Genomic DNA, 72,089 nt, shown 5'->3' with positions numbered 1-72,089 from the left:
GAAGAACATACCAACCTAAAATAATCAAATAAGTTAGTACACATGAAAAATCAAAATAAACAAATAAATTAGTACACATAAAGAGTCATAAGCTACAAAATAAACAAATAGGTTAGTGATTCGGGTAAACTATAAGTGCATAGGCCGTAAAATAATAATAGTGACCAAAAGGTTAAGATGTTGATCCCACAAGGATTAGGTAAAGAATTTCGTAAGTGAAGTACTTATTATCACCCTACCTTTATATAGTTGGCTCAATCAAGGAATGATCATAAAACTAAGCTAGCTATGAAACATAAAATCAAACAAAGCCATGCATTATGTAAAATAAGTAAAGTAACAAAAAGTGCAAAAATAGTAGCTAAACTAGAATGCAATGACATGAATCATGAATTAAAATGTAAATCTAATCTAAGTAAAATCAAATTTGGAGTAAGAAATTAAAAAAGGGAAACACAAGTTTCAAAGTAAAATTCAAAGTTGAAAGTGGAAGGCAAAACTAAAAAAAAAAAAAGCCAAAAGTCAAATAAGAAATGTGACTCTAATGTACTTTAAATTGTATGAAATTGAAGTATAAAGGACAAAAAACAATGAATGAACTAAGAAAAGAACACATTGTAGTGCAATTAATGGAAGAAGATTACAAAAGTTAAGCTAAAAAACGAGAAAGCTAAAGTGGATGTGAATTGCTACATGGAAACCGTAACTACCAGTTGCAAAATTGAATTTAAATTGTATGAAACTAAAGGAAAATGAATAGTTGACTGAAGGTACAATAAGGGAAATTATAAGAGAAGCAAAATTGCAGATCAAGAACTGGTAATTGAAAGGACATTAAGGGAATTATAAGATGAAATTGTAGATCAAGAATTGAAAAGGAAGTGTAAAAATCAACAAAGAAACATGAAGAATAAAAACTGAACTAAATCTGGAATTTTTGAAGATTGATAAAAAATTTAAATTCAGAATTTTCTGGGAAGAATGAACTAGAACTGAGCTAAGCAAACAATTAATTAACAAGTTTACTATAAAATTAAACCTTAAAATCACATAAATTAATAAGAAAATCAGCTCACTAAGCTAGGAAACCAAACAGTGCATAACTAAGCACAAACATAACGTATTCAACAATTTTATCCAAACAACTATTAAAAACATGAATTAAAATTGCACAAAATGAAAATCAGTCAGGTAACTAATAGAACTGAAGATCTAAAGTGAAAAGTAGCCAAACATACTGCCAAGAATGAGAAAAGATCCATGCCAAAGTTGATGGATTACATCTGGCTTGCACCCATCACCTATGCGTGACTTCAAACCTTGATCCAAATTGATGTACTGCGAGTTTGAAGTTAGTTTCAACTGGGTTGTAGCTCTATGGATTAGGAAACTATGAAAAGAAAACTTGAGCAAAGACAAGAAGATTTGATAGAGATATGATCTAAAAACTGTAGATAGGTCAAAGTAGACAGATTCAAAAACAGATTTAAACATCAATGAGAAATTAGTAGATTTGAGTAGGAAAATGAAAGTAAATGTAAATTTTATTGAAAGATTCTGAAAGAGCACCGGAAAACACTTAAGAAACAGTAAAATTGCAATGACATTCAAAGAGAAAATGTTGGAAATAAAATGTTTGGCAACTATGAAAATGTAAAGGGCAGAAAAATGTAGGAAAGTGAAGAAACAAAAATTTAAATCCTAAACTAACTCTCTTCTATGTCCAGCCATCTCCCCTTATTTATCAGCAAAGGGGTAGAGCTTAAAGTCCTAAAATATCTAGAAAACTCTTCATTTGGTTGGGCATTTTTGGAGTCTGCTTTTTGCTACATTCCTTGGTACACGGTTGGTGCGCTGATGCTTGCTACTTGGTTGCTTCAACGCTTTGCAATTTGATTTCACGTGGAATGGCTGGTCTAATGAGTCAAAGTAAAGACCAATCATAGTTCTTGAAATTGCCACATCAGCCCCTAGCTTTGTTGCTCTTGGACCTCGCTTATAACGCCAATTGCAATTGCTATGTCCATGCATGTCGTTCATTTTTTTTTTTTTGCAAAAAATTTCAAACACTTTATGAACGTTTTTATCCTAAAATTCAATAAAAAAAAACTATGAAAATAATAATAAAAAATTATTCAATAAAAATCAAGAAAACTCTCTAAGTGTCAATTTTGCCTATTGGCACTAATTTTGGCCATTTGCATAAATTGCACAAAAAATCCTCAAAATTTGTATAAAACATATCCAAAATTCCTTAATTTCAATATTTGTAACTACACATGAGATGAATGTGCATTTAGGAGTAATTTTACCAAAAATCCTTAGGAATAAGCCAAAATATAAGTAAAATGACACTAAGAATGATCATGAAAAAAGTTAAAATTTTAGTGCAATAAGTTAGTAAACATGAATAATCACAAAATAAAAACCATTAATGCAAGGCTTAAGATAACATGAAACTAACCAATGGCTTCGCTCTCTATTGTCTCCAGTAGAGTCGCCAAACTATTATAACATTTAAGTCCGAAAACCTACCCATTAGACATAAAGATATGGAGTCATCACAAATCTTTTTTACTTGGGTGTGATTGGCCACCTATGTGAATCTATCCCTTTTATGATTATCCTAAGTTTAAATTGAGAAGCCCTAGAAAGAATAGGTTCTAGTTTACATGAACAAAACTAATTTGAGAGTCAGTTACATGTAGGGAAAGTTCTAGCACCTAATTACGCAAAAAATTAGTTACAAATTAATCACATGTTATATGATTTAAGCCTTAATGAAATATGGTTTTTGTTAATTTCGATATTTAAAATATTGAAAAAAAGTCTTTAAACTTTCACTCAAAAAGAAATTTTCCTTACCTTTAAGAGTATTCAAGATAAACTCATTGTTTACTTGAAGAGATTTCATCATCGGATTCTTTAAATATCTTATCCAAAAGTCAAATTCAACTGTTTTTATTTATTTACACAATATTGTCATACAAAAAATTCTATAAAAAAAAAACATAATGCAATAATATTAAACAATCATGTAAAAAAATCATGCCAAAATATAAAAATCATACTAAGAATCATGCAAGGATATCATGCAAAAATATTATAATCATGTAAGAATAAATAACATGCAAATATATAAATAAATCATCTATGCAAAATATCAAGCAAATAAATAAAATCCATACAAAAATATCATACAAATATATATTATAATTATTCATGCAAAAAATATCATAATAAAAGCATGCAAATAAAAATTATAAAAATCACACAAATTCATGTAAAGTATCAAACAATTATATATTCATGCAAAAATATTAAAATAAAAGCATGCAAATAAAATCATAAATAAAACATGCAAATTATAAAATCTCGCAAAGGTTTTTTCTTTTATCTTTTTCTCATCACTTTTAATTCAATCACAAATTAAAAATAATAAAATTAAAAACAAACAAAAATAAAACACAAAAAAAATAAAAACCAAATAAAAATCAAATAAAAATAAAAATAAAAATAGAAATAAAAAAATGGAAACCTACGACCGAGTTTGATTTGGAGTAGGTCAACATTTGGTTCTTGATGGGTCAACATGCAAATATTATCCCTTCTAAATGACTGTTTCAAGCTTGCTATAAAAGTCAAATTTTAGTCTTTTTTTTTTTTCTCAAAATCACCTTTATCTTTCTCTTTCTAGATTTCTTTCCTTTGCCCTCTTCTTAGAACTCCATCAAAAAGCCCTACCGTCAAGGCAAAATTTATAGAATCCTACATTGAAAAATTCAAACAGTGTCAAAAAATTTAACCAAAATCTAGAAACCTAGAAAATTCCAAAATTTGACTGCCATTAAAAGACTTCGACCACTATAAATCCATCAAAAAATTCAAATCTTCATTGAAAAATAAAAAAAAAATCCTAAAAATTTCCAAAGAAACCTAGAAAAAAAACCCAAAATAAAAAATTTCTAAAATCTACAACCTAAATCCAAAATCCCAAAGATTCAACCTAAATTTACAATTCTAAAAATTTGAAAAAAAAAATCTTGAAACTTGAGAATGAAAAGTAAAAACCCAAAAACCTAAAGGCTTTGAACAATTTCTAAAATTTCACATAATCAAATTCTCGCTTAATATCCTTTTATTTTTAGCAAATATGTATTTGATTCTTTGCCAAAATATCCATCTATATTTTTGCAATCTTAATAATTTTTAGGTTTTCAAATACTGAACATCATGGATGACCATGATTGTTATTCCAAGTTTAATTTTGAGAATTTTATTCAAGTTAACGAGCTTGATGACGAAGATTCAGAAGATTGCATCTAACCTCATAATCTGAGAAAATTGGTTGAGCAGGAGGATAAAGTAATAAAACCACATTAGAAGCTTATAGATTTGATTGATTTGGGGAATGATAAGAATAAAAAAGAGATAAAGGTGTGTAATTCTTTTTCACAAGAGAAAAGCTGGAGATTAGAAGAACTGTTCAAAAAATATATAGATGTGTTTACATGGTCGTACAAGGATATGCCAAGGCTTGACATGGATATTGTAGAACATAAGTTGCCATTAATCTTGGAGTGTAAACTAATATAATGGAAACTAAGGCATATGAAATCGAAAAAGCTATTAAAGAATAAAGAAGAAGTCAAGAAGTAGTTTGACACTAGCTTCTAGTTGTGGCTAAGTATCCAAAATGGGTCACTAATATAGCTCTAGATCCAAAAAAGGATGAAAATGTGAAGATGTTTATGGATTATAGGGATTTGAATAAGGCCAGTCCTAAAGATAATTTCCCATTACCTCATATAGATACTCTGGTTGATAGTACAATAAAACATTAAGTATTTTCCTTAATGGGTAGGTTTTCTAGGTATAATCAGATCAATATGACATAGGAAGAAATGGAGAAGACCACTTTTATGACAATGTGGGAAGCATTTTGTTATAAAGTCATGCCATTTAGACTAAAAAATGTTGGTGCCACCTATTAGAGAGCTATGGCCACCCTATTTCATGATATGATGTATAAGAAGATAGAAATTTATGTAGATAATATGATTGCGAAGTCCTGAAAAGGTGAAGATCATGTAAAAAATCTTAAAAAGCTTTTTGAAAGACTTTGTAAATATAAAGTCAAATTAAATTAAACTAAGTACACTTTTGAGGTGAAATAAGGAAAATTATTAGGATTTGTGGTTAACAAGAGACGAATTAAGGTAGATCCAAACAAAGTTCAAGCAAATTTAACTCCGTCACAAACACAAAAAGAAGTAAGGAGTTTGTTAGGGAGATTCAATTACATTGCTCAATTTATATCTTAACTTACAGCAAAATGCAATCCTATTTTCAAGTTACTTAAGAAGTATGATCCTAAAGAATGGAATAAAGAATGCTGGTATAAGGAAATTAAACTAAGTACACTTTTAGGGTGAAAAAAAGAAAGTTATTAAGATTTACGGTTAACAAGAGATGAATCAAGGTAGATTCAAACAAAGTTCAGGCAAACTTAACTCCGTTATAAACACAAAAAGAAGTAATGAGTTTGTTAAGGAGATTAAATTACATTGCTCAATTCATATCTCAACTTATAGCAAAATGCAATCCTATCTTGAAGTTGCTTAAGAAGTATGATCCTAAAGAATGAAATAAAGAATGCTGGTATAGGTTCGACAAGATTAAAGAATATTTGATGAATCTATTGGTGCTACTACCTCTTATGGTAGGAAAGCCTTTGATATTGTACTTGACCATGAATCAAGCCTTTATGGGATGTGTATTGAGGTAAAAGGATGAAATAGGTAAAAAGGAGCAGGCCATCTATTACCTAAGTAAGAAATTTTTTAATTATGAAGTCAAGTTTTCCCAACTTAAAAAGATGTGTTATGCTTTGGTATGGACTGCTCAGCAGCTCAAACATTACATGATGTATCATATAATCTGGTTGATATCAAAATTAGATCCTCTCAAGTATATATTTAAACAACCATCTTTATCAAGAAGAATAACAAGGTGGTAGGTCATGCTTTCTGAATATGACATGGTATATGTGGCTTAAAAGGTTATTAAAGAAAGTGCCATAGTTGATTCTTTTGCTGATAGAGCTATTGATGATTATAAGCTAATGCATTCGAATTTCGAGATGAAGATCTAATTGTTATCTTGATGATAGAAAAGGAAGAACTTTAAGATACTACATGGCAAAAATTCTTTGATGGGGCATCGAATACTTAGGGGTATGGCATTGGAGCCATATTGATATCTCTTAAAGAAGAATATTTTTCCAGCACTATAAGATCATCTTTTTACTACACCAATAATATAGCAAAATATGAAGCATGCATCATGGGATTGCAAATGGCTTTAGATAAAAAAATAAAAAATTTGAGTATTTGAGGATTCAACACTTATAATCTATCAATTGAAAGGTGAATGAAAAGTAAGGGACCCAAAGCTAATTTTATACCAAAAATTCATTATCGGACTGATAAAGCAATTTAAAGACATCTAGTTCCAACAAGTGCCTTGGGAAGAAAATCATATAATTGATACTTTGGCCACATTATTAGAAATGTTCAAACTAAATGCAACTATTGAAATTCAACCTATCAAAATGTAAGCTTTTGAACTCCCATCACACTATGCAATTACAGAAGAAGAAGCTGATAGTCAGCTCTAGTATTTTGACATTATGCAGTATCTAAAGCACCAGAAGTATCCTAAACATACATTAGAGATAAAAAATTTTTGAGAAGATTGACAATGAGATTTACATTGGATGGGGCAATCTTGTACAAGAAAAGCCAAGGTCAAGTCTTGTTGAGATGTGTGTGTGCTATAAAAGTAAGGAAAATACTTGAAAAAAATACAAAAGGAGATACATGGAATAAATGCCAATGGCCATATGATGGCTAGACAAGTGATGAGGGTAGGTTATTATTAGTTGACCTTGGAAAGTGATTGTACTAATTATGCGAGAAGATGCCATAAATGTCAAATTTACACATATAAAATCCATGTTCTTTCTGCATCATTGTATGCCTTGGCATCTCTATAGCTTTTCTTTATGTGCGGGATGGATGTGATTGGATTCATTACCCCAAAAGCTTCAAATGATCATAGATTCATCTTTGTTGTGATTAATTATTTGATGACATAGGTGGAAACAACATCATATTCTAATGTAGCCTGTTCAATAGTGTGCAAATTTGCTAAAAAGGAAATAATTTACAAATATGGGTTGCTTCAAAAGATCATCACTGATAATACAAAAAAATTAAATAATTAAATGATGAAAGAAGTGTGTACTCAATTCAAAATTAGCATCAAAATTCAACACCTTATTGTTTGAAGATGAATGAGACAATGGAGATCGCTAATAAGAATATAAAAAAGATTATGAATAAAATGACTGAGACATATAAAGATTGACATGAGAAGTTATCATTTGCTCTGCTTGCATACAAAACATTAGTTTGCACTTTTACTAAGATAACTCTTTTTTCTCTAGGATATAGAGTGGAGGTAGTTTTGCTTATTAAAATAAAAATTTCTTCTTTAAGGGTTTTGATAGAAGTATAATTAGAGGAAGCTGTATGAGTCCATAATTGCTATGAATAGTTGAATTTGATTAAGAAAAAGAGTTTGGTAGCACTCAGTCATGGTCAAATGTATCGAAAGAGAATGATAAGGGCATATGATAAAAAAATGAAGCCCAGATGCCTTCACGAAGGGAAGGAGTCTTGAAAAGGATATCATCCAACTAGCACGACAATAGAGGAAAATAGACACTTAATGAGAAAGGTCCATATGTAGTCAAAAAGGCATTCTTTGATGGAGCCTTGATTTTGATAAAAATGAATGGAGACAAACTGTCAAGACTTGTAAACTTAGATGATGTCAAGAAATACTACGCTTGAATAAAACAAATAAAATAATAGAAAAAAGAAAAACAAAATAAATAAAGGGAAAAAGTAAAATCCAAGTTGAAAACCCAAAAAGGGTAATCTAGATCATAAGGGGAAGTACCTAAGTTGAAAACTAGAAAAAACAACTTAGGTATAAAGAGAAAATAAGAGGAAATTGGGTTCCAAGTTTGAAATGGAAAGAAAATAGGGGCAACATCATGATTTGAGGTTGAGAAAATGGAAGACAGATTATCGATTAACAAGTTAGGGGGTAGAATTATCATCCGATGAGTTAACATTACTCAAAGCCATTAATGAGATAGATTTTTGGAAAAAGATTAGGAGTGATCGATTTGAATTCATCTAAATGTTTAGTATTTGGCAATTTTAAAAATAGTTTCTTGTCACCATTTCATTTATTTACTTTTCTCTTATGCTTAATTATACCTACATTCCCTTCTTGTCATATAATTTTTGGATCAAATTCAAAACGTTAATGAATATCTTTTGTTCTTTTTGTTTAAACTTTTTTGTTCATCGTTAATTAGAAGGAACAATTTATTTAACGTGATATTGTTGATATCGAATGATAATTCTCATAATCAAACTTGAAACATGCATAGGGAAGGTTTTAGGATAACCAAGATATACAAATAGGGCTAAAAAAAAATAGAGGAAGAGGAAAAACTAGAATGATACCAAATGAGGGACAACAATTTGGATGGAAAAATAAATGATGACTGAACAAAGGATAATGATGATGGAAAAACAAAAAGGACGATCGATTAATAAGAAAAACATAAAAGATGAGTGATGAAGTTAAAGGAAAAGAAGGAAAAATACTTTTGGCAGAGTTTCACAACACAACCACTAGAGATCAAGCTAAAAAGATGCATGAATTAAAAAAAAGATTTCAATAAGATGAGTCTAGTTTGATCGATATACCTAGCCAAAACTATAAATTTGAAGAATAATTGTGATCATGAAAACCTTATTTCTATAAGTACCAATACATGATATGAATAAAATTTTTTTGGAACCATATTGCTTTTTTTGCATTTATCTCATACATTGCATTCATAATGAATTTAATCTTGAAGAAACAAATACACTTGAAGAATGAAACCTTTTTGTCAAAAAAAAAAAAACCAAAAATGAGAAAAATCCTTTAAAGAAGTCATAATATATTTAAGAGCTTCTTCTATTACTCAACTTTCGAAAATGAGACTTTTCAAACTTTTTCAAGACTAGATCAATCCCTTTCTAGATGAATTTTTTAAAGTTCTTTGGCTATTTTCGTAGGGCTATTTTCATAGGAGCCTTTCCAAAAATATATTTTTTAAGTTCATTGCCTATTTTCATAGAAACCCTTTTCAAATAAATTTTTTAAATTTCGTTGCCTATTTTTATAGGAGCCTTTTTCAAACAAATTTTTTAAAAGTTCGTTGCCTATTTTTATAGGACCCTTTTCAGATAATTTATTTTTTAAAATTCATTGCCTACTTTTATAGGAGTCCTTTTCAAATAAAGATTTTTAAAGTTCATTACCTTTGTTCATAGGAGCCCTTTTCAAAATTGATTTTTAAACTTACCTATCTATGTTTATTAGAGTTCTTTTCAAAATTAATTTTTAAAGTTACTTACCTATGTTTATAAGAGCTCTTTAAAAAAAAAAAACCTTTTTCCAACATGAAAGTAAACAACAACCCTTCCGCCCAGACAAAATCGGTATCTTTAGTCTTTGCATTATTTTTATTCTTAAGAATATGCAAGAGGGGTAGTTGTAGATACCTAATTTTGTAACAAAATCTCGATCATTTGTGAAGCTTTTAAAATCTAACTTAGTTTAAATCCAATATCTCTCTAATTTGACATAAATGCCTCAAGTCATAAATTAGTCAAACAAAGTCAAAATTTGATAAAACTTAGTAAAAATGGATATAACCTAAGTCAATATTCAAAATTTACAACCAAACTGCAATCACTAAAAAGTTTAATTGTACATTGAAAAGATAAAATTATCGAAATGCCCTTATGTGTATTTTTGTAATTTGACTTTTTCAAAGTGAAATTTTCATGAAAATTTTCATATCATAATTGAATTTTTTTAATGATTTTTTATGAATTGAAAACCCCTATCACACCTTCAGAGAGGTGAAATTACCAAAAACGTCCCTTAAGAATATTTTTGTGATTTGACCTTTCTAAGGTTAAAGTTTTGCAAAACACTTCAAATCATGGTTTGATATTATTTGATAATTTTAAAAATGTTGAAAACCTTAATTGTACCTTGAAAGGTACAAAATTACGAAAATACCCTTTAAGGGTAATTTCGTAATTTGACCTTCTTGAGGTTGAATTTTCACAAAGATTTCCAAATCTTAATTTCATAATATTTAATAATTTTTGGTGCTTTAAAATCATAAAAATAAGCATAGGAACATTAATTTCTAAGAAAATGACCTAAATATCAAAAATTTTATAATAAAGGCAAAATGGTCTTTTCACTTTGTTTCAGGGCTATAAAAATTCAACCTTTGCAGTGAAAAATATGAACTATTGGATCTTATGGGGAATCTTGATACAATGGCTAAATTTTGCTCCTTGGATTAAAAACAAGGGGAAAATATTGACCCTTAGATGAGTTTTGATCTTAAGGCCTTACCTTAATCTTTTAAAGATATTTTGGTGGCTTTTTCTTAGATGAGAGGGAGGCATTTTTGTTGCATGAATACCAAAGGAGAAAAACATGACACAAAGGAGAAAAGAAGAAGGAAAAAAAAATAAGAATAAAGAAAAGAAAAAAAATTCTTAGTTGCTTATTTGCTTAAAACTAACATTTCTCAACCTTCATCCTTATATTTTTTGCATTGTTATCACATTTTTCATTGCATTTTCATTATGTTTCATCTATATCTTTGTTGATTTTCTTAAATGTTTTTGGTTTATTTTCTTGTTTTAAGTTTGAATCAGTTTTTATCCAACTAATAAAAAACAACACAAGTTGGAGGTTCTAAACAAAAATAACACAAATCCACCATTGTATAACCAAGTTGGAGGTTCGACCATGGTGTCCCTCTTGTTGGCCGAACCTCTTCTTGGCTTCTTTAATGTTTTATTTGCTTTCCAATATTGCTTATGATGGCTAGATGACTAGTTTGCTTATATCTTGTATAAGCTTTGCCTGGTTAAGGATATATGATGGCATTTGGTTCATGTTTCACGTGTTCATGATCTCTTTGTTATTTTGAGTTTGTTTTATGTTTGTTGAAAGCTTCCTTGTGAAATGAATACTTTTGCATGATGATTTGGAAGGTAAATGAGGTAACCTTGGCTTGAATGAATTAAAAATGCTATGATGGAATAATAAGAAAGGTTTTGCCATGATGGACTTTGGTTGGCCAAACCATAGTCTTTGTTTTATGAATATTTGGTGCTTTGATTCTTGTATTAGATTATATTTTTATGATGTTTAGTAAGTTTTTAACATGTTTTAACAAAAGTTTTCTTGAAAAAATGTTGTTTGATGGTTGTTTTTGATAGATTTTGGAAGTTGTTTGGTTAAGTTGAATGATGAAGAATGGTGAAACATTCAAACCAAATTTAAAGTTTTGCATCTTTGATCTATTTTGCTCCTGAATTTTCCTGCATTACATGTTTCTGATATTAAGTTTAAAAATGTTATAGTTTGTAATTATTTTTCAAGGTTATGCTTTTGGCACATGCATTCATTTATAATTTGCATTTATTTCATATCCATTTCCATAAAACTATATATAAAAAAAATGAAATCCTAAACCTAAAACCCCAAATTTTGAAACCTGAAAAACCTAACTCCAAACCCCATACATTAAACCTTAAATTTCAAACCCCAAATTGAAACCTTAAAATGAAACCCTAACCCTAAATCCTAAAACCTTAAACTCTAAACCGAACCCTAACCCTAAAACCGTAACTGTATGCCTAAAACTTAAAACCTTAACCTAGAGCCCAAACTAACCCAAACCCTAAAACCAACCCTCGAACCCTAAATCAATCATGCATTTGCATTTCATTTTATCTTGTCATCATATGCATTTTTATATGATCATGCATTTATACTTTGTCATTCATATTATATTGTCATGCATTCATCATATTTTATTATGTTCATGCATCTCATTCGTTTGTTTTCAAAAATTGGCTTTCAAAGTAAAAATGTTTAAAATAAGATAATATATCAAGTTACTATAGTCATCGAGAGCTTGTTTAAGTATAGGGAGACTTTTGATGCTTATTATTTATGAGAGGTGTTATCTCAGTTTTAGTGGGGCAATTTGAAAATCGTTAAATTCAAAATATTTTTAAACTCTACCTAATTACAAGAGAGTGAAATAAATGTTTTGATATTTAGGGTGTTTTCATCTTGATTCAAAAGAAAACAAAAGATTTTTGTTTTTTTTTTTTTTAAATTTCAATTTGTTTTTATTTCTACAAAAAATGAACGAAAGAAAAAAAGAAAGAAAGAAAAAGAAAAAAAAAAGAAGAAAAGGAATTAATTTTAAACATTAAGTAAAATAGGACCATTTTAACCAAAATTAAAAGATAACATATAATCAATTGGTATAGTCTATGATGGGTGTTATGTAGGTGTTAATCCTTTCCCATGCGTAACTGACTCTTGGACTCAACTCTAATTTCGTAGACCATAAATTTGTTCTTTTTCTAAAACTTTTAAGCCTGTTTTAAAATGTTTTATTAAAATGAAAAAAAATTTTGGGTGGCTAATCACATCATATGACAAAACGAAAGAACCTAACGCCAAGAAGACAAATCATGGGTGGGATATTACTTGGGTTAAAAAGTGGTGAGATTTGTGATGTGGATCTATGTAATAGTACTTGCCCACTCCAATTAATGCCTTTGTTCAAGCTTGGACCACTTTCTTTTCGTAATAGCAATGCCAACGTAGCATTTCCTTGTGTTTCTTCTCAACTTCTTTTCCCAACCCAAATTTCTCAAATGAAAATCCTAATTAACTAAACATAAAAATAGAAAAAAAAATGAAAACTCCTAATTTTTGCTTTTTTTTTTTTCTAACTCTTTCTCTCTTAATTTTTTTTTTGATTGATTCTTCATTGTTTCTAATTGATCCTAATCAATGCCTCTAATCAAAATCACAATAGGAGAAGGTTTTCTTGGTTTCAATCTCCTAATCAAAGCCAATTTTAGATTTTTAATCCAAGTCCACCTTTCAAATCAATACATTCTCTTTTTCAATTAGAACACTAGACTTCAAATCGAATCAAACTTTTCTCTTTTTTTTTAAAAAAAAAAAACATAAATCAATTAATTAACAAAATAAACAATCCTAAACTAAACAAAATACTAAAATCCTAAAATTAAATGAAAAAATACACTAAACTAAATGGGGTGTGTACAACTACCCCTCTTTGAGCTTTTTCTATGAAATATGAATTGTGTAAAGATGTAGACATCCATTATATCTGAATTTGATATAAAGAAAAAATCTAGAGATCCTCATTTGTAATTAAGATATGTAATTCACAACTAAAATTCAAAAGTTTGCAACAGAAAATTTAAGCATTCACAATTTTGAAATTAAAAAATTCTCAACTTGAAGTTCAAAGGTTCGCAATTAAATTCAAAGATTTTTAATTGAATTTAAAGGCTTGCAAAACGTCCAAGGTTCTCCCAAAAGTTCCATGATTCGTAAATAAATTGAATTCAAAGATTCACAAAAGTTCAAGGTTCTCAAAATATTCAAGATTCTCAAAAATTCAAGATTCGTAAAAAATTCAAAGATTCATAAAAGATTCAAGATTTGCAAAAATTTAAAGATTTGCAAAAAATTCAAGATTCGTAAAGATTAAAAAATTCACAAAAATTTTAAATACTTGTAAAAGATTCAAGATTTACAAAGATTAAAAGATCGTAAAAAATTTCAAGATTTGCAAAGAACTCAAAGATTTGTAGGGGATTCAAGATAACGATTAAAAGGTTCGCAAGAGATTCAAGATTTGCAAAAATTCAAAGATTTGGAAAAGATTCGAGATTCGCAAAAAATTTCAAGATTTGTAAAGAATTCAAAGATTTGTAGGGGATTCAAGATAATGATTCAAAGGTTTGCAAGAGATTCAAGATTTGCAAAAATTCAAAGATTCAAAAAAGATTCAAGATTCAAAAAGATATAAAAATTTCAAAAACATTTCAAGATTTACAAAAAATTCAAAGATGTGTTAGAAATTAAAGGTAATTATTCCAAGGTTTACAAAGAATTTCAAAGTCTCGCAATTGTAAAGATTTGCAAAAAATTAAAATTCAAAGATTTGTAAGATATTCAAGATAACAATTTAAAGGTTTGCAAAGAATTTCAAAGTCTCACAATTGTAAAGATTTGCAAAAAATTCAAGATTCATAAAGATTTATGATTCAAAGATTCACAAGTGATTCAAAGATTTGCAAAAGATTCAAGTTTCCCAAAGATTCAAGATTTGCAAAAGATTTCAAAGATTCACATTTGAAAATTTTAAATATTCACTCTTAACATGTTAGAGATCTTCATTTAAAAATTTTAGAGATGCACGTCCAAATTTCAAAGATTTGCAATTGAAACTCGTAGGGATTCACATCCAAAACTTTTAGGTTCATAACCAAATATTCAAAAATTTATACACTTAAAAAATTTTAGAGATTCACATATAATATTCAAAGATTCATAATTGAAACTCTTAGAGATTCTAGTCAAAGATTCGCATTTAAAAAGATTTTCTTAATAGTTTTAAAATCTCATCCTAATAAAACCTTGTGGACAAAGGCTTAGCAACTTTGAAAAATAGAAAAAAAAAAGGCTTTTTTCATTAAAAATTCAACAACTTTGGAAAATATAAAAGGTTCATCTCAACAGAGACTCAACAACTTTTGAAATATAAAAAGTTGCTCAAACTTTTGGAAAATATAAAGGCTCATCTCAATATAGGCTTAACAACTTTTTGAAAAATATAATAGGCTCCTCTTAACAAAGGCTAAGGTTCATCTCAACAGAGGCTCAACAACTTTTGAAAATTATAAAAGCTCATTTCAATCAAGGCTTAACAATTTTTGAAATGAATTAAAAATATTCTAATTTTTACCTAACAAATTCAACTTGAAAGACTTATGAATCTTGCCCAGAAGACTTGGGATTATGCCCAGAGGTCATACAAATCTTGACACAAAAATAGATTCAGCTCAGAAGACTTACGAATCTTACTTAGAAGACTTAGAGCTATGCTCGAAAGTCTTACAAATCTTGACACTTAAATGCTTTTCTAAATAGAGATTGCACAATTTTAAAAATGTAAAAAAGATTTTTATCTATTGGAGATCAAGGGTTTATTCAAATATTCAAATAAAAGATTCTAGATTCTCATAAAAAATTCTCAAGATGTGCATAAGTCTTTAAGATTCACATCAAGGATTCAAATATTCATATTTAAAAATCTTAGAGGTTCACATCCAAGATTCAAAGATTGTCATTTGAAAAGTTCAAATATAAAATTCAATGTCTCATGGATTCGTATAAGAGATTCTCATCTTATGGTAAAAAAACTATTCTAAATAGAAGCTATGAATCTTTAAAACTGGAAGAGCTTCTTAGCTAAAATTTACCAACTTTTCTTGAAATCATTCTCTTCATCAAAAGGTTTCAAACTTTATCTTTACAAAGTTTTCCTTATACGAGAATCAAAATCTCATCAAAATGTCTTATTTTTTTCAAACTTCAATTTTTCTGAGATTATACCTAAAGGTTTTAAAAATTATGCCTAAAGGTCTTACAAATCATGTCTGGAGGTCTTAGGAATTATGCCTAGAAGTTTTTAAGACTATGCCCAGAGGTCCTAGAGATCATGCCCAGAGGTCTTGAAGATTATGTGTAGAGATCTTTGGAATCATGCCTGGTGTCTTAAAGATTATGCCCAGAGGTCTTACAAATCATTTCTTATCGTTAAAAAAAAACTCCTTCTTAATAGAGGCTTTGAAACTTTAAAAGTCATTTCTTTTAAAATAAAAAAATCTCATATTGGAAAAGGTTTCACCCCTTAATCAAGGCTAAACAATTTTACAAATCTCATTTTGAAAATTATTTCTTACCAAAACTTATCACTTTTGTCATAAAGATTTTTCCTCAATCAAAAATTGAAATCTCATACTTAAAAAATTCTCTTCAATCAAGGGTCAGAATCTTATATTTTCAAATTCTCAACCCTTTAAAATAAAAATCCAAAGTCAACTAAATATGTAATGAATGAGATGAATGTCATGCACTTTTAATTGTGGTAAAAAGGTTTTTAAGCTTTTCTCTAATTTCTTTTATCGAGCTTTAAAACTGGCTAATAATTTCTCTTAACTAGTTTTCATGAACAATCTTTCACCACTTAGTTTTGACTCAAAGTATTCAAAACCATTCCTTTTATCCATGATCTTTTTCAAACCTTTTACCTTGACCATCCTTCTTGTTCCAAAAAGTCATTCTTACCATAATGATATGAAAATCACCCCTCTTTTATCCACTCCAGTTTATGTCAATTCAAATATAAATGTCTTTATAACAAATGCCCCAATATGTTTATGACAACCAAAGAAATTACCCCATATAACTATTCCATGATCCAAAAAAGCATATTCTTTTGAAAATGTGTGATTAAATCTCTTGAAATTTGGTGATTATTGTATAGAATGATGAAAATGAACCACAATTTGGTCTATTCAAGGGAATGAAATGGTTTGACACGCTAAGGTCTTAAAGGAGATTTAGCCACTAGATAGGAAAAAGTAAATCAGTATTTCTTCATTTAGGCTCTTCAATTAAAATCATCTTTTAAAGCACAATCTATTTTTGCTTTCTCTTAATTTCTTGATATGTAGTATTTAAAAAATGTCAAGATTAACTGGAATGGACTCAAAATTTTTGGAAAAAGGAAAAAAATCTCAAATTTCAAAATAAATATTTAGATTGGGGTTTATCTTCTTGGATTTCTCAAAAGTTTTCATTGTTAATTAGTTCATTCAAAATCACTTCTTCTAATGACATTGCTTAAGTTGCTTTCAACTTTACTTTATATTGGCCTTTTGAGTTTTCACTCTAGAGCTTCATTCAATTTTTTTAAATTTTTTTTACTATTCCATTAGACATTTGAAAACTCAAAATTCATCCAAAATCAAAAAGTGATGTTGATTTCCTAAAGAAAAGCTTTTCAATTTAGATATCCATACCTGATCAAAATAAACTTTTCAAATGACATAACATAGGCCAGGGTTTGGGGTTTTGAACGAAAAGATAAATAGGCCTAAAAGAATATTGCATAAATCAAGGTATCAAAGAAAGATTTTGAAAGGATGTGGCCTTTTTAGTGATGATATAACAAGGAAGAAAATGGAGAGGTAAGGTTTTATGTTTGGGCTAACCTTGAAACTTATCAAATTACTAAAATCCAGAATCTTTAAGAGAGTACCTTATGTATTGGCCTACAAAGATTTTGTAAATTTCATGGCTAATAGCCTTAATAAAGATTATTAACATTGAAATCCCTATAGGTCAAGTGAAAATCAGGGTTATGGGGTGTGGGAGTCAAGCTTTAGAATGGTGTAATTGTCAATTGAAATGGAGTATAAACTGGTTTATAACTGGATATGTTCATTCTTGACAATAATCACCAATTCCTTCAAAATTCTTTTCATATGTAATGTAAGAATTCATATGTAGACAAAATTAAAAGCAAAACTTAGGTAAAAACTCATGCATATGTCAAAGCAAAACTTAGACAACAATCTCATCGCACAAATTATTTGATACTTCATATAAAAAAAAATTATTGTAATGCAGTTTTCCATTGCTCCATAAGCTCCATAATCAATATGAGTTCTTCAATTTTTTCTTTCAATTGCTTGCACCTTTCAGTTGAGTATCCAATTGCTCTCATGTGATAATCACATCTACTATTTAGATCATAGCTCATTATTGATGGATTTGGAGTTGTTTTCAAAGGCATACAGTTAAAGAAATTGTGTTTTATTAGTAAAGATAGGAGGTTAAGAATTGGGATTGAAACTCTCTCTTGATTATTCCTTAATCTTTTTCACTTTCTCCCTAATTAGGTAGCAAACTAAGTGACAAGGGTATGGGCATTTATTTGGGGATAAAAGCCTAATTGTTACACAAGTTGACAAGGATAAGGATTTTAGGAGAGGTTGTATATAGAAGTGCAATAAGGTGGGTACATCAGATAAGGCTGACATAGGGTAAAACTTATAGCCTATTACCCCTCATTAATCACAACTTGAGCATCTTCTTCCTTCTTTATTGGCACATTATCTTTCTTTACATCATTTGTACCATTTTTCTTAAGTTTGCCATTCTTGATTGCATTTTCTATCATCTCCCTAAAAATCACCATATCAGCAAAATTTTTAATGGCATTTCCAATCATTTTTTCATAATATAGGCTTTGAAAGTATTGACAAATAGGACAATGGTTTTTTTGTTAGTGAGCGGTATAAACACCCTAATCTATCTAGGTTCTAATTGTTTCTGTTAATAAAAATAAAAATTAAAAATTAAAAAAAAATCAAATGGTTGAGTTTGAATGAAATTGTTTGTTTGAGTTTGGGTTGGAGTTAAACTATAAAGCTGGAGTTTAAAGAAAATTAAAACCCTTTTTGGATTAGGATTTTTTAGATCAGAACCATATAAATACAAACCCGCATAAAACAGCAAAGCACACAGATCAGAGAAGAAAAACACTCCAAAGGCAGTCAGAGTACAAAATTTGTTAGGAGATTTTTTGTTAAAAAATATTTTTTTCTGGAAATTTTTCTAAAAATCCCAATTTTCAGTGGAATTTTTGATGATCTTTGAAGATTTGATGAGTTTTTGATGAAATTTCTAGTTTTTGGTGTCAATTTTCTAGAAACCAATGGACTTCTGGTGACTCAACCCAAATTCCAATGTGAATTTCTAGAATTTGATGAAGATTCAACCAGAATTTTCTTGTTTTTAGAAAGAGGGAGTAAAGGAGATCTAAAAAATACAAAAAATCTAGGGGTTTTATAGTGTTAGAAAACAACATTGTTTTAGTGTTTAGAAAGTTGCAAGATTTGCGTGTTGATCTAGGAAGATCCACACTTTAACTGGATTTGTAATGCATCCAATTCGAAATTGTTGAGCCAATTCTTCAATCGAGTCGAGCTTGAGCCGTGCCTCTAGAGCTATTGTTCTCTATGCAGTTGAGCCGCACCCTTTAGCAATCGAGCTGAGCTGTTTCTATTTTGTTTTGTTTTATTTATTTATTTTTGAAGTATTTTTTTGGATAATTAATTTTAAGAAAGATTGAGAAAGAATAAAATAAAAACATAAAACAAATTTTTTTTTTTGAAAATAAATACTAATTATCCAATTATGGAATTTTTAAAAATTGCAAAAGGTTAATTTCTATAAAATTTCTAGGTGAGAAAATTTTTTCTAAATTTTTTCCAAATGATGGAATAATTTAGATAAAGTTTCAATAATATTAATTAATATTTATTTTCAATTAAAAAAATATAAAATAAAAAAATTTAATAAAAACTTTTTGAATGTAAATACTAATTACCCAATGATAAGATTCTTAGAAATTTCAAATGGCAAATTTCCTAAAAAATCTATAGGTGAGAGATTTCTCTAAATTTATCCCAAATTGTGGAATAATTTAGATGAAATTTTAATAAAAGTAATTGTATTCTTTTCTAAATAAAAAAATTTGATTGAAAATATTTGACAATTATCAAATGAATGAGTTTCTTAGAAATTTCAAATGATAAATTTCTTAAGAAATCTGTAGGTGATAAATTTCTTTAAATTTGTCCCAAATAGTAGAAGAATTTAAATAAAACTTTAAAAAATAATTGTTATATTATTTTCTTTCCAAAGATAAAAAAACAAAAAAAAAATTAAATAGACCCAAATGATGGAAAATTTAGAAACAAAACTTGTAAAATAAAAAATAAATTTCGAGGATAAAATTTTTAGTAATCGTAAATGGATGATTATTTAGAAAATTTCTAAGTGAGAAGATATTTTTAATTTAGCCCAAATGGTGGAATAATTAGATATATTTTCAATAAAAAAACCAAATAAAAAACAAAATAAAAATTATTAAACATTTTTCCAATGACAGCCTTTTCAAGAAAATAAATGAGATTCTTGAATACTTTTAAGGTGATGAAGTATTTTGAAAAATTTTATCAGATTGATAGAATCTTAAAAATTATTTCCAATATAAAATTAATGACCATTAAAATCAAGACTTAGGATAATTTAAAATAAAATAATGCCATCCTTTAGATGAGCATGTGAAGGTGCTATAACATTCCTAATATATAACTGAACTCCCGAACTCTGTTCTGATTAGTAGACTAGAATTTATTCTTTTAAGGACTCTTAATTAGGCTTAAGAGCTCTTTAAAAGGATAGATTCTTTAAATGATCAATCACACCTAGAAAAAAAAGATCGATGGTAACTCCTTAGTTATGTCTAGCTATAGATTTACAGATCTATATGTTATAACAATTTGGCGACTCCGCTGGAGACATTATAAGGAGTTAGGCCATAACATTTTAAATTTATCCTATCCTTTGATCTAATGGTTTTAAAGTGTAATAATTATGTTATTTGTTTACTAACATTTTTTTTATCTTCTATTTTATGTATGGGATTTGAAACCTATATGTTCCTTCACACACACTATCACATGTATTTGCATGAGCTTTATACCTAGGATCCGCCCTTTTAGGAGGGAGTAAAGTACCTATGCTCTTATGAGATGATAATCTTCATAATAACTAATGAAGTACCCCCACTCAAATTGAATCCTTTTTGTTGGTAGCCTGTGATAGTTGAGGATTGAAAGGCCTTACTAGTCTATGATGGATAATGATGTAAGAAACAATTTAGGAACCTTTAGTGGTCAAAATAATTTAGCCCAGCATATAATCTACACTTAGGATGCCAGCCTTAGAATAGAGCTATTCCTACCCGTTGATAGATATAACCTAAAGTTAGGATACAAAAAAGACCAATTTATGTGATATATTGATTATCTAACCATTTTATTTGTTTGACTTTGTGCATTTGCATCATTTTCAATTAGTGCTTGCATTAGTATTATCATTCCATGCATCATTTCATTGTCAAATTAAACATTGTGCACTTGCATCATTTTCATATAAAGAATATTCCTACATATTATTTATTGATAAATTAGATCTTATACTGATGTAAAATGATAGTTATGTGGCAAATATTAGCATATTCTAGTCATGCATTAAAACACTAAAAATAAAGCATAGCATTTCTAATAATAATAAAATTGTGGTACTCATGATATAAGGATAGCTCCACCAATCAAGAACCATATACAATCAACTCACCAATACAATACAAGAGCTCGAGCTAGACAAATGGAATAAGAAAATTCCAATCATCTTGAAAAGATAGAAAGAGCTAAAAAAAGCTTGAAGGGGAGTTGATTAAGATTCTGAAGGCTTTGAATAAGTTGAACTAGGGGAAGAATGTAGAAGAAATACTAGCTAGTAAGACCAACCATCACAATAAGTAGTTGACGCTTTATAACCTTCTGGTTTTGGGCCACATCAAGCCTAGTCAATATAAGTGCACCACTATAGCAGTTCACATACCTCAGAGGGTATACATATCCCGAAATGCCATCAACTGCAAATCTAGGGCATTATTAGAGCTATATAAATCTTGTCTTTATTGAAAAGGTAGTAGAACCAATCTAAGTCCCTGATCTGAATGGTCTAAAAGAAAAAGAAAAATTAAAACAAAAAAGGGGCAAGTCACTGGGGGACTCAATAGTTGATAAAAAGATGCATATGCTCGAGTAAAGGTTGCAAATAGTAGAGGCAATTGGTTTTTATGGTTCTGTGGATATTGCTAGGCTTTGTTTAGTCCATGATGTCATTATTCTTTCGAAGTTTAAGGTACTATAGTTTGAAAAATATGATGGTACAAAATGTCCAAAGATCTACATTACCATGTACTGCTAAAAAATAGCTGTCCATGCTAATAATGAGAAGTTGTTAATGCATGTATTCCAAAATAGCCTTATTGGCTCTGTTACTAGATGGTATGTTCAACTAGAAAGGACCCACATTCAATCTTAAAGTGATATAGCCCATGACTTCATTAGTCAGTGTTGACATATCATAGATCTAGCTCCTAATTGCTTCTTTTTGCAGAATAGAAAAAAGAAAATGATTGAATCATTCAAAGAGTATGCCTAGAGGTAGAGGAACATAACTATTCAAGTTCAGCCTCCTCTAACTGAAAAAGAGACCACAGTGTTATTTGTAAGTACTTTAAAATCTTTATGTTATAAAAAAATGATAGGGAATGCAATAAAAAATTTTATCGATGTGGTGATCTTAAGCGAAATCATTGAGAATGCCATTAAGAATGGCAAGCTGAAAAAAGAAAAAGCTTCAGGCACCAAAGAAAAAAGAAACTGAAGCTCAAATTGTGAGCTTTAAAAGATAATAGTTTAGGGGTTACCAACCTTATCCACCACAAGCTTACTCCACATACTACCCTACTATGAATAATACATCAGCTTACCTATACCAGCAAACTCTACAGCCATTTTACCTACTAACATATCAACCTTTTTTAAGACCTTAAACTCTCATGTATAGTCCTAACACTCAATCTCCTATAAGACCTCAAATTTATCCTACTAACCCAACAAGTGGTTTATGAGAGCTACGAATTACTCAAGAAAAACTCGTATTTGACCCTATCCCCATGACCTTTATAGAGTTATACCAAGAGCTCTACAATAACCACTTGATTGCCTCCAACTATTTGGAGCCACTCAAGCCACCATATCTCAAGTGGTATGATCCTATAGCTCATTGTAATTACTAATATGGAATTTTTGGTCATTCCACAGAGAATTGTACTGCCTTAAAGAACAAGGTATTATGATTGATTAAAAATGAAATGATAAACTTTAATACTTTAGGGATAGCAACATCTAATGTTAGTGGTAATATTTTACCTAACCACAATGTGAATACTTTGAGTGAATATCGAGAGCACCGTGTGAAGAAGAAAGTGGAAGAGATCAAGACTCCTCTCAATCAACTATTTAATACTTTATACAAAGTTGACATAATGCAGCTGGAGTATCCATGTAATTATTGAAAAAGATATGTCTCAAAGAAAAGTTGTAAATATCATAATGGGGAATTGGCCACTCAATTAAAACTTGTGAACAATTTTGCTAAGAGGTACAGAAGCTCATAGATTTTTACAAAATTGAGCTTTATGAATAGGGAAGACTTTAAGAAGCCCTGAGTTGTCCATTCTTGCAATTAAAAATGAAAGGGGACATGAACAAGAAATATGGGTCTGCCCTTGTTCGCCAAGTTATGAGCTGAACAATTGGAGCATCATTGAAATGCCCGCTGCCCTTGAGATCGATTCAATGTATTTGCACATTCCAATAACTTATGCCCAAAGACATAAGGATGATCTTTTATGCATGGACCATTTATTTATTATTATTTTAATAAAGATTAGGAAGGATGCATTTTCATTCATTTCTTTTATTGCTAATTCTTTTTTTTTTATTTTCCCAATACATTTTGCCAACATATTCAATTTCATTCAATTTCAGGCCTTTAAATAAACATGAGGATAATCATGATAACGATCAATGGGTTAATTTTAGAAATTCAATTAATGCTAATAAACTTGATAACGAGGATGATTATGAGGAATATGCTTTCCCTCAAGACCTAATAAGATTAATTAAGCAAGAAAATAGACCAATTGAGCATCATCAGGAGATAATTGAATTGGTGAACTTAGGAAATGAAAAAAATAAAAAAGAAGTTAAAATTGGCACTTCACTTTCATTAACAAATAGGTAAAGATTGAAAGATCTACTTCAAGAATTTGTAAATGTGTTTGCTTGATCTTATAAAGGTATGCCTAGACTTAGCACAAAAATAGTGGAACATAAATTGCCTTTAAAACCAGAATATAAACTAGTCCAATAGAGATCGAGGTGAATAAAGCTTGGAATGCTATTAAAGATTAAAGAAGAGGTGAAGAAACAATTTGATGCAGGTTTCCTGCAAGTGGCCAAGTATCTAAAATGGGTAGCCAATATAGTACCAATCCCTAAGAAAAATGGAAAAGGTGTGGATACGTGTGGATTATCGTGACTTGAATAGGGCTAACCCGAAGGATAACTTTCCTTTGCCTCATATTGACACACTGATGGATAATACGGTCAAGCATTTTGTATTTTCCTTCATGGATCAATTCTTAAGATATAATCAGATAAAAATGGCTGAAGATGACATGAGAAAGACTATTTTCGTGACCATGTGGGGTACATTTTGTTACAATGTTATGCCATTTGGTTTAAAGAATGCTAAAGCAACTTATTAAACAACCATGGTAATGCTCTTTCATGACATAATGCACAAAGAGATCGAGGTGTATATAGATGATATGATTACAAAATCTCGTGAAGATAAAGATAATGTCACCATACTCAAAAATTTTTTTGAGAGGTTGAGAAAATTCCAACTCAAGTTGAATCTAGCCTAATATACATTTAGGGCAAACTCAGAAAAGTTGCTAGGCTTCGTGGTTAGTAAAAGAGGGATTGAAGTTGATCCTAACAAAATATAAGCTATTCAAAATTAGTCACCTCTAAGCATATCAAAAAAAGTTTGAGGCCTTCTGGTAAATTGAACTACATTTCTCAGTTTACTTCTCAACTTACTTATAAATGTGATCCCATTTTTAAGTTTTTTTGTAAGAATAATCCTAAAAAATGGAATGAGGAATGCCAATAGGCTTTTAATAAAATTAATCAATACTTTTTAAATCCTTCAGTGTTGGTGCCACCTGTTCTAAGAGACCTTTGATTATGGTCAGTGAAAGAGGGATTGAAGTCGATTTTGACAAAATAAGAGCTATTCTAAATTTGTCACCTCCAAGCACATTGAAAGAAGTTTGAGGCTTTTTGGGTAGACTAAACTACATTTCTCAGTTCATTTCTCAGCTTACCTATAAGTGTGATCCCATTTTAAGCTTTTTCCTAAGAATAATCCTGGAGAATGGAATGAGAAATGCCAAAAGGCTTTTGATAAAATTAAGTAGTACTTGTCAAATCCTCTAGTGTTGGTGTCACCCGTTCTAAGGAGATCTCTAATCTTATATTTGATAGTGTGAGAGAAGTCAATGGGATATGTTTTGGGACAACAAGATGAGTCTAGCAGAAAAGAGAGAGAGCTATCTATTACCTGAGTAAAAAGTTTACAAAATATTAGTCAAAGTATTCTTTTTTAAAGAAGATATATTATGTATTAGCTTGGATAGCCCAAAGACTCAAATAGTAAATACTCTATCATACTATCTGGCTTATAGTAAAATTAGATCCAATCAAATATATCTTTAAGAAGTCTTCATTGTCTTGAAGAATTACTCGATGACAAGTAATGCTCTCAGAATATGACATTGTATATGTGAGCTAGAAGGTAATTAAAGGAAGTGCTATAGTTGAGTTTCTCACAATCATGCTACTAAAAATTATGAGCCAATGAAGTTAGAATTTTTTGATAAAAATTTGATGACTATTTTCAACTTAAAAAGGAAGAGCATGATGAGAAGTGTTGGAAAATGTACTTTAATAAAGCTGCCAATACTTTGGGATGTAGAATTAGGGCAATTTTGATTTCTCTAGAAGAACACTATTATTTTATAACAATAAAGTTGAATTTCAATTACACAAATAACATCACTGAATACAAGGCCTGTGTCATGGGTTTACTTGCTATTATAAATAGAATGATTAGAGTATTAAAAATGTTTGAAGACTCAACTTTAGTTATATATCAATTGAAAAGAGAATGGGAGATGAGAGATTCAAAACTCATTCCATATCATAAGTATATCCTATAGTTGATCAAGTAGTTTGAAGACATTCAGTTTAATCATTTACCTTATGAGGAGAATCTGATTGTTGATGCCTTGGCTACTCTAGTAGCAATGATTTGAGTTAATGATAATACGATATTCAACCTATCAAGCTAGTTATTAAGGATATGCTAGTTCATTATTTTAATGTAGAAGAGGAGAAAGATGAAAAATCATGGTATTATGATATCTTGTAGTTTATTAAAAATTAGCAATACCCAGACTAAGCAACTAATAATGATAAAAGAGTCATCTAGAGACTAGCTATGAGTTTCTTCTTGGATAGAGATATTTTATATAAAAGAAACCGTGATCAAGTATTATTAAGATGTGTAAATACGGTTAGGTGAAAAAAATTATTAAGAAAGCGCATGATAGAATATATGGGGCACTTGCAAGTGGACATATGATGACCAAACAAATCATAAGAGTCGAGTATTATTGGTTGACAATGACAAGTGATTGTATTGACTATGCATAAAAATGTCACAAATGCCAGATCTATGCTGATAAAATCCATGTTCTATCGACTACTTTACATGTTTTGGCATCACCCTACCCATTCTTTATGTAGGGCATGGATGTCATTGGTGCTATTACTCCAAAGGCTTTTAATAGGCATATGTTCATTTTCATGATAATAAATTATTTCACAAAATGAGTGGGAGTAACTTTATTTAGATGTGTGACATGATCTGTAGTCTACAAGTTCATATAAATAGAGGTCATTTATAGATATAGACTTTAAAAAACAATCATTTTAGATAATACTAAAAATTTAAACAGTAAGATAATACAGAAAATATGTGCTAGTATAAAATCAAACATCATAATTCAACACCATATTGCTAAAAAATGAATGGGGCAATCAAGGTGGCAAATAAGAATATAAAAAAAATTATTAAAAAGATGATCGAAAATTATAAAGATTGATATAAGAAGTTACCATTTGCTTTATATGCTTATCAAACATTAGTGTATACCTATACTAGGGCAACCCCATTTTTTTTGGTTTATGGAATAGAAACCATATTGCTGGTGGAAGTATAGATCCAATCCTTGAGGGTTTTAAAGAAATTTGGACTGAAAGAAGCTGAATGGATTCGAAAAAGGTATGAGTAATTGAATTTCATTGAAAAGAAGAAATTGACAACATTATGTCATATTCAGCTATATCAGAGAAGAATGATGAGAGCTCATGATAAAAAGTTTGGCCTTATTACTTTCGAGAAGAGGATTTGATTTTGAAAAGAATTCTTCTAAGCTAGCATGATAATGAGGAAAGTGGACTTCGAATTGAAAAAAGTCATATATAGTGAAACGAGCTTTATCTGATAGAACATTAATATTAGTAAAGATGGATGGAGATGATTTGCCTAATCCTATAAATTTTGATGCTGTGAAGAAATACTATGCTTAAAAAAATGAAAAAAATAAAAAAATAAAAAAAAATAAAAAATAAAAAATAAAAAAAGAAAAAAGAAGACTTAAATCAAAAACCTTAAAAGGAAGGTTTGAGTCAAAATAATGGTCCATTTGAGTTAAAAACTTGGAAAGGTAGCTTACATGAGAATGAGGATACAACATCAAATTTAATAATTTACCAACATGAAAGCTAGCGTGTTCTGGTAAGCTCTAAGTTGTTAAGTGCATCAGGTGACTGAAAAGGCTTCAAGATATGTTATCGTGATTATTTGATTGTTTATTTTAGGCATTATTACCCCATACCCATCTTTGTAAATCTTTTTCTTTTTTACATTGTTCAATGGCCAAAGTTGTGCTTTAAATAAGAGGTATTTCATTTCATTCCTTGTGTCTCTCTTTTAATGATTATTTCTCATTTATTCCCAATCTATCCCTTGACTTTTCCCTTTAATACCTTGTAATGGAAGAAATGTGTGATTGCATTTTTACTTTTTGAAATTGAAATAATGATTGATAAATGAATAGTAGCATTAAAAATTTTTTACATTACCTTGGAAAGGTTAAGGGTGGTAAAGGCAAACATGAAATGTTCAACTTCTAGCAAAGACATTGAATTTAGAGAGTAAAGATTTCATTAAAAGGAAATATGGAAATATGATTAAGAATCAAATCAATTTGGTCTTAATACTTGAAGATTAAAGAGTTTGAGATCTAAAAAAAAAGCTTGAGAAACTTGAGTACCCCAATTGAAAAAAAATTAATTAATTGACATTTGCATAACATGCATTGCATTTTTGAATATCTAGTGCATAGTATGCATTGCATTTAAGAATGTCTAGTGCATGAATTTAGGAAGCAGGGATATTTTAAGATCCTACATGAAAAAGATAGATATGAAAACTTTTCAATGAAAGAATTTTAAATTCTCATTCGGAAAAAAAAGACCTCTGAGGTAAGGTTCTAATCCTTAGAAAATGATATTTCTCAATATTATGAATGATTTCTAAGACCTCTAGGCATAATCTCCTATAATTTCTTTTGATGATCTATAAGACTTCTGGACATGATTGTCAAGAAGCTTTATTTATTTTTCAAAGTCATTGAGCCTCTATTTAGAGCAGTCTTGTTTACTTTTCAAAAGTCATTGAGTCTCTACTTAGAGGAGCTTTATTTATTTCTCAAAAGTTGTTAAGCCTCTGTTTAAAGGAGCCTTATTTACTTTTCAAAAGTCATTGAACCTCTGCTTAGAAGAGCTTTATTTATTTTTCAAAGTCTTAAACCTTCATTTAGAGAAGTTTTTATGTTATTCAAGACATCTGAGTATGCTTAAAAAAAAGTGTCAAGTTGATTCTTGATTGGGTTGTCAACATCTTTACACAATTCTTGTTTCATACAAAATGCGCAAAGAGGGATAGTTGTAAACACTCCAATCTATCTGGGTTTCTAATTGTTTTTATTAATAAAAATAAAAATAAAAATAAAATAAATGAAAAAACAAAAAAAAATCAAATGGTTGAGTTTGAATGAGATTGTTTGTCTCAGTTTGGGTTAGACTTAAAGTTTGACCCTGGAGTTTGAAGAAAATTAAAACCCTTTCTCGATTAGGGTTCTTTGGATTAGAACCCTATAAATATGACCCATATTAAGTAGCAAAGCACACGGATTAGAGAAGAAAAACACACGCAAAAATGGCCAAAAAATATAAAAATTTGTTAGGAGATTTTTTGTAAAAATATATATATATTTTTTGTTTGAAATTTTTTTTGGAAATCTCAGTTTTCAGTGGAATTTTTTAATGATCTTTGAAGATTGCTACGAGTTTCTGATGAGATTTCCAATTTTTGATGTCAATTTTTCAGAAATTGATGAACTTTCGGTGACTCAACCCAAATTTCAGTATGAAGTTTCAAAATCCGATGAAGATTCAATCGATGTTCTTTTCTAGAGAGAAAAAATGAGAGAAAAAAGAAGAAGAGAGAAAGGGAACATATGAGATTTGAAAAAAACAAAAAATTTAGGGTTTTTGTAATGTTAGGAAATGACGTTGTTTTAGTGTTTAGAAAGTTGCAAGATCCATGTGTTGATCCAGGATGATTCGCGCTTCAACCTGGTTTGTAGCTTACTCGAGCTAAAATTGTTGAGCCGATTCTTTAGCCGAGCTGAGCTTGAGCCGCGCCTCTAGAGCCGTTATCCTTTTTGCCGCCAAGCTACACCTTCTAGTCACCGAATCAAGACTTTGCTGTTTTGGTTTTATTTTTTATTTGTTTATTTTTGCAGTATTTTTTTTACATGACTAATTTTAAGAAAAATTGAAAAAAATAAAATAAAAATATAAAACAAAATAATTTGTTTTTGAAAACAAATACTAATTATCCAATAATGAAATTTTTAAAAATTACAAAAAGTTAATTTCTATAAAATTCCTAAGTGAATTTTTTTAAAAAAATTTGTTTTAAATGGTGGAATAATTTAGACAAAGTTTCAATAATAATAATTAGTATTTATTTTCAATTAAAAAAAAAGAAAATAAAAAAATTTAATAAAAATTTTAGGAATTTAAATACTAATTACCCAATGATGAGATTCTTTGAAATTTCAAATGATAAATTTCCTAAGAAATCTCTAGATGAAAATTTTCTCTAAATTTATCCCAAATGGTAGAATAATTTAGATGAAATTTCAATAAAAGTAATTGTATTCTTTTTCAAATAAAAAGTAATTTAGTTGAAAATATTTGACAATCATCCAATAAATTAGATTTTTAGAAATTTCAAATGATAAATTTCTTAAGAAATCTCTAAGTGAGAAATTTCTTTAAATGTATCCCAAATGGTGGAAGAATTTAAATGAAACTTCAAAAAATAATTGTCATATTATTTTTTTCCAACAATAAAAAAAAAATTTCTATATAAACTCAAATGGTGAAAAATTTAGAAATAAAACTTGTAAAATAAAAAATAAATTCCAAGGATGAAATTCTTAGTAATCACAAATGGATAATTATCTAAGAAATTTTAATGTGAGAAGACATTTTTAATTTGGCCCAAATGGTGGAATAATTAGATATATTTTTAATAAAAAAATCAAATAAAAAATGAATTAAAAATGATTAAATCTTTTTTCGACGACAGAGCTTGTTTAAGAAAACAAATAAGATTTTTGAATACTCTTAAAGTGAGAAAATATTTTTAAGAATTCTACCAGATTGATAGAGAATCTTAAAAATTATTTTCAATATAAAATTTAAGACTATTAGCATCAAGACCTTAGGATAATTTAAAATAAAATGGTACCATATTTTGGATGAGTATGTGAGGGTGTTATAATCTTCCCCATATGTAACCAAACTCCTAAATCCTATTTTGATTAGTAGATCAGAACCTATTTTTTTAGGGACTTTTCGTCAAACCTATAAGCTCCTTAAAAGGATAGATTCATTAGGTAGCCAATCACACCCATAAAAAAGATTGGTGGTGACTTCTTAGTTGTGTCTAGCTATAAATTTATGGATCTATATGTTATGACAAGCGGTGGTTGAACTTAAGCTGCAGCATCCTTCCATCTGTAGGCATATTTCTTAAAGCTTTTAGTGTTTATCTTTTTTATACTTTGTAAAGACAAACAGTCTGAAGCCAAATCTATTATGTGCTTATATTGTGTGATGAATGCTCTAGCTAGTTCTTTCCAACCACAGATGTGAGACCTACCTAATTGGACATACCTTATTAAAGAGATGCAGGAAGGCTATCTTGAAAAACATAGATAAGCAACTTTTCATTATGTGCATGTGCAGTCATCTTACGGTAATACATAGTGACATATATCATGGGGCATTTGGTTCTATCACACATTTCAAACTCAAGGACTTTAAACTTGGGTGGAATGACCACATTAGGGACCAAGCACAGTTCAGTAGCATTCATTGAACCATAAAAATCCATTCCCTTAATAACTCGAAGTATTTCTTCAATAAAATCCATTTTTTGTTAGGATCTAAAACCTTTTTTGGTTTCTATTGTGTTTGTCTTTAGCTTTTCTTGTTCTTTTAGATCATCCAAATTAGGAACTTGAATTGGGTCAAAGAAATGAGCCATGTAAGTAGGAGCAATAGTTAAAGGCATGTCAGCATGCATGTAGAGGAAGTTTACCGTAAATGGCATTTTATGTTGGGCCCCTTGAAAAGTCTATTTGGAATATGGCTCAAAACTAAGTCGTTATATTAGATCATCAATATTTTCAACCACTGTTTTCCCTCTATTTAGATTCTTTAGCAATTCAGTCATATCTTCTAATTGCCTCTTCATCTCTTCTTGTACCTTTTTTCATCTTTTGAAAGTGAAGAGCTTGTTTTCTACTAGAATTCTAGCTTGATACAAAAATTAAGCTTTCCTTGAACATTTTTACCACAACTAGGATGATATGTTACTAGATGTCAAGAATCATCCTAACTTGTTAGAAACATTCTTCTACATACGTGAATGAATAAATGAATACACCTATTGAATGTGATACATAACAATTTAATGATACATGGGTGCACATCACAATTTAATGATGCATGGATTGACAAATGATTACATGAATGGATGCATGAGTTGATGTTTGCCCCATAATGATGCACAAATGAACAAATGACTACCTAGGTTAACATGATTATTTTATGATGCATGAATAGATGAATGTATGCATTAGATGCTAGATACATAGAAATTCAATGATGCATGGATGAATAAATATATGAATATCTTAATATTTGTGACATAACAAGCACGAAAAACTAAATAAACCCAAACTCTTTACAAAAAGTTCCTTTATGTGTCTTAACTTGGGTTACATTCTAACAATGGATAGACATGACTCTAACCTAGGGTTGGCCTTTTAGGTTATTATATATGTAGGGTTAGGATATGTTGATAATATAAAGGTTCCCAAATTGTTCCCTATATCTTCGTCCATTACAAACTAGTAAGACACCTCAATCCTTACCCATGATAAGCTTCAAATGAAAAAAGTTTAATTTGAGTGGGAGTTTTAGCTAGCTCACACGAAATTATTGCGTACTCCCCCCTAAAAGAGGACAAAGCTTAGGTAGAGAGCTTAATGCATGAAGTGTATGTATAGTGTGTGTTAAGGAAAATAATTAGACAAACTTTCATGCTTAGACAAATAAATAAAACAAAAAAATTAAATAAAGAAATTAGTAAAAATGAAAAATAACAAAAATAAATACATTAAGACCATCCAAATAAGGCTTAAAATAATCTAAGATTAAAAACTAGCTTGGCTTTCTAAGTCCCTAGTGGAGATGTCAAACTGTCATAATGTCTAGGTCTGAAAACCAACCCATTAAACACAAAACATGGAGTCACCATCAATTTTTTTTTTTATCTAGGTGTGATTGGCCACCTAAGTAAATCTACCCTTCTAAAGTTATCCTAAGCTTGACTAAGGATTTCTAAAAGAATAGGTTCTGCTCTTCTAAACAGAACTGGGTTTGAGAGTTCAATTACATGTAGGGAACGTTATAGCACCCCTATAATGCCCACAAATTGGTACCAATTAATCTTAAATTAATTTTTAGCCTAAATTTAAATGGTCTCTTAACTTATTATTATTAATTTATTTTTGTTTTTGTTAATTTAAGTATTTTAATATTGGACATATTTTTAGTTTTTCTCTAACACTTTGGTCAACCCCTAAAAATATTTCTCACCTCAAAAGTATTCAAGTAACACACCTATTTGCTTAAAAAGGCCCTGTCATTGGATTTATTAAATATTTTATAGAATTTAATACACAAAATCTAATAAAATACAATAATCAAATACAAAATTCAATAAAAGACAATAATCAAATAATCAAAATTTAATCAATTATAAAATCATCACAATTTGTTTTCAATTTTAAAATTTCAAATTAAAAATAAATAAAATTTTTTATATTGAGATCAATTTTAACTCTTCCAATGCTTTGATCGAATTTAGAAAAAGGTTTCTCACCTAGAAATTCCTAAAAAAATTACACACCTATAACTTCCTTAGAATTTCATCATTGGTTGAACTTTCATTTATTCCAAAAATATACATTTAATTTTTTCTTACCAAATAAAACTTCCTTTATCTTCTTCAAATAATTAAAATTATATACAAAAATCAAATATACATAAACTAAATAAATAAATGGAATCAAATAAATGACAAAAAAAAAGAACATATAGCAAAGAAGCCAAATCACGGGTGGGATATTACTTGGGTTAAAAATTGGTGGGATTTGTGACATGGGTCTATGTAATAGTACTTGCCCACTCCCATTAATGCCTTTGTTCAATCCTTGACCACTTTCTTTTCCTACTAGCAACACCAACACAACCTCTCATTATGTTTCTTCTCAACTTCTTTTCCCAACTCAAAAATTTCAAATTAAAGTCCTAATTAATAAACCTAAAAAAAAAAAAAAGTCTTAAGTTTTTCTTTTTTTTTTTTTTACTTTTTCTCTCTTGATTTTTTCTAATTGATTCTTCATTATTTCTAATTGATACAAAGGGGTCTTTTTATAGGCCTCTAATCCAAATCACAATAAGAAAAGGTTTTTCTTGGTTTTAATCTCCTAATCAAAGTCAATTTTAGATTTCTAATCCAAGTTCACCTCTCAAATCAATACATTCCCTTTTTCAATTAGAACATTATACTTCAAACTGAATCAAGCTTTTCCCTTTATTCTTTTTTTTAAAAAAACCATAAATCAATTAATTAACAAAATAAATAATCCTAAACTAAACAAAATACTAAAATCCTAAAATTAAATTAAAAAATACCTTAGACTAAATGGGATGTATACAATGTCATTTATTTTAAATTGTTGTTATTTATCCTATTTTTAATAATTGTAGGGAATTTAGGATAGGGGTATTTTAAGAAAGTGTGAAAGGTTTGTATGTTCTTTCACATACTGACATTTGTATTGCATAAGCTCTATATTTAGGCTGTAACCCTTTTTAGGAGGAAGTAAAATAGCTATGCTCTTGTGAGGTGTAAACATTCGCAATGGCTAGTAAAATACTCTAACTCAAATTAAACTTTTTTTAATAATAGCCTATAATGGGTGAGGATAAGGGTACCTTATTAATATATAATGGACGATGATGTAAGGAATGATTTGAGAAACTTTAGATGCATCAATTCCATAGCCCAGTAGATAGTGAGTTTTAGGAAGCTAGCCTTAGGTAGAGCCATTTCGCACCCTTTCTACGAAAATTACCCTAAATAAGTCACATGAAAAAACTCTTTGATACAATCTGTATTTAGGGTTAATAATGGTATGAATAAGACTAAAATTTTGAAAAAAAAAAGAGAATAATAATAATAATAATAATAATAATAATAAAAGCATTCTTTTAAAAGAATTTTCTTCTAACATATAGTTTGATTCGCTTGATGTTTATCCAAAATGTGTATCATCAAGAAATGTGTTAAAATAAATTTTTTTTGGTATCTAATAAAACAGTACAAAAAGAAAAAATCCAAGAAAATCCACAAAACAACAATAAAAACAAAATTTTCCAAAAAAAAGGGAAAGTTTTACTTAAATTCTTTGTTTATTGGCCAAATAAAAACCAAAAGCAAAAAATAAAAAAATAGAAAATAATTTTTGAATATAATTATTCTGTATGGACGAAAAAATTAGGTTTTTGAATTTTTTTCCACCTTTTAGAAAAAAGAAAAAAAGAGAGAGTCAATGTTGTTTTGTTCCTTGCATTTCATTTGATCCTGTTTGCATACATTTTCATGTTTTTAGAGTTAAGAATAATAAGATATTACATGCATTCCTTTCCACCCACATCTAAATAGATAGTACATATATTTCATCTCATGTACATCGTAAAAAATAATACATGTAGCTTATTTCATGCACATATAAATAGATAATTCATGTAGTCCATCTCAAGCATATCATAATAGATAATACATGTAATCCATCTCATGTACATCATAATAGACATACATGCATTCCATTTTATACACATCTTAATAGACAATACATGCATTCCATCTCACAAAAATCTAAATACATGTATTTCATCTCATACATATATTAATAGATAATACATGCATTCCATTTAATGCATATCCTAATAAATAGTACATGCATTCTATTTTATTGCATATCTTAAGGTTGTGTCGATTTCACTGGGTCGGCATAACACAGTCATCACATTTCATGTAAAAAACTCTCATGCATATAATATGTCAATGCATTTCACACAAGTATATTGCATCAGTCATAACTATGCATCTCATTAGGCATACAGTTAGTCATTGCAGTTCACACATGTGGATCCATGAATAATAGGATTCTATAAAACATGCACTGTATAAAATTGCATTCATTACCCCGCAATAAGACATTGCATTTCTTGCATATTTTTAGGTGATGTAACTTTTATCATTTAGGCCTTGTAAATATGAAAATCCATTGTCTTAGGCATTTTTGCATTTCATGACATTTTTTGGCATCCTTATCATATTCATGCACTCATAAACATGTTTTGTGTGTTGTAATTTGTTCTATGTCATTCATTTAGTAAGAAGTAATAACATAAACTTTTTGTTCTAAACACTAAAATAAAATGTCTATCTTGGTGGGTATAAAAAAGATGAAAATAAAAGATTAATTGGAGGTAAGAATTAGTGCATTGGAGTTAAATCAAGAGGAATATGGGCATGCACTTCAGGAAATGAAACAACAGATTACTTAATTAGTAGAAATAGTTAAAACTCATGGTAAGGTTAAGTTTGTTTCTCCTCAAGGGTCTTCATCATTTTCAATTCAATAAAATCAAGATCAACTAGTTCTTACTAGGCTTAACATGCCTCAGAAGGATCTTGATGCACATTGTGTCTCGAATAAATATCAGAGTTTAAACAAGGTCAAGAAAGAAATAAATGACTTAACCACACAAATGACTGAACTTAAAAGTTTGATTTCTAACATAGAGTTATTAGGTTTCAAACAGCCCTCACCTATTATCCTAAGTCCAAACCTATACTCAAATCCTTCCCTTAGCTACTTTCAACCTTTTTTCCAAGCACCCAAGATTAGGCCTGCAAACTTTATGCAACCTCCGAGAATTCCACACCTAAACTCATGTCATCCACCTTACATTCCATAACTACTTATTCAGCTTGTTATTCCACCACCACATCCTTAACCAATGTATCAACCTAATTTTTGACCCAGAGTTCCTCAATTCACTCTAGCATCAACCATACAACCATTTTCCCAACTAGGTAATCCAAATTTGGAACAAAAAAACTTACACCACCAATACTAGAAAAAGAACTCCTACTGACCCAATGCCTATCTCCTACACAGACCTCTATCTATAACTTTGAAAAAATCACCTTATTGGCCTTATCCCTAATGAACCTCTCAAACTACCATATCCAAAATGGCATAACCCTAATGCCTGATGCCATTATGGCACTTATGGGTAGCATTGGTGAAGGCCAAGTAACTAAATTTTGACACTAAGGCAAAACCTAATATTTATGAAGGTTTTTTATTAACATTGGGATAACAAATAGTGCTTTAGGCTACAGTAAAATTGGTCATGGTAAAAGAAATAGGACAAGGTGATTCTGATAGAACATGCACCCAAATGTTTAGTTGAGGCTAATTTGGTTCCAAATAGGTTAACCTTTTAAAACATAGAAATAAAGACTGGCATGATTAAAGGGGGTGATGTAGATGATGGTGAAGAAAGTGGGTGCATACAAGAAAAAAGAAATAGAGGGGTAAATTGTCACACTGAAGGGCAAGAGACCACAAGAGCTAAGTAAACCCTGACCACTAAGAAAAAAACATCAAAGACTCAGGCAATGACCTTTAGAAGCTTATCACTAAGATTTTTTATCCTATACCACCCATACTCGACCCATTCCCCCTATTACCCTATGATTTAAATCCTTATTACTTCTTCCTCTACTAAACTAGTTTTAAGGCCCCATAATTAGACAAGTGGTTCGAGAAAGTGTGAGTTCATCAAGAAAGAAGTCACATTAACCCAATTCTTATGTCATCTATTGAGTTATTCCTGAAACTTGTTAAGAGTCATTTGGTATCATCTATTCATCTAAAACCATTGAAACTTCCCTATCCCAAATGGTATGATGCCAATGTTACATGTGATTGCCACAATGAAAACATAGGTCACTCTATAAAAAGTTATCCTACATTCAAGCATAATGTTTAAAGTTTGATCAGAGCAAGGTCAATATGTTTTGACATGTAAAAGAGATTGGATGTCAAATCTAAATCAGACTACACATGGGTGTAATTATCAAAATGATGAGATAGGCCAGAGTCAAGTGGAAATAACTTTTTTAAATTTTTGTTAAGGGTTACTTAGATTTCTTTTTATTTATGATGCTTTTTCGTCTATTTGAATAGTTATTTTCTTTTACATATATCTCAATTTAATATTATCTTTGTATGCTTTGATTGATTTTTATAAGATTTTGATTAATGGATTTGAATAAAGCCCTATATAATTAATTTTCATAATAACAGAAAGAAAAAAAAGTGCCTTAAAAAAAGAAAAAAGAGAAAAGAGAAAAAAAGAAAAAGGGTTTTCTTTTCAAATAAAAGGTGAAAGGTGTCTCGAAAAAGTTAACGATTGCTATTAAAAATGAACTCATCAAATACCTTCTCACCTTTTTCAAACCATTCAAATGATTTCACTCATCAAGCATACCCCTCTAAAGACATGAACTTGAATTCGCAAACCTTGCCTTCGCCTGATAATATTGTAATACAAAAGGGTGATATTTTTTTCTTAAGTAATGAGCAATTGAACAACCAATTTCAAAAAAAAAAAAGGATTCCTAGAAAATCAGATAAACACAACATCTTTTTCGAGTTTGGATGTGATAATTTGATAAGTCAAGGCTATGTTGAACCTTCAAAAATCTCCTGATATCAGAGCTACCCAAATCTTTTGAGATGATCCCAAACACACCAACCTTTCAGTCATTTACCCTAAAAATTATCCTTATCCAATATTCGAGGCACGTTGTCTAAACAAAAAGACCTTATTGTTTTTAAGACAATTTGAATTATGATCAACCTACCTTTTGTTATAAAGTGACATGAACTCTTTGACACCTCAAGAAAGTTCTTTCCATATGATCATTTTTCTTGCATTAACCTTTATTAGGAATGGTTTGCCAAAATAAGGCAATTTTCTTAAATGGCGATAGAGGGCAAGCAAAGAAAAAGAATAAAAAACAAAAAGAATAAAAAGAAAAACAACTATGCACTTAAGGCATTCAAATGAATCCAAAGAATAAAAGAACTCAATAAATTTATAAAGAAACCAATGAGAAAAAGCCAAAGAGTTCAAAGGAAGTTAAAGTTGAAAAAAAAAACCCCATTTCTTTGAACTTTTTTCCAAAAAAAATTGCTCTTCAAATTTGAGTAACTGTGCTTGAGATAATAAATGGCTATCTTTCATAAATTTAAGTTAAAACGATTAGAACTAAAGTCAACTTTCAAAATTCATAATCAAATTGGAACCAATTTCATTTAAAATTGAATCTGTGATTTTTTAAAGCACTAAAAAGTTTGATTGCATTTTAAAAAGTGTAAAATTACTCAAATGCCCTTAGGGATATTTTGTAATATTGACTTCTCAAAGTTAGATTTTCGTGAAAATTTTCATATTATGATTGATGTTATCTAATGATTTTTACACATCAAAAACCCCGATCACACTTTGAAAAGTGTTAAATTACTAAAATACCCTTATAAGTATTTTCGTAAATTGACCTTCTTGAGGTCAAAGTTTTGCAAAAAGCTTCGGATCATGATTTAATATTATTTGATGAGTTTTGGAATATTGAAAACTTTGATCATACCTCCAAATGTGTTAAATCACTAAATACCCTTTAGTGTTATTTTTTTTAATTTGACTTTCTCGAGGTCAATTTTTTGTGAAATATTTCAGATCATATTTTTAAATTATGTAATGATTTTTGGTGCTCTAAAAACTTTGGTAGCACTTCGGGAGGTATGAAATTACTAAAATACTTCATAGAAGTAATTTCATAATTTGACATTCCTAAGGTCAAATTTTTACGACAACTTTCATATCTTAATTTCATATTATTTGAAGATTTTTTGTGCTTTAAAATCATGAAAATGAAGAGGGAACATTGTTTTTCCAAGAAAATGGCCTAAATATCGAAAACTTTTTAATAAGGGAAAAATAGTCTTTTCACTTGGTTTCGGTAGCATTTAAAATCCAATCTTTGGCATTAAGCATTCTCAACCATAGGATGATCTTGAGAGGCTGGATCCAAGGGTGGAGGGTGGCACCTTGCAAAGAAAACAAGAGATAATTTTTAACCATTAGATGAGTTTTGAACCTAAGGACTTGCATGCATTAAGGGAGAGATATTTTTTATTCATTAGAGGCTAGGATTCACATTTTGGAAAAAGAAGAAGTTGGCTAGGATGTGAGGAAGGGGGATAAAAAAAGAAAAAAATCTTGGTGAAGAGCTTAGAGTAGGTATAATTTTTCTACCATTTTTATTTTGCATTTTCATAAGTATTCCATAGCTTTTATCATATTTTTCATATCATTTAGCTTTTTATTTTCATTTTCTTTGAGAAATTTATAGTTTTTCATTTCATTTCAAGCTTGGATCAAAACTTCATCCAACTAAACCATAGTTGGATTGAATCAATGTTCAAGTAACAAAAAAACAAGAATCCATCATTTGAAGCCATTAAAGGTTTAGCCAAACCTTCTTCCATCATGGTTGAACCTCATTTTGGTTCCTTTTATATGTTTTCCTTGCTTCGCATGTTGTTTATTGATGATTTAGTTATTGGTTTGCTTGTTTTTTGCATGAATTTTAATTAGTTTAATGGTATATGTTTGGTGTTTGGCTATGTATATTTGGTTCCATGGTTTTTTTACTATGTAGCTCATTACATGTTTGACAAAATTTCTCTCATGGTATAAAGGCCTTCATGTGATGATTTTATGAATGATTGATGCATGTTTGGATCAAATGAATGGTTGTGAAATTATGGAGAGGCCTTGTGGAGGTTTGCCCAACCATTCCCATGCTTGGCCGAAATCTCCTAGCTTGATGGAAGGCCAAATATTGGTTCATTCATATGTGTTTCCTTTTCTTATTGCATTCTTCTTTAAGATTTCATTGTGCTTAACTATAATTTCCATGATTAAAATGTATCATAATATATCGGTCCAGAGACTTGATCGCTAAATGTAAAAATTTAAAAATTGTGAAAAATATGAAGAATTACCACTAATCCTTTTTTAGGGTGTGATTGGCCACCCAAAAAATTTTATCTTTTAATAAAACAATAAAATGGGTTTAAAGCTTTATTAAAAAGATAATTTTGGCCTACAAAAATAGATTAGGTTCAAGAGTCAATTATATGTGAGGAAGGATTAACGCTCCTACAATTCCGGCAAAATTGATACCAATTAATTATGTGTTATTTGTAATTCATAATAAAAATGGTTTTCTATATGAAATTTAACTCTATTTCCCTTTGTTTGTAAGAAATAAAATTAGTTAAAAAAATCTTTATTTAGGAATATTATGAAAATCTTCAAATTAAAGAAATACCTTCAAAGTCTCCAACATAAAAGTAGAATTTGAATAGAGTCTTTCCATTTAAGATTTATCATAATGCTCCTTTTAAAATAATAAAATAACACTGTTTGTAAATGATAATCATTGATGACTCTCCAATATTTAAGTTCGGTTTTTTGAAGGTTAATTGCATTCTAAAAAAGATTACTGGCATTTCTTTATTTTGATTTTTATTGAAAATGCTTTAGTCCCGTTTTTCGATTTCCTCAAATTCGACGATTGGATTTCTAAACTCGTACGTTTGATGGTCAAATTTCTAAACTCATATGTCATAATATTAACAAAAAAGGTTTTATTCCATAGATTAAATAGTCACATAGTTTCGAAAGTATTCCTATCATTGTAAATGAATTGAGCTCCATAAGTTTAATAAATAAGTAAAAAATCCAAATCCTCTAATCTAACCTGATAAGCCCTAATGATTTAATACTTCGAGTGCCATATAAATTCAAATTTTACAATAATTCTCATTTTAGAATTATAGCAAATATTTTGCTTGCTAAAAGAAGCATGCACAAGGTGCTTGAATCTAAATAAATCAATTAGCAAAATTTTAAAGAAGATTATTTAAATAATTGCTCCAATTAAAAAATTTTCAAAAAAAAAAAAATCAAACAATACTTTTTAAAGACTCAAAGGGTCGTACTAATCTTTAGATCAAGTAGTATGAGATTAGAGTTACGTTTGAAGGTTATGAATTCGCAAAATGATGTCCACATAATTTTTTTTTTTTTTTTAGATAAGTATAAAGATGAAAGTTCAAAGACAAATTAAAAGTTTCCAAAAAGAAAAACAAATGGATGTTGATAATCTTACAAATCACCCAAAATGATTGCCTGTTCAAATTAAATTTAATTTTTTTTAAGTCCATTGGATTACAAGGGAAGGGATGGCAAGATTAGAATCTACACACACTAACATGCCTTAAATCTTTCTAATCATTGAATCAAAACGCTGAAGGCAAAATAAATTTAATTTTAAGAAAGGTAGAAAAAAATCTTAAAGTCCAAACCCATTGCATCATCCTAAAAGCTCAAATCAGACTAAATTTACTAGTCTGGCTGATAGCCCAGCAGTGTGCATATCCTTTCTACAAATTGAGGAAAAGACAACTTAAATTTTTTTTTTTTTTCATTTTTCGTTAATTATCAGCTTATTTCAGTTGATCAACCAATTCTTTTACCAAACAAACAAACAAAAAAAATTACAGAAAATTTTTTTTAACAATCAATTTTTTGAAACAAACATAAACCTAGTTAGGTGGAATAATAGGATTATTTTACATATTAGTTAGTACTTAAAGAAAAATAGCAACGCCCTTTGGATTTGGTAAAAAAACATATTTATACCTTTTAATTAAAAAAAAAAAAAAAACCCTCTTATCCCATTGAAGTTAGATAAAAAAATAGCTTATCTCCGAAAAACTAATAATGTTAGTTACTAAATTAATTTTAAATAAGGCAAAAACATTTATTATTATTAATTAATTATGAATTTCTTTAATTATTTTTTCTTTTATGTATTACTTTCTTTTAACAACAAAATTATGAGATATATATACTTTGAAATAAAATTATGAGATATATTTAGTTTTCAGTTTAACTAGATTTAAAATTATATTTAATTATTATAAATTTAAATTATATTTTATTATATTATATTATTATGCAAGTTCATATTTTATATTTTAAATCAAAAGATAACTATACTTTTTTATTATTTATTTAAACATTCTATATTTTATTCTTTTCTCTTTCTTCTTTTTATCCCTTTTCTTTCATTCAAGCTTTTTTTTAAAGAAACAAAATTATAAGATTTATTATAAATATGATTTAAAAATTGAAGTAGTTTTAAAATAATCTTTAATTATTACAAATTAAATTTTAATTAATTTAAATCAATTTTCAATTATATATTAAATATACTAAATCATGTATAACTCAATTACGAAAAATAAATGACATCCCTGAGCTTTTATTGAAAGAAATTTACAACTATTAGTTTGGAAAGAACACTCTTGTCATTAAAAAGTAATAGATATTAAGATTTCATTAATTAAACTAATATTTGTTTAAAGCTTACTTTAAATGCAAACGACATCTTTATTCTGCCTATTTTTTTAATCAACTTTTTATCACTAAAACTTGTTTTTTCTTTTTTTTTTTTTCAAAATAAGAGTAATTAAATTATTTTAACTAAAGATCATTTAATATATTTATCTCAAAATTAACATATAATTAATTAACAATAGGTTAGAAATATCTAAGTTAATTTGATAATAATTAAAAATAGATTTTAAAATTAATTAAATATTATAATTAAATAAATCTCATAGTGTTAAAAACATTTTTTTCATCTAACAACTAATAATTCAATCTCTGATGTTTTAAATATTAAAAAAAAAATCTCATACGTGCTTTTGAGTTTTTTTTTTTTTTCCAATTAAAAGCTGTAAAGAGTTTTTTTAATCAAACTTTTTTTTGTATTCTTTATAACCTTTCAGTGTTTAGAGAAATTCGAGAACGTGCAATTTTCTTACCAAAAATATCTTTCCAATTTCCACAAAAAAGTTTCTTTCTTTAAAAAAATAACCAATCAAAAGAAAAATCAATAAAATGGAAATTATCATCCCCTCAACGGATATATATTATAGTTGAAGAGTTGAAGCTGCATTCAGCTCAGTCCTCTGATGGAGCTTCAAACCTTCCGCCATCCATCTTTTGCTGGTACCCATTTCTCTCTTTATACTCCTGTTCATATGAAATCACTGATTTGCGTTAATTTTTTCAAAACCGATAGGGAAGCCATAGATTTTTTTTTTTTTACTGTCCCACTATTTTCTTTTTGGGTACGGTCTCACTATAAGAAATGGACAGCATGGAATTTTGGGTATTACTAATATTATGGCTTTTTCACTGAAACAGGATACAATTAAGTTTAGTTTTTTTTCATTTGTTCTGCATATAAAGAAAAAAAAATATTTTTTCAATCAAATTCAAACCAGATTGTTAATGATACTGTGGCTGTGTAGTTCTAAATATTAAAGCTAGCTTTGATTGTTGTAGGAACTGTGATGTTTTTGGTCCGAAACCATGAGCTCAAGTGGAAGAATCATAATAGGTTTAGTCTAAATACCAAGCTTTTGGGCGATGGACATTTCTGTAAGCATTCAATATCAGGAAGGAAATGTTTCTCAAAAAATATCAGAAGTTCGGTTTCTTGTTCATATAGCACAGAGAAGAATGATACTTTGCCATCGGTAAAACAGCTAAGTGATGCTAGAGTGATTTATGCCGTGGCTCCAGCCCTGGGTCATACCAAGGTATATTTACTGAGCTGTTGGTTTCATACTGATAAGCAAGTTTAGTGCTTATAAATTCCTTATGTCTAAATAGTTTATAGCTTGCTTTCTGGTTCTCTAAGGTTTTTATATTTGGGGATAATTTGATCTTGGCTTAGTTTGTTTTTTTTGGTACAGAGAACTTGGTTTAGTTTTAAGACATGAGTTTCTATGCATTTCATGCTTGAACTTCAGCCTTTTTTCCTAATTAAAGAGAACCTAAATCAAGTTCATCTTCCCAATTTTTTATTTATTGTATGAGCTGTTGTAACTATGCTGGAGCTCTTTTAATGCATACGTCCAATTTTATATAATTTTTCTTTTTTTTTAATTAAAAAAAAGAGATAAGTTAGGCACCCATTTTAGGGACAAGAATAAAATAGTCAAACTGAAGGGCATTCTTCTTTATTTACCTGTTTCTACGCTCACCTCCTTTTTTTTTTTTTTCTTTTTACTTTTCTTTTCGGATTTTTGAATAGAAAGCCTGGTGGTAGGTTTACATTTCTCGGGCAAGAAAAAGAAATCTGATATTTACGTTCTGCTAATCATTTATTCTTGCATAACTATGTTCTGCTCTCTTTGTGTTTTTCTGAAAATTTGGATTGGTCCTCATATTGGAGGTAAAAAAGTATTAGATCTTTCTTGTAGACTTTTTCTTAGAATAGTAGAAAATAGTTTTCTATGGAATACATATTTTTTCAATCAAGTTCTTCATTCTCAAGCCAGGGCAGAGGTACATGAGGTTGATTGCTTAAGCCCCACTGTATTTTAGATAAAATTCAAAGAGCTTTCATTGATCTAGTTTATTTGTTATTGAGACTAGTATTGGTTCTACCAATTGTCATTGCCATAGTAGAGAAAGCATTTTCAATAATAAACATTTTGAAGATTTGTTTGTATAATTGAATGGAAGATGAATGGTTGAATGATAGCTTAATTGTGTACATTGAAAAGTTGGGTTCAAAAGTATTGATAGCTTGTTTATATAAAATTTACTTTGTTGGTTTTTTATAATTTAGTATATTTGAAAGAAGCCCCCCTAAATAAAATTTCTGCCTCTGCCACTGTTCTCAAGAAAGAAAAGTTTATTTTATTATGCTGTTTATCTTATATTGAAAAATCAAAATAGTAAATTAATTTGACCATCCATATTTCTAATCAAATATAGTGAATTTGTTCTGAGACTTCTATATCCTTTTTATATGATTTTCTTACTGTTATAGGAGTCACATCCAGAATCCAGTGCTAGGGTTCCTGCAATTGTGACTGCGCTTGAGGAGATGGAGCTTACCTCAAAGGTACTGAACTGTGTTATTTTACGTTACTGTTTATTTCTGTGTCATTTCTCTTTAGATGTCCGCATTCCTTGTTTATGCATGTTTGATGCTTCAACATTTTATTCATGGTCTCAATCTTTGCAATTTGAATTTATGAACATCTTACCAACTACTTGATTGTATTATGATATACCTATGTTGTGATAGCATTCTCTGATTTCTGTGCGTTTTAAAAAGTATGATAATGTTGTGTATACATGAACTGTGTTATAACAAACAGATTTGCAGTTGTTTACCAATAGGTTATAAACAGCTTTACCACCATGGCCATGAAATCACCCCTTCTGACAGTGGAAGTGGTGTTTATGGCACCAGGTGTTAAAAACTGGGTGTTGAAAAAGAAAAGTATATTTTGTTAGTTCATAGACAACATTTTTTATGTTTAACTAAAAAAAAATGAATTATAAGACATTTATATTTGAGCCTAGGACATAATATATATTTTTAAGCTGTTGTCTTAATATTGTTTGATACAAAATTTATTCTTTACAATAACTTACAAGACAGATTTTGTTGGTGTCAGAACTGTTTTTTATCAATGAAGTTTAACTTTCATTGGTAGTCTACAGCTTATTCGAATCTTTGATTCTTTTCCATTATCTGTATTGGAATTGTAGGGGAAAATTTTCTATTAATTAATGTAATTCATTGCACTATTGGCTGAAGCAAGGGCTGCTGTCAAATCTCAGCTCCTCTAAAAGAAAGTGAATAATTTTCTCTTCCCATAAATGAACCGTGTATGGAAGAAAGAGAGAGGTGGCATTTAAAAAAAAGAAATTACAGAAGAGATGTGAAGTTTGAAGAAAATTGATTTGGTTAAGATTTGAGAGTAGAAAGCTCAGCACAGTTCTATAGTGATATTATTTTGACAATTTCCTTTGTGTATTAAATTTTCCTGTATATGTCAGTTTCGTGGCTCAGAAATCCTTGAACTTCAAAATTTCAAGCTTGCTTCAATTGATGATATTGCAAGTGTTCATGCGAAGGCTTATGTATCAGGCCTTGAAAAGGTGGCTTCCTAGTCTTGTGCTTCACCTGTTCCTTTCCATTTATTATTTGAAAAATGAAACTGTGTTGCATGCTTCAAGTTGTAGGCTATGGATCGGGCTTCCAAGCAGGGCCTTATTGTAATTGATGGTTCTGGACCAACATATGCTACTGCTACAGTAAGTATATTGTGTTTGATGTTCTTGCTTTTCTTTCCTAAGCTTGTGGAAACATAGAGGAAGTTAACAGAGATGCATCTACGATTTATGTTTAGTGGGCAGGGTGGCTTACTAAATCAAAATATTATAAAAAATGTTTTTGTCTTATTAATAATTAAAATTTTAGATGCAAGATTAACTATGGCCATAAAAGCTACTTTCCCGTATAGAAGCAAAACTCTGTAATTGTTCACAATGTTCCAATCATTGCAAGAGGTTTCCTTCTTTCACTATGTATTTCTCAATGTAGGTAACAAGACAACCATTCATCCAGTAATTTCTTATTTTGTTAAACAATAAATTCATCATAATCTTCACAAGTGAAAATGTTATCTTTGGATTCCATATCAATATATTATATCAAACTAACTGTACAAGAAACTTACTAATGGGTACATTATGGTTTTATGCATACCCTCGATTAACTGCATGCATAACTAATTTAAATTAATTAGCTAAGTCTGTCCTATTCTTAAGGAAAGACCAATTTGTGAATATGTTAACGAAGATCAATAAATTTTGTTTATCATGTGTTTCTAATTAGGTACATTAATTGTATTTCAAATATTACATAACTATAAAACGAAAAGAAAAAAAAGACAAGCCTCTTCTGTTAATAAGGACAGAGAAAATAAAAAATATCCCTGTAAATTTTATGTAGCTCTTTAAGATTATTGATTATAACTTTATGCTGTTGGCTTTTTTTTATTTGGTTAGTATCTTTATTCCTATCCCTTTTTTTGTATCTTAGAATACCCATATTGTTTTTTTTCCCAATTCCGTGGGGACAGGAAGTAAATTTCTTGACATTTTCTGTTGTTTCCTTGGTAGCCTCAATTGCTTTTACGATCTCTGTGGGGCAGCTGTCCACTTTTCCTCCATTATGGATCTGTCAATAGCAGTCACACTCTTCTATATGCATAGGTGCATTGGATTCAAAATAGCAAAGTAACAATCCCATTATTGTGAAATATAAGATATATTTCACTTACAAGTGATTACTAAAGCAAAACATTAAGACTTTTTTGTATTAAGAAAATTGAACAAATAATTGGTTGAAGGCATGTAGTTTGCTCAAATTGTTTCAGGTTTTTAAATATGTGTGCTGTATGTTGTTTATCTTCTTTTTTGTGATGCAGACATTCCATGAGTCACTAGTTGCAGCTGGAGCAGGACTTGCCTTAGTTGATTCAGTGGTGATGTCTCAACCTAGAACATTAAGTCTCTTGAATGATAATCTTTCAATTTTCTTGTTAGTTGAAATAATTTCATCTTCACCTCATGATTTTCTATTGTTACATTTCTAGAAGGTGACAGCTCTATTCTCCAGTGTTTGCTTTAAAGCAATCAAACACTTTCGTAAGATTAGTGACCAAAAATAGCTAAAGGTGCATCAAATTGAGTGCTGAACCTCAAAGGCTTATAGCTAATTCTAGGGGGAATATAGCTTTCTTCCTCAAATATGTGAGGCATATAACCAGGAGTAATTTTTCCATGGGCCTAGAATTACCATCCATACTTCAATAAATGATATAGAAAACAACAATTTCAAATGCGTATTTTTTGGATAAGCAAATGATGCAATTGAAAAATGGGAGATTGAAGATAAATTAATAAAATGTAAGAGTTATATCTTAAAACAGTCCATTTGTGCCTCAAGAGACGGTGAAAGGGATAAACTAAGGGAGATAGCAAGTAGTATCTGTCTTGAAGGAAGATAGGGCAGACATTTTAAAGGACTAAGATCTGTAACAAAAAAAAAGACTAAGATTAGCTTGCAAAATGCTTTGACCAATGGGTCAAATGATAGATTGTGTGGAACAATGAGATGATTGATGAGGCTCTACAGCTGAGAATAGAAGCCTTTTTGCTTGGTCTGTTTGCATTTTACAAGAGAGATCATTCAAAGTTTTTTATATTGTCATTCTGGTTTTTGGGAATTTTCAATCCTTTTCATTTCTTTCTTCTTATTTGTTATCTCTTCATTTTGCCACTTATGTAATGTAGTTGATGCTATATCTGATGGTTGTAGTGTAGAAAACTTAAAGAACAGTTGTCCTTGTTTCTTCTTATTCAATCTATAATGAAGGAGTACATCTAAATAAATAGGAACAGTGAAGTTCCTTGTTAGAAAACAACTTACATGAAATAGAAAACAAAAAATAACAAAAACAAGGAGAATTATTCCATTCTAAAATAATAAAAAAAATCCCTAACAACTCGACAATTAGAATAGTTGAATAAATTAGAAGAGTAAATGAGAAATATTCCCAAAATAAATTAGGAAATCAAGTTGCAGTAATATGGGTGAATCAGATCTATACTAATGTAGGAGAATCGGATCAAGCTGCATTAATGTAGGAGAATTATTAGGAAACAACTTACATGAAATAGAAGACAAAAAATAATAAAAGCAAGGAGAATTATTCTATTCTAAAATAATAAAAAAAAAATCCCTGAAAACTTGACAATCAGAATAGTTGACTAAATCAAAAGTGTAAATGAGAAATATTCTTAAAACAAATTAGGAAATCAAGTTGTAGTAATATAGGAGAATCAGATTTTCACTAATGTAGGAGAATCAGATCAAGCTGCATTAGTGTAGGAGAATTGGATCTCCACTAATGTAAGAGAATCAGATTTCTACACTCCCCCTTAGGTTGGGTTATGAATGTTAATCGTACTTAGCTTGGATTTCAATCTGTCAAAAATGCTTCTAAGAAGAGCTTTAGTCAAAATATCTGCAATTTGTGAACTTGTAGGGATATAAGCTAGTTTGAACGACCCATTTTCTATCTTTTCCTTTATGAAATGTCGGTCCATCTCTATGTGCTTAGCCCTATCATGATAAATAGGATTTTTGGCAATACTTATAGTAGCCTTATTGTCACAAAACAGTGTCATAGATGTCACAGTATGAACTTTTAACTCTCCAAGTAACCTCATCAACCAAATTCCTTCACAAGTAATGTGGGACATTGCTCTAAACTCAACCTCAGCACTGCTCCTAACTTCAACAGCTTGCTTTTTACTTCTCCAAGTGACCAAATTGCCCTAAACATAAATGCAATATCCAGTAGTGGATCTTCTATCTGTTATTGATCCAGCCCAGTCAGCATCTGTGTACACCTCAACTGCCTTATCCATTGACTTCTTAAAATATAGACCTTCACCAGTACTCTTCTTTAAGTACTGTAAGATGTGATGAATAGCCTTGTGATGCTCCTTGGTTGGATTATTCATGTATCTACTCACCATCCCTACTGCAAACCCAATAACAGGTCGTGTGTGGGAGAGGTAGATAAGCTTCCCAACTAGTCTTTGGTATCGCCTTTTGTCCATGGGAGAGCTTCCATTTTCACTTCCAATTTTATTAGTTGAGTCCATGGGTGTATTGGCAAGTTTGTATCCTTGTTTTACAGGCCATTGTTTTACCTTCATCATTGTAACTTACATGTCACTTAATACCAAATCCTAAATCTATTGATGAATAATTTATTTTATCTTTTATTAAAGTCAAAAGGGATATAATACAAATATTACAATTTTTTGTATTTAATTAATTTAAAAATATCAAAACTTAATACCTGAAAAGTTTGAACCCTATTGCTTTGGGGCATGTTCCCTTACTGTTTGACATTTGGAAAAACTGCTCTATGCTCGAAAGGTTAGCAAATACTTTCTTATAATGAGATGGGGAAGTTATTGTTTCTGAGTAGCAAAAATGCCAAACATATTTATGTCATATTCAGGTTGCAGCATCAAACAATCGACTAGATCCACCTATGGGTTTTGCTTTGATAAGACCTCCAGGACATCATGCTATTCCAAAAGGTCCCATGGGGTTCTGTGTTTTCAGTAATGTGGCTATTGCAGCTCGACATGTTCAGCGTCTACATGGATTAAAGCGGGTGTTTATTATTGATTTTGATGTTCACCATGGGAATGGCACAAATGATGCTTTCTTGGATGATCCAGATATATTCTTTCTTTCAACCCATCAAGTATGCAATTTTTCTGGTGCATATCAACATTTTTTAATCTTAATTTGCTCTTCAGTTGGAATTTTCTATCTGGCTAAATGTTATTGTTATAGGCGGCACCAACTATTTGTGACTAATGCTGTGCAATTTCTGCTCAAACGGACAAGTATTGTGTTAGGAGGGATACGATGAACGAACTTTTCACCTATGCCTTCTGATATTTGACGAAGTGCATATTTTAGAAGTTAAAAGCAGAATATATAAGTATTCAAATCTATTTTAATCAATGTTGATATAGGATGGAAGCTACCCTGGCACTGGAAAAATTGATGAGATAGGTCATGGGGCTGGCGAAGGAGCGACACTTAATCTACCACTACCCGGAGGCTCAGGTGACACTGCCATGAGAACTGTTTTTGATGAAGTCATTGTGCCCTGTGCTCAAAGGTTCAAGCCAGATATATTCCTTGTGTCTGCAGGGTAAGTCTTCCTTGTCCTTGAAATTTTATTGCATGCTCAAACCCATAAGAAAGTTGTATTTTGAAGCTCTCTCTGGTTAGTTAGTGAATTCCAGAGAGTATTGGCAGTGGAATCATTCATCAATTGGGCAAGTAATAATTCTGTTCATATAACAATGAATCACATGGGATGTAAATAGAAAATCTTGTTCATTTAGTAAAATTTGAAGAAGGTTATATCTTAAGCAGGGGTTTTGATTGATCTTTGTCCAGGTATGATGGTCATGTATTGGATCCACTCGCCAGTCTACAATTTACAACAGGGACATACTACATGCTTGCATCTAACATCAAACAACTTGCCAAAGATTTATGTGGCGGCCGCTGTGTATTTTTCCTGGAAGGAGGATACAACCTCGATTCACTTTCATATTCCGTGGCAGACTCATTCCGAGCATTTCTCGGGGAGCCAAGTTTGGCACCTAAGTTTGATGACCCAGCAATATTGTACGAAGAGCCATTAACCAGGTTGAAGCAAGCAATTCAGACAGTAAAGCACATACATTCACTGTGATTGTGCAAATATTTAATTCTTAAAAATTTAAGTTGGCACTGTCCTTTATTTCTGCAATGAAAACGTTGCAGTATATAATGGAGATTCTGCCATGATTCAGTACTGGAAGTTGATGTCTAGGTGGTCAACTAAATATGAATCATAAATTGATGTAAATGAGGTTAATTTTGTTAATACCGTTGAACAAAACTAGAAGGTAAAGCTCAATTATAAGTTAGAACAACCTCTGGTCAATGCGTAAATGACCCTTTTTTTGATAACTCAATTATAAGCATCCTTCTGATTTTGGTATTAACGCCGCTTTTGAGTCGCTCAATGCTAGCTAAAGGGAGAGGTGGAGAAGTGGATTTTTCCATTTAATGACATAATAAGCAAACATAAGCAACTCCTTGCATTATGAAGATCTCATCAATGTGGAAAGGAATAGATTGTGTTATTTGATTTGGATCTTCAATAAGAAAGTTTGCTCCCATATGTAAAAAAACAGAATTAAAATTTTTTTTAAAACCTGGAGTTTTATATAATTAGTACTTGCACATCCTAATCTTATATTTTTCACATGAGAGACTCTTGTCTTACCATAACAGAATTTTAAATTAAAAATATATTTATTTATTATTGAATCAAATGCTTGAAAGAGAGAAGAATTAATATATGTGGATGTTAGTAACTCGTCGTAGTTGGTCATTTTACTACTCTTGTTCTCTTTTTTATAATTCAATTTATTTTTGTTCAACTAAGCATTCGAGGGAAGAAAGTATAAGATATTTTACCTTGTTTAAATTTCATGACCCAAAATAATCATGGGAGGTGTTATGACCAAGCCCATGAGACCTAATTAGAGAAGACGCTGACACTAACCCTTTATCTAAGGGCTAACGATTTTCATTCAGCTCAGTTTGGAAAAAAAAAAAAAAAAAATCGATTAAAGTGCATTATTCTAATTTTTTAGAAATCGGATCGTTTTTGTAATTAAACAGACCCTAATCAAATTTTACTAATTTGTTTCAGATTCATTTTTTAATTTAAAATTTAATTTTTAGTTTTTTCATATACATTTAGAAAAAAAATTATTTTATTTTATAAAAATAATTTAGTTCAATTCAATTTAAATAGTTACAAATTTTTAACTTATTAATGAAAAATTAAATCGAATTGAATAAAAATATTTATAAGTCAAATTAACATTGAACTGAATAATAAAAATATGTACAAACCTTACCAAACATTAAGATTGGAATCAATTTCCGTCGTTGTCGTTTTTTTTTTTTTTTCACAACCTAGAGTAACTCATGCCCAAGGCATACCAAAGAAGAGACGGACACAAAATATATACAATTAACGATTAATGATTGGACAAAAATCTATAAAGGATTAATATGTAATTTGATCCATAAACTTATAACTTTTTATGATTTGACATTAAAAAAAAAAGTTTACAATTTGATATTTCATCTTTAATTCATTTATGTGATTTGTCTCAATTTTATTAATAATATGCTAACGTGGCAAAAATTCAATGAATAAATCATAACATGTGATACATTTTCATTAATTAATATTTACCAAATGATCATTTTACTTAATATCATTAGTAGAGGTGAAGACAAAAAATTAATAAAAAAGATCAAACAATAATTTTAATGGAGAAAAGAGGAATAAGATAATAATTAGATGAGATCGGTCATTGTGTAATAAGAGAGATAAAAAATTTTGAAGATCCATGATTTTGGTCTTGATTATTAATCAATGATGTAAAATGTTAGATATATTCAGAATTAAGATATCAAATCATGAAAAATGATGTAATTCAATGATAATTTATATATTAATTTATTTATAAACAATCTAAATAATAAATTTCTTAGAAAAAGAATTAAGAGTAAAAAAAATTGCAATTGTATGGAATACGAATGTAGTCATAATCTCTCTCTCGCTTTTCCGATCTTCTGTAAAGATTCCTTCGTGCACAAGAAACTAATGGCGACCTCACTATCTACATCTCATTTGTAGGGATTCAAGACCAATGGGCTTCATTCTCACTCACTAAGGTAAGCATTAAAATTTGGAGTTCTTCTACACAAGTCGATTTAATTAGTGTCTTGATCGATCATACTAAAAACATTCTTCGAGACAACTCACTGCTCGACTCTTAACCCATAATTCAGTTTGGTGGTGGTTGAAAAGAAAACACCTGCATGAAAACGCGGCCACCTTGACCTTCTCCTTCCAACATCAATCTTTCCATGAGATCTGGTTTTATCAATATATAGCAACTATAACTTCCAGTCAAAAACAATAAGAAAGATGGAGTGAAAAGATTGGCAAGTTAAAGCAGCTACAACAATTTCAAGTCTGAAAAAAGATCATTCTCCTGTAGAATGGATCACATAATCCAGGATGTGACATTTTAAGGGAGTGTTTATTTCGGGAATTGTTAAATTTTAAGAGAGAAAGTGATATTGAAGGGAATATGTGATTTATTTGTTTTATTAACTTAGCGGATGTAAGATTTTTGTATTTATTTAGAGAAATATAAAATTATCTTATAAAGTTTTTATTATATTATTCTTAATAATATATGAAAAACACGTGACATATAAATAATACATTGTTTTATTTTCAATTATATATTTTTCAAAATATATTAAAGAATTCTAAAAAAAATAGAATTTTTTGTATTTTCAACAAAAATTATGTTTTTATCTTAAAAATGTAGTTTTTATTCAATTTTGAATTTTTTTGTATTTTCAAAAAAGATTGCGTTATCTTAGAAATGTCTTCTTTGTTGAATTCTGAAAAATCATTTTTTTCATATTTTCAACAAAGATTATATTTTTAATCATATAACTTTTGTCAGGGATTTCAATAATACTGTATGTTTGTTTAAAAGATAAAAAAGACTACATTTTTACATAGAAGTATAATGTTTGTTAACAAAAACTATATTTTTTTTATCTAAAAAACATAGTTTCAAGTAGTTTTTGTTGAAACTATGAAAATTTAAAAAATAAATTTTCTTATAATATATTGATAAGCAAACTATAAAAAATAAAATATAATTTTTTTCATACTATATTTTCAACAAAATTTACATTTTTAATTTTAAAAACATAATCTTTGTTGAAAAAGTAACAAAAATCATTTTTTTAATCTAAAAAAAAAACATGATTTTTGTTTAAAATATATTATGCAAATATTTTCATAATATTTTATTAAAAATTATTATGTTTTTAAGGTCAATAGCATTTATATAATCTGAAAATATAATTAAATGAAAATAAATGAGAAAAAATTGGTTCGGGGAGTCCATATATTTTCCCTCAAAATTTTATTATTAAGTTTTTTATTCTAACATTTGGTTCAGGGTAATCTGATTTTGAAAAAATTGACAGATTTTCAATAGTACTCAAAGTCTCGAAATAAAAAATCCACATCTCCTTGTGATATTCTAAGATTTTGAGGGAAAAAGTAGCGTCATTTTCAAATTTGACTTGACTAAAAAAATTATGAAATAGCCATTGTCATTTTGGAAAGCATGTTAGGAAATGAATGCAATTCAGTTGTAGGTTTTTTGTTGGTAAAAATTCGGTTTATATATAGTGTTTGGCATGAAAAATACCTTTAATAATCTCTTACAAAAAAATGAATGGGATTATTCAAGGCATTTTTGACAAAAAATGTCTTGAATAATCCAAAAATTTTTTTATGAAAGGATTATTGAAGGCGTTTTAAATCAGAAATACCTTGAATAAGCTTTATTCAATTGTTTATAAGGGATTATTCCATGCGTTTTTTTGTCAAAAACACCTTAAATAATTCTTTACAAAAAATTGAATGAGGTTATTCAAGACGTTTTTGGTCAAAAACACCTTCAATAATCCTCTTTAATTTTTATAAGGTGATTATTCAAGGTGTTATTGGCCAAAAATGCATTTAATAATCCCTTCCAATTTTTTATTGGGCAAGAATGCCTTGAATAATCTCTTTAGAAAAAATTGAATAGGGTTAATCAAGGTGTTTCTGGCAAAAAACGCCTTGAACAATCCTCAAAAACTTTTATGAGGGGATTATTCAAGGCGTTTATGGTAAAAAAACACCTTCAATAATTTCTTTCAATTTTTATGATGGGATTATTCAAGACATTTTTGTCCAAAAAATACCTTGAATAATCATTTACAAAAAATTGAATGAGGTTATTTAAAGCATTTCTAGCTAAAAATGCTTCAATAATCCCCTTTAATTTTTATGAGTGGATTATTCAAGGCATTTTTAGCTAAAAACGCCTTCAATAATCCCTTGAAATTTTGAATGAAAGTTATTCAAGGTCATCCTAGCCAAAAACGCCTTAAATGATTATTATTTAAAAATTATTCTTTTTTATGTTCATAGATCAAAGTGTTATGACATGATCTTTCTTCATATACACCTATAAATAAATGATTAAGGCATTTTTATGGAAAACCGCTTTCATTAGTTATCAATTGAGGTGTTTCTTCCTACAATCACCTTAATTGTCCCATATTAAAATTTTATTTTTCCTCTTGATGACCATGTTCTAACAATATGAACGTTCTAACATCTAATCATGAAATAGAAGAGAATATAACTATCAAATGTGGCTTGTGTATATATGTAACATGTTATTCCATGTCTTCATCATGTTTCAATTACAAATACAATTGAAATTTATATTTCAACAGATCTCAACTCATAGCATTTATTTTTCTCTTTGAAAAGGTTTCAACTTCCTCATCCGTCATTTAATCTTCGTCTTATTAAGTTTATCATTGGTTTTTATACAAAATAGTGTGTATACTTTCTGATTGATAGTGTGTAATCCATGTTGCCTTCTAATGAACTTATTTTTCATTTTTTAAATGTCGTTTAGCTTTGGATTAAAGGCATTTCCAATATATATTATATGTTTTATGGTTAAATTATTTTAGCTTATTCCAATCTTCCAATGTTTTGTTTGTAATTTATATTTTAATTGATGATGTGGGGGGATTCCATCCACCATATGTCAAGATTTGCTTTTTATTATGTTTTCAACTTTAACGATATTCTTTCTTCTAAACAATAATGGTTAGTTTTTCACTAAGGAAGATGTGATTGGTTACATTACTTATGATGCAATTGAACCAAATGGAGACTTTGTTGCATTTGTGATGTTTAATTGCTATAGCTTTATTAAATATTAATGTAAGAAAACAACGTAGACTATCTTATGGTGGAACATCTTATAATAACCTACGTATTAAAAAGTTAAACTTAAACGCAATGATCTTTGAGAGCGATATACAATGTGAAGATCATATTAGAATGGACATGAGAACTTTTGCAAAATTATGTTATTTGTTTAAAACAGAATGGGGGTTATAATCATCTAGACATATGTTAATAAAAAAACTAGTAATTAGCTTCCTCCACATTATTGCCCAGCATACAAAAAATAAGATTATGAAGCGTCAAGTGGCCAGATCTAGAGAGATAATTAGTAGACAATTCCCTTTTATGTTGAATTCTATTTTAAGATTGCATATGTTGTTGTTTAAAAAACCCAAACCTATACCAAAAAATTCAACAAATAATAGATGAAAATGGTTCAAGAGTTGTTTAGATGCATTAGATAGGATATACACTAAAGTCAATGTTGACACAGTTAACTGACCTAGATACAGGACTAGAAAAAATGAAATTGCTTCCAATGTCCTTGGTGTTTGCACCCCATATATGCAATTCATAAATGTTCTACAGGGATGGAAAGGTTTTGCAGCAGATGATAGAGTGTTAAAGGATGCCATTACACACAGAAATGGGTTAAGGATCCCACAAAGTATTATTTGTATTATGTTTGTGTAATGTTAATAATGACGTTGCTTATTTCCATATTAGTAATGTTGTTAATCATTTTAATAGGTATTTATTATTTGTGTGATGTCGAATATATAAATAGGGAAGGATTCTTGGCATCTTATAGAGGTCAACGATACTATCTTAGTGATTAGAGGGCAGAAATCCAACTGACGACCCCATAAGAATACTTCAACATGAAACATTGTCAAACAAGAAATTGTATCAATAGATGTTTTGGTATATTGAAAACTAGATGGGCAATTTTAAGAGAGAAGTCATATATTCTATTAAGACACAATGTAGAATCATTTTTGCTTATTGCCTTCTGCATAATTTTACTAGGTCTGAGATGGTTTTTGATCCTATTGAAGGGGATGTTGTCGAAGGAAGTATTTCTCAACCACATGAATCTAATCACCAATATTTGATTACGCATTTTGAGCCATCTAATTATTAGACTCAGTTTAGAGATAATCTGGCTAATGATATGTTCACCTATTGGTTGCAATCCGAGGGATAATAACATTATAGATATGTTTTGTATTTTATTATTTGTTTGCCTAAATGAATATTACAATTTGGAGAACATATTGCTTTCTTTCCATGTGTTTTCGTTTATTTCATTCCCTTAATTGTTTTCGATTTACTATATTGATATTGTTTCAAAATGTTTAACCATTTGATTAGGAATTGAAATGTCTTCATTGCGTGACAATCCATTGTAATCTATTCGACGAGCATCCAACAAATGATTGGATAGTTCTAGCTTTGGTAACCGTTCTTAGACTAAATAGGAGGATTCACATTTGATTCAATGCCTACATTCTTTGGTTGATGATCCTAGATGGAGAGCAGCTAATAGGACATTCCACATTGGATATCTAGCTTATATTAAACAAATGCTAGAGCAAGTCATTCCTATTTCACAACTTAAAGCCACCCTTCACATCTAATCCGGGGTTAAGCTGCTTAAGAGACAATATCACACAATTTGTGATATAAAAAATTTTAGTAGATTTGGGTGGAATGATTAAGAAAAAAGTATCATACCGAAGAAAGAAGTATTTGATGAGTGGATTCAAGTAAATTTTTTACATGATGTTATGGTTTATCTATCTTTTTTACTTTTTTTTTCTTCAATGGTTTTTATTTGATTCATTTTTGTTTGAACTTTGCCAGTTACACCCACATGCTAGAGGGTTACAGAACAAACCTTTCCCATTTTTTGATGATTTTAAAGTGATATTCAAATATGATAGAGCAATCGATCAATGAACTGAAATAGCAACCGATGCAATTGAATCATTAAATGCTAATGGGGATGCTTACTTATCTCCTGAGTTTGATATCAATGTCGAAAGAAATGAGGAGAGAGGAGATGATGAAGATGAAATTGGTTTTGCTGCTTCGAGCAATGCTATGATGACGTTGTTAGCTAAAAAGTGTGCTAGGAGTGATGATAGAGCAATCGTTGGGTTGGTGCATCAGATTGGTAATATTGGTGCTTCATATGATCGAGCTATAAGTGTTATGAATGACATTTCAGTTTACTTTAAGATAGAAATCAAGCATATAGATAGAAGAAAGTCATTTTTCAATGAAATAATGCAACTCAATGAATTCACACCTGATGAAATACTCATTGTCGGTGAGTATATGATGAAAGAAAATCACAAAGTTGAGTTTTTCTGTACGATGCCAACTGTATTTAGAAGTAATTATATTAGAAAACAATTAAACGAATGTAATGCATATTGCCCATCGTTTGACTTTCTTCCTCCTGGACATATGTAGATTGCACTACATGTTATTTACAGATTCATTGTATAATTTTGGAAACCTTTTTATTTAACTAAGGTAGGAAATTAAAGGTTGTAAATATGCAAATTACTACTTCACATGGTAAACATGGGTTTATTTATATCAGATTCATACTTGTGTGAATCAAATATATATTTATAATACTCGAATTACATTTTGGAATTTAAATTACGAACATTGTAGTATTTCAATATTACGCCACATAACCAAATTTATAACTAATAACATTGCCATATAAAAATATTTTTTTCAAATAATCATACTTAATATATGTGTATTCATAAAAGTTGCCAATTGATATAAAACAAATATATACCAACAATATTAAACCAATACCCCAATTAAAAATTAAAAATTATCCATTCAACATGGCATGTTAAAAACATTATAAACAATGTAATGCATATATTTGCACCCAACCAACATTCTCTAATCTCAAGGTATAGCGAATGATAATACATAATCAAACCATTCTTTACGGACTTCATCACGTTCATCTTTCGTGAAACTTCCTTTACTCTCCCACTATAAAAAAATTAGAAGTAAATGTTAATAAACGAGAACATAATTTAGCTTTTTTTATTGGAAGATATTACTATTGTATGAAATTAATACTAATCTTGAATGGTGTGATCATAAAATCATATAAAACTATCTCCTTTATAAAATGGAGAATATAATATCCACATTCAATATATCTTAGTTAACAAGATACTTGAAAAATAAATTTAGTGGGTTTAGGAAATATTTATCTAAACAAACTTAACATAAAAGAATAAATTTCACATTTATCGGTAATGACACCAATTTTATCTTTGCTTTCTTATCAACTGCAAACATTCCCCTAAATTGAACAGAAAAAAGTTGTTAATACAAAAAAAAAAGAAGAAACACAAGATAATATAATAACATGTAATACCTCTTTATAAAATTATGAATATCGGGGTTTAGCTTCATCATTGGTTAAGCAAAGTTAAATAAATATGGCATAAAAGAATTGGTATCAATCACAATAAGCTACCAATGACGACTGCAAAATAATAAGAATGATATACTCAGATTAGGCATCATCTAAGATTCAGGTAAGTTTGAAATAATTAGTTGTATGAATATAACTTACGCAGCATTATATGACACCAAAAAATAATCAACCCGTTTTTGCATGCATTGACTCACATGATGACCACGCATAACACAGTGCCACTCTGCTCACTAATCACATTTAGGTCAATGAATCTGAATCTATGGGTTATTTGTCTCGCCTTGATCTCTTTATATTGGAAGCTGCATGATAACAATCAATAGTACTAGTTAGTAATACACCATAATATAGATTAATAGATATTGACTCTGCATATTTAAATTTATAAACTAACCTTATATAGGCAATAATCTCAGAAATTGATATTTCATCTAGGATACAAAATGCCTCAACCTAAGGCCCCCAAAGTAAGAAACTGATAGATGATCAAATAATCCATCCTTGGACTCAACGGTAATGACGTTTCCTCCAAATAAATGATCGAGTGCATAATTTGATAACGTATCAATGGTAACCTCAACAAGGGTCATCCTCTGAATCTTAACATCCTTTTGCAATATATAATGAAATATAAGTATTTAAAACCAAATCAATAAATAAAATATACAAAAAAATATTAAGTGAATAAGCAAAATCATACTCCATGTGTGATACCGGTGGAGAAATTTACTAGCTAACTTGAAATAGAAGTTTGTATTTTCTGGATGTTGCTATCTGACCTCTAAGCATGTTAGGCTGCATTGCTGCCAACATCACCTCCAAAGCTGCAAGTCATTGCTATTGATCATTCAAATGTTACTCTTGGTCATCAAGTCTTTGCTATTGTTACTGAATGATTGCTTCATATTGTTGAAGAACTTTGATGGCAACACCAATCTACCAACCTCACAAACTTGACTATGTCTTTCTTTTGCTCCTAATGCTAAAAACAAGGGATCTTTACCATAACTGGTTAATAGTTCATCGGATTTAAAGTTAGTAGTAAAATCATCCTGAAAGACAATAATAAGATAGGGCGTAACAATAAAGTTATACAACTATATAGTCATGCATACAAGCACAAAGCTAATCATATGTGATAAAATGAGAAGTTATACATACAATCTTTTTAGCCATTTCTTTAGTTGCTTCATCCGCAAATGATCCATCCTTCCACATATATCTTTGTTTTCACACATCCCATCTAGAAACTTTGGTGCCAAAGTTAGATGATTCCTAATAAATTAATGCTACATAAGAATCAAAATCTGTTAAATGGATGTTCATAAATATTCATTTATGAGTATAAAACAGGTGTGTAAATACTTACAAGATCATACCTGACATTTGCATAACCCTTTCTCGATGTTTGATGGTGATATACTTATTTAGCCTGATGTTATTTTGTTATTCTTTGATTTTCTAAAAAAGAAAAAAATAAGGTAAATCACATATTAAGATATTGAATATATTACATAAAATCTTATAAATAATTAACATAATGGGTATTTATATCAAGGATTCTTCTGATAATCGATCTCAAAGAAAATATGTCCAATCTTGATAACTGATAACATCTTCATATGACAAAGGAGGATAAACCAACATATCGCTATTATCAGTGAACAGTAAAATATATTGAGTTATCAATTTACTTTTAAAGTCTCTGAATACTTACCAAGTTGATTGCAACACAAGCTTTTTATACTCATTTGGGAAGTCATACCATTCCTAATAAATTTAAAACAATTAGTATGAACACATTGAATTTCAATTAAATGGTCATTTAAAAAATTTTATTAAATAGTTGAATAATCATACCACACCCAACTCTCATATATGATCCTTTAGATTATCAAGAACTCATCACCAATTGTGATACGTAATAGAAATACTACTATAAACAACCACTCTAATGTGACTAGCCAACTTGGTAACTCCATCAGACACAGGTTATCGACTTTGATTGAAGTTGATGTGAATTTTCATGTTAGTCTCTTGAATTTGTTTATTTCGTCCCCTTGCTTTTTTTTTTACTATGGGTGTGTCTTCTTCATGTTCAGTAGTAGGAGATATATGTTCTTTAGATTCCATAACACTTGTAATTTTGATCATAATTATATAAAATATACCAAACTGTCTCTCTAAATTTTATACAGTAATAAAATACAATCAATATCATACTACAATTACTAAATCAATATACATAAAACATCCTCAAACCAATAATATTTTATAGGTACAAACCATACTGTGATTCTCACTTTAAATAAGAGTTCTATGTAAAACAAATAATGAGTAAAAAATACACATAATTTCCACAATATCATTATGTAAACCACAATATTTAAACCAAACTACAAAGAAACACCATACATGCAATGAAGGGAGGTTGGGCGAATAAGGTGATGGTGGAATGAATAAAAAAATTTATATATATATAGTAAGGAACGAAAAAAAATACCTATATCGAAGAAATACAAATAATACAACAAACAGATAAAATTTGCACATATCGGTAAAAAAAGAAGTGCGACAGTGTTAAGTTATTGATGGTCAGCAGTGACAAGAGAGACGAAGAAACCAAAAGGCAAACTAAATGGGTTGATAGATTACGGGTTGGTTGCAATGCAGCTTTTTATCATTCACTGTTTTTACATAATAGGTTTCCAAGGTTCAAGAAAGGGGAATGAATTTTAAAAATGATCATTAAAGGTGTTTTACTAAAAAAAAAGTCTTAAATAATTCCTGATATTATAAAAAATGCTATTTTAAGGCATTTTTTGGCCAGAAACGCCTTAAGTAATCTCATTCAATTTTTATAAAAGATTTTTCAAAGCTTTTTTTGAGAAAACAATGCCTTGAATAATCCAAAAAAAATGCCTTGAATAATCTCCCAAAAATTTATATATGGAAGGCAATTATTCAAGGCATTTTTTGGGCAAAAATGCATTGAATAATCCTCAAAAAATTGGAGGGGATTATTCAAGGTGTTTTTGGCCAAAAACGCCTTGAATAATCCCCTAATAAAAAAAAAATTGAAGAAGATTATTGAAGGCATTTTGGCCAAAAATATCTTGAATAATCCTATTCAATTTTTTGTAAGGGAATATTCAAGGCATTTTTTTGGCCAAAACACCTAAATAATCTACTCATAAAAATTGTAGGGGATTATTCAATGCATTTTTAGTCAAAAACGCCTTTAATAATCCCATTCAATTTTTTGTAACGGATTATTCAAGGCATTTTTGCGAAAACGCTTTGAATAATCCTGCCATAAAAATTGAAGGGGATTATTAAAGACTATTTTTATCCAGAAATGCTTTTACTAACCTCATTCAATTTTTTCTAAAGGGATTATTCAAGTCGATTTTCAAAAAAAAAAGTAGAGGATTATTCAAGGTATTTTTTGGGCAAAAACGTCTTGAATAGTCCTCAAAAGAAAATTGAAGGGGATTATTAAAAGAGATTTTAGCCCAAAATGCCTCCAATAACCTCCTCCAATTTTTACTTAAAGGGGATTATTCAAGGCATTTTTAGCTAAAAATGCCTAGAATAACCCCATTTAATTTTTAGTAATGGATTATTCAAAGTATTTTCTAGCAAAAAACTCATTGAATAATCCTCAAAAAATGGAAGGAAATTATTGAAAGCATTTTTGGCATAAAACGTCTTAAATAATGCTTTTTAAAAAATTGAAAGGGATTATTGAAGGTATTTTTTGCCACAAAACACCTTGAATAATCCCATTCAATTTTTTGTAAGGATTATTCAAAGTGTTTTCTGGTAAAAAATGCCTTGAATAATCTCCTTTAATTAAAAATTGAATTATTTAAGTTACCATCATATATGATAAGGAGATTATAATAAGTTCCAGGATTTAATATATATAGATTTCTCACAATCAAACGAGTGAATCTGAACATAGGATACCTTGAAAATGAAAAAGAAAACTTGGGTATTGAATTTTTCCATGAATCACACTTTCCTCGAGAATTTACGATTTTGCGAACTAAACTTCCCCTAAAAATCTCAAAGAGAGAAGAGTTTTTAATTCTCCTATTTTTTTTACACTATTAAAAATTTTAAAAACTTCAAAAATCACGTTCCATAAATCAAAATAAGAAATCAAATTAAAAAGTAAAATTCCAATAAATATTTTTATTTTTTCCCAAACAAAATGCCCACGATTTCCTCGTGAGATAACCTATGTAAATGCCTTAACCATTAAACCAAATATTTTTTATGACTTATTCATCACATTTAATTGCTTATTTAATAACAAAATGCTTTTCCAATTATATAATTTATTGTTTTAATTGAGAGCTGAACATTCAACATCGGTCCAGCTGTTAAATCTTTGCATTGTTTGTTGTATAGAAGAATTAGATTACACAATTATATAATTTATTGTTTTAATTGAGAGCTGAACATTCAATTGAGAGCTGAACAATCAACATCGGTCCAGCTGTTAAATCTTTGCATTGTTTGTTGTATAGAAGAATTAGATTACACAATTATATAATTTATTGTTTTAATTGAGAGCTGAACATTCAACATCCGGTCCAGCTATTAAATCTTTGCATTGTTTGTTGTATAAAAAGATTGCGAGTGTAATTGATTGAGTGTGAATCGATACAATATTGAATTTGAGTTCGATCTTAAATTTGAGGTTTAAAATTCGATTTGAGCTTAATTAATTTTTTTTTAATGTTAAACTCGACTCAAGATAAAAATTAAGTTATTTAAATTTATTCAATTAAGCTCGATTAATATATAAAAATAAGCTTAATTTTTATATTTAACAAAAAATTAATTATCTTTACTTGAGCTCAAGCTCAAGTTAGAGATATTTTATTAATTAAAATAATTAAAATATACTAAAATATAAAAATTTAATTAAGCTCATGAGCTATTCGAATTAGGTATAATAATACTCAAATTCAACTCGATCGATAAGTCAAACTATTCAAACTTGAGATCAACTTAATAATAATCGAATCAAATTTAAATTTTATTTGAATTGAATCCGAATAACTTATTAATACTAATATATTATTTACACTCTAAAAAATAAACCATACATAAAAAAAAGATAACAAAGCAATTCTAGCACAAGTTACCATATAACAATTTTTCAAGTGTGAAAATGAATGTACCCTAAAAAGAGATGATTGTTGTAGACAATTTAAGGGGATAAAGAAGCCAGGATCTAACATTAAAAGCTTGACACGATGAAAAAAAAAAAAGCCAGCTTAATTTCACATCTCTCGAGCAAAAAAAAAATTAAAAAAAAATTACAAATTCTATAAACGAGATAAGTACGCGATGGAAATGATGATTAAACAAACATGTGTCTAGTTATTGGACTCTCTAGCTTTCGGTTTAGATGTCTCACCGACTACATATGGGAGGTCATAATTTGCCTACTTTAATAAATTGCAATCATGTCGGCTTTTGGTTATATAGATGTTAAAACCAACAAAATTGTGGTGCTAATTTTTTTTTTTTTAATTTTCTTACATCAGATCATGCGTTTGTTTGTTTGTTTCTCCCTATTTTGTTCTGTACCGGGGATTATTCAGAAAGAAAAATAATTTATCAGCTTAAGACAAAAGATGGGCAGAGAAATGACTAACAATTATATGAAACATACTCATGTACAATTTGACAGGATTTCTAAATATGACTCCCATCCTTAGAAATCTTGAGAATTTTGTTGGTATTTTTCAAATGAATTGATAAGGATATTGATTTCAATCCAAATAATATGAAGATAAAATTAATTTATAAAATTGATATTGATAATATAAAAAATTAAGATAAATTTTTATCTTTTTAATTTTAGAAAAGGCTTTTATGAACTTCCCTGAGTGAAATTCATGAAATGTTTAATTAAAAATAATTTAATAAAAATTAAAATAATAAATAAAAACAATAAATTGATAGAGATCAATAAAAATTTTAATAATATGTAAAAACTTTATTAAAAATATTGCTTATAATTCAAAATTATCAAATACTTATTTAACGTTAAATTTCTGTCAAAATTTTACAAAAAATACCTATTAAAAAAGATATCAAATTTTTTTTTTTTTTTCAAAACTTGCATACTTAATTTATGTACAAAAACCTTTTAATCTATCGATTTGATTTTCGACTTTAATTTTTATTGAATCGTTTTTAATAAGGAATTTTATGAATTTCACCAAGTATTACCCACTAGCTTTATCATTTTCATTTTTTATCTTGCTAACTTATATTTCTTTGCAAATGAGAGTGTGTCTATTTTTACTTTAGGTTTAAATATAAAAATGATTCCTGAACTATATATTTTTTCTCAGTTTATACTTTAAAAAAATAAAATTATCAGTTTGATACTTCAACTTTCATCTCGTTATCACGATGGTACCTCAGGTTAATACCATTAGTTTGAAATGCTGATATGATATAAACATCTAATAAGATATTGACAAATGTAAAAATATTTAGTTAGTATCACATCATCTATGCTACGTTAGTATATAAAAAAATTTTTAAAATTAAAAAAAAATAAAAATTTTGAAAAAATTCATCAAAATTCTAAAAAGAGTTCAGCAATTCTAAATGATTCAAAATAATTCTAAAAAAATTTGAAAAAATTCTATACAATTTTAAAATTTTTAAAAAAAATTTAAAATTTCTTAAAATATAAAAATGAACTATTTGTAAAAATTATAAAAATTATGATACTTTTAAACATTAAAAAAAAGTTGAAAATTTTAAAAAAAATCCAAAAATTTTAAAAATATTAAATTTTAATAAAAATTAAATTTTCTTAAAATTTTAAAACATCTCAAAACCTCAAAAACAGAAACCTAAAAAAATGTAAAATTTTTTGAAAAATATTGAAAATAAAAAGTACTAAAAATTTCCAAAAAAAATTTAAAAATTTTGAACCATTCCAAAAAAATTTAAAAATTTTTTGAAAAATAAAAACTAGAAAATAAAAATTTTAACAAAACTCCAAAAAATTAGAAAAAATGAAAATTTTTATAAAAAGAAAATTTTCTTAAAATTCAAATAAATCACAAAAGACTTAAAAATATTTCAAAAAAATAAAAATTTTTTAAAAAAATAAATAGTTTTTAAAAAATAAAAAAATTTTAAAAATTGTAATTTCTTTTTAAATTCTAATTTTTTTTTCATTTTTTGAGTCTTAAAATTTTATTTTCATATATTTTTTTAATTTTTCAAAAATTTTTTGAATTTTAATTTTTATATGTTTTTATTTTTCAAGATTTTTTTGAAAATTTTTTTTGCATTTTTAGACTTTGAATGATTAAATTTTTAAAAGATTTTAAAATTTTTTTAATTTTTAAATTATTTGAAAAGAATTTTCAAAAAAATTTAGATTTTTTAAAATTTTTAGTACTTTACATTTTTAGAATTTTTTTAAAAAATTTTAAGATTTTTTAATTTTTTATAATTTTTATAAAATTTTATGAATTTTTAATTGTTTTTGGATTTTTAATAATTTTGAAAATTTTGAAAAGTTTTTAGAATTTAAAAAAAATTTAGAATTTTTTAAGAACTTTTTAGATTTTTTCAAAAGTTTTTAGAAAATTTTAGAATTTTTTTGAAATTTTTTACAAACTTTTTTGAATTTTTCTTTTTATGCTGATGTGGCATTAATGATGTAGCGCAAATTGGATAGTTGGACATGTGCTAGTATTTTATTGGATGGTTATGCCCTGTTAGCATTTTAGACTAATGACGTTAGTTTGAGGTACCAATGTGATAATGGAATGAAAGTTGAAGTATCTAAATTACAATTTTATTTTTTAAGAAACCAAACTGATAAAAGTGTATAGTTCAGAGGTCATTTTTATATTTAACCCTTTACTTTATGATGCTTAGAAATAAAACAAAACTTTCACAAGTAAAATACAAGTGAGATTTTGTTCACTTTGATAAAGCTTTAATGTGTATGTTAGAGTTTGATTTTGAATAAAGATGAGACATTAAAGTTATACTTAGATTCAAGAAAAAATATAACTCATTATAGTGTCCTTGTGTTGTCGTGAGAAGACCTAGTAATTGGTATATTTGTGTCATGTAAATAGTAAAATTTCATGTATTCATATATTGTTTTACACAAAAATACATGTTACAATGTGTTAATAAAAAATGTAAAATATATTTTATAAAAACACCTATAATGAATCGTAAGGATAAAAACATCTAAGATATTCATTGTTTTGCCATTCTTATCAATCAACTCATTTTATTGTAAAATTGATCCAATTAAAAAATGTAAAAAAATACAAAAGGAAATAGACAAATGGACACTACAAAAAATGGACATTTGGTAATAGTTTTTTATTGGCATTTCACTAATAAATGCCCTTAGCTTTTGTGTTTATACAAAATTAATGGTGTTTTACCATAAACACCACCAAATCTTTAGATAGCAACATTTATAACATAAAATGCCGATAATCGATAAAATTTAGTGGTGTTTATAGACTAAAACTCTGCTAAATAAATTTCAATTTTTATTAAATTGAAAATATAATTTTTTAAAAACTCTCTCAAATCCAAAATACAATGTTTTACTATTACTTAGGCTTTATTTTTTTAGTAAACGCCTTTATTGATAAACTTTTAATGGCATTTGTGTGAATACCACTAAATTGTCCTCAACTTGAATGAAATTTTCAAACCTATTTTTGCCTAGAACACAAACTTCTCATATTTGCACACAAATTCTCTTCTTTTATCTTCTCTGCCCAAAACCCAAATTGATTTTGCTTTGATTTTTCATTTGACTTTCCTTTTCTAGCTTTTCTTTTCCCTTTCCTTTCATTTTCCTTTAGATTTTTCATTTGCTCAAACCCAAACCCATTCAAATCTAGATTCCTGGTAGACCACCATTGGTTTTTTATTCGAAGTTAAGGGGTGACCTCAATTCCCATAAGTAGCTTTTTCGATAGACCACCATTAACTTGTTCAAAATTGAGCCAACTTTTTCCATTTGCATGTTTAGTGATAGGTAATTCTTTTTCAAGAAATCCAAGTCCTAGGCAAGTTGTTGCATGAGTTAATATCCTAGCATTAGAAGGGTGAGATATGTAAAGCCTACTTTGCTAGTAAATTAAGATGAATTATCTAGTATTAAGTTTTTAATTGCTGTAGATTTTTTCTAATTATCTAATCTAACTATTGTTTTATAAGGTACAAAAGAATTTTAAAAGTAAGTTGATTGGTACCAGTTGCACTAAATATCTTGTTGTTTTAAATTTATTTTTTCCTTTTATTTTCTCGTAAAGTACTGCCTATACTACCTTGATTGTTTGGTCTGATTATATTACAAGTTACACCAATGTATGCGTACCTTTTTGTTTGACATTTTCAATCAACTTAAAACTTATAGATACACAAATAAACTATTGATTTTGGTTTAATATCATTTATATTACACAAAATAATCAAAATAATGTGCAACCATTAATAATTGTTTACATGAATATAAACTGATCAAAGCCTATGCATATATGCATGCTCACTTGGTTGCACATCAATTTAACATTTGGATTGGTAACTTGTCTCAAATGGTTATTGTGATTGAATTATGAAGATTATAATGTACCAAAATAGTACCTTAGGACTTTCTTGGTTGGTATGAGAAGAAAAACAAATGTTATCTTGGTTTAGAGTATAAATTAAATGGATTTGCTATACCCATAAGGAACTTGTAATGTTGAGTGAACAAACAACTTTTGTCTATGCAAACCTTATAATTTTAGATTGCCATATCAAGTATGTGTTAGGTTAGTTTCTCTGCCTTGCCATATGAGATGTCATAACATATGGCCAGTAGATTTGCTTGCTAAAGTAGCTTAATATCTAACTAAATAGTATATGGTATCTTTACTATAGACCACAAATTCTCTAACTTTAAAAGAAGATATGTTTTATTAAAGTGTAATCATCAGTTTCTAGAATTTTTTCAATGGTTTTATATAATTGAACATTTATGAGTTGATGTAGGTGGAATGTCATTTAAATTGCAATGAAATGATATGTTGTAAGCTAAAGTTTCATGACAAGTTCTGCTTTCTTTAGATTAGTAAACTATGAGTTGCAATTTTCAGAAAATCATCTATAGGTTGAGAAACTATGCAAGGTGCCTTTGATTTAAATTATTTTTTCATAAGTGGCTATTGACTCTACATTTTGTTTATCTGCTATAGACTTTCAAATTCGTCACAATATTAATTTTTAATTTTTTATCATTTTTGTAATATTAATGTTTAATAGTACTAACTATGTTTTCTTTTTTGGTCAGTTTTTAGTCTAAGATTAAGGTTAGCTCATGATTTACAATAGCAAAACTTAACTAGAGTAAAATTATTATGTGGTAAGCCTTATGACTTTATGTGGATTTGTAAATATTGTTTAAGCATGCTTTGAATCTATTTTCAACCTTTAAAATTTTGATGAATTGTGAACTTTGGATAGATTTTATATATATATATATATATATATATATAGGAATTACCTTGAAGTTTAGAAAATCTGGATTTTAAGTTCATAAGTTAAAAAAAATATGTTTTAAGCCTTTAAACTTTGGAATAGTTAGAGTAAGATTGAACAAATTAATTCAAAACATAAGAGACATTGTGATGAGGATAAATATGATTTTAAAATGAAAAATTAGTATTTATTTTTAATTAAAATATGCACCTAATTTTACATATGTTAGTTATATATAATTATAACATCAATAGTCTAATTAAGTATTCAAGAGTCTGTTTTTATATAATTAATTATATAATTTTGGTTTGATAATGTTGCAAGTATTAAATGGATAAGAGTTAGATGCAAAAGTCGAAATTAAGCTAAGTACACCAAGACGAAGTGGAAAATTTTTTTTAATTTTGTTTTTGAGAATGCAAGTGACGATAATATTGTTTGAGGTGTGCTAATATTGATTGGCAAATATGTGAAGTTGTTTTGAAACATTTAATTTGCATTGATTTCTCTAGGGATACATTGATTGGTATTTTTATGGAAAGTTTATAACTTCAAGATCTTTTCAAAACCAAATGATTCTATTAGAGAAGATGACATGAAAGGCATTTTGCGAGTTGCTTTTAACATTCATAACCAGCATTTGCAAAATTTGTCATCTCAAAATGATGGATATAATAAGTCAATTGTTGAAATGAATGATTTTGATGAACATTGGATATGTGTAGGTGACCAACATCCTAGTTGAGAAGTATCAAAGTTTTATAGGTTACTTGAAGATATGAATGAAGAACTTTATGAGAGATCTAAGTATTTAAGTTTGTTTTTCTATACATGTTTTTTTCACTTGAAATGTGTATATGAATAAAGTGAAAACTTTTTGACCTTATTATTAGAGTTTATGAAAAAAATATTTCT

At 28.7% G+C, this 72,089-nt stretch overlaps 1 protein-coding gene across 2 annotated transcripts; it reads left to right on the top strand.

Annotated features, from left to right (window-relative positions):
• Nucleotides 1-43,571: 43,571 nt before the first annotated feature.
• On the top strand, nucleotides 43,572-52,220 carry HDA14 (histone deacetylase 14). Of its 2 annotated transcripts, XM_022919013.2 has the most exons (9): nucleotides 43,573-43,784; nucleotides 44,124-44,380; nucleotides 45,622-45,696; nucleotides 46,644-46,745; nucleotides 46,830-46,901; nucleotides 48,080-48,136; nucleotides 50,693-50,944; nucleotides 51,222-51,403; nucleotides 51,655-52,220. In XM_022919013.2, exons 1-9 carry the CDS (start codon nucleotides 43,748-43,750, stop codon nucleotides 51,953-51,955), a joined length of 1,335 nt encoding a protein of 444 aa, XP_022774748.1. In that variant the 5' UTR covers nucleotides 43,573-43,747; the 3' UTR covers nucleotides 51,956-52,220. The 2 variants fall into 2 exon arrangements, with proteins under 2 accessions (XP_022774749.1, XP_022774748.1); XM_022919014.2 differs by lacking the exon at nucleotides 48,080-48,136 and having other exon boundaries at nucleotides 43,572-43,784.
• Nucleotides 52,221-72,089: the final 19,869 nt, after the last annotated feature.

Source organism: Durio zibethinus, chromosome 24 (assembly GCF_047325235.1).
Source record: "Durio zibethinus cultivar Kanyao isolate XHJ-2024 chromosome 24, ASM4732523v1, whole genome shotgun sequence".
NCBI lineage: Eukaryota > Viridiplantae > Streptophyta > Magnoliopsida > Malvales > Malvaceae > Durio > Durio zibethinus.
The sequence above is the reverse complement of the archived record's forward strand: the minus strand, read 5'-3'. Positions and strand labels throughout refer to the sequence as shown.

Excerpts from the sequence above, each read along its gene's own strand:
- HDA14 (XM_022919013.2), top strand. The coding sequence starts at position 43,748 with ATGGAGCTTCAAACCTTCCGCCATCCATCTTTTGCTG. Across the intron at positions 43,785-44,123 it reads CCGCCATCCATCTTTTGCTG|GAACTGTGATGTTTTTGGTC; the intron begins GTACCCATTTCT and ends TGATTGTTGTAG. Across the intron at positions 44,381-45,621 it reads CAGCCCTGGGTCATACCAAG|GAGTCACATCCAGAATCCAG; the intron begins GTATATTTACTG and ends TTACTGTTATAG.